This window comes from Ruditapes philippinarum, unplaced genomic scaffold, assembly GCF_026571515.1.
Source record: "Ruditapes philippinarum isolate M1 unplaced genomic scaffold, ASM2657151v2 ctg943_1_1_1_1, whole genome shotgun sequence".
Lineage (NCBI taxonomy): Eukaryota > Metazoa > Mollusca > Bivalvia > Venerida > Veneridae > Ruditapes > Ruditapes philippinarum.
In genome coordinates, this window is record NW_026857683.1 from 3,847 (window position 1) to 75,935 (window position 72,089).

General features: G+C 31.7%; 1 protein-coding gene across 2 annotated transcripts; it reads right to left on the reverse strand.

Annotated features, from left to right (window-relative positions):
* Window positions 1-6,090: 6,090 nt before the first annotated feature.
* LOC132750575 (histone-lysine N-methyltransferase PRDM16-like) lies at window positions 6,091-51,808 on the reverse strand. 2 transcript variants are annotated; one of them, XM_060740579.1, is made up of 8 exons: window positions 51,564-51,808; window positions 36,645-36,968; window positions 36,156-36,391; window positions 21,604-21,693; window positions 17,371-17,485; window positions 13,358-13,502; window positions 11,415-11,751; window positions 6,091-11,055 (listed from the first exon to the last, which is right to left on the reverse strand). In XM_060740579.1, exons 1-8 carry the CDS (start codon window positions 51,598-51,600, stop codon window positions 9,127-9,129), a joined length of 3,213 nt encoding a protein of 1,070 aa, XP_060596562.1. In that variant the 5' UTR covers window positions 51,601-51,808; the 3' UTR covers window positions 6,091-9,126. The 2 variants fall into 2 exon arrangements, with proteins under 2 accessions (XP_060596562.1, XP_060596563.1); XM_060740580.1 differs by lacking the exons at window positions 36,156-36,391; window positions 36,645-36,968; window positions 51,564-51,808 and adding an exon at window positions 22,821-22,972.
* Between the last annotated feature and the right edge of the window lie 20,281 nt (window positions 51,809-72,089).

Consider the following 72,089-nt stretch of genomic DNA (forward strand, 5'->3'; position numbering starts at 1 on the left):
AACGGTACGTACTATGCAGACGAAATGAGACGTCTGCGTCAAGAAATCGCGCGTAAAAGGAGGAGCAAACTGACTCGAGGCTTTCTGCTTCTGCACGACGATGCGCCAGCTCACACATCCCAAGTTGCGATGGCTGCTGCAACTGACTGTGGTTTTAAAAGTCTGCCCCATCCCCCATATTCTCCGGACTTGGACCCCTCTGACTTCTACCTGTTTCCGAAACTGAAAACCAAGCTTCGTGGTAGACGTTTTGGAAGCAATGACGGTGTCATGGAGGCGGTCAATGAGTTCTTTCAGGACCAAAATAGAGAGTTCTATTTTGAAGGGTTAAACAAGTTGGAGCAAGGTGGGCAAAGTGCATTGATGTAGAGGGCGATTATATTGGAAAGTAAGACCATTAGTTGGGTTCTCTGACCCCCGGAAGTGCATCGGGCCAATAACTTTTTTGTCAATCCTCGTAAATTACGTCAAAATCTAGGACAGAGTTATACACTGTTGCGACAAGTGGGAAGATTGCGTTCAGTAATTGCGTTCAGTAACGAAGTAAGTGGGATGGTACTAATAGTAACCAAGTTATGAGGTTGACGTTGACGTCCGAATGAATGAATGATAAATTAATTAATTAATGCGCATGCCTGCATACATGTATGTATGCATGCATGCATGAATGAATGAATGAATGAATGAACGAACGAATAAATGAATCTGAAAATGTGATACTGTTGTATGAATGGTTTATAGGATACATGGTTAGCCTAACACAATTAAATGCACAAATTGAGAAAAGCCCCAACGAATCTAAGTTTGTGTTCACCGGTTGTTTTATAATCTTTAATAGCAAAACTACAAAAAAAGTGAGACACCCGTGCAAAATATTGGTTAAGTCTTTAAAACATGCTGACAAGATAAATTGTTATGGGTATAGAATTATGACTTGTTTTTATATTTTGAATTACGTGCAAAATGTGCATGGTCATTATTATTGTTATCAATTCCAAATGTCGTTAAGTTCAGATCAGTTAATTATGAAATATTGGGATAGTGCGGTATCTACCGGAAACGTTTTGATACAATCTTTTCAGTTCTTGTTTAATTCGAACTTTATTTCTTTTCAAGTGTCAAAACAGTGTCTCCCCTCATATCTTCTTTTTAACAAGGATGAGTTATAGATTTATAGGATTTCAACAAAATTATTATACCATTCGTGTCACTACATTGTGATATACCGTTGGTCATTATTCCGCTGTTATGAGCAAAATGAATCGCGAGCTATTGGACCACCCTGTTTAACTCCGCTATCTTTTAATAATCTGTGTATTCGTGACACCGACTCGCATGTCATTTTAACTGATAATATAAGACCGACGGCATGGGTTAAATCTTCTTTACAAAAGAATAAGACACTTAAGGTCAGAAAGACAATTGTTAATAGGTTTAAAACAGGGTTATAAATCATTTTAAAACATAGATCAAGTTAAATATTGTGTGTGTTCACAACAAGTAACAATACGGTGATACAACGGGAATGAGTTTGAATTAATAGAGCTTTATTTGTTCAGATATTAATCACATTCATTCAATGATTTAACTCGTACATCTATATATCTTATACTAGTATTCAATAATTACTGTCCCAGTCAGTTTGCCACAGTAACCGTGTGTAATTTAAAAAAATATATAGAGAAAAACCAAGACGTTTTAAAAATGCATTTTAATATGAACATAGCAGCTTATATATTTTCTTAACCCTCGCAAAACATTATGCACTGTATTCAAAGTAGTATGGTACTGTATTCGGACACTTGGATATATTGATATATTTCCCTGATTGGCCTTGTGGCTGACAGCATGGTCTTTAGTATTATGTTTAAAAGACACTGCTGTCGGTCAAATTAACATTCTAAACTATTTTCTTTAGATAAAGGATCCAATATGTCGCGCTCTATTAAACATTATGTGTACCTTTTACAATATCATCTTAGTTCTTTTAAAATATACGCAGGAAGTGCGGATCTTTGCCTGGCGGCCGTAAACATTTCATTATAGTGATGTTGTTATTTCAAGACAGGACATCTAGTTGCTGCCGCTGCTGCTGTTGTTGTTGTTGCTGTTGTTTTTATTGTTGTTTGAAAATTCCATTCTAATTCAGTTTTTTCTTCTAACAGTCGTGAGTTATCTTGCATTTTCCTTGATTTCTAACAGGAGGCTAAGATAGTATATACTCGTATAAATATGCGTATATATAAAGCACGTCTTCTATACGAATGTTTCAGTTTTGTTTATCTCATCAGATCCATCTGTCATGTTTGCTATAGGAAGAGTCGTTGTATTGTTTACATGAATTGTTCGTTTGCGTGATGAACTTGGATAACATCAGCCCGCCCATATCCGTCACCATACCGTAAAAAAATAAACCAATATTTGAGTGCATAGTCCGAGCTCAATACCATGTCAAAGTTATAGCTTAAATTGCGGTACTGAATAATTGTTTCAACAATAGACAATTTGTGAAGGGATGACACTGAAAATGATATGACGTGCATAGAGGTGTCATACTGATTAACAGATACTGTCATCTTAAAGTGGATTGGTCTACAATGGGCACATTTCACATTTCAAATATTTATAATAAAAAAAAACGATAGAAATATATCATTTGGATTAAAATGCTGCTTGAAAAATAAAAATATTGATAAAGTTCTATGTGATTTTAAAATGAGCATATAATATTTTGTTCCAGAACACTTTATTATCTGCCATATAAATATATTAATATCGGATCATGTATCTTACACTTGCCAAGAACTTTCATGTATAATGATGTTTTGTCTAATACTAAATACATATACTATCAATGTAATTATCCATTGAATTGTATACCTTCCATTTTAGATCAATTCACTTTAGCGACAGGTTCGTAAAATTCCTAGACAAAACTAAGTCCTAAATTTTACCGCCGCTATGTACACAGATTCAAACCATTATGACTTTATTCTGGGGGAAAAGGCATTTACTTGAGTTTGATTTTACACCATCATTACTAAGATATTGTATAAATCATAATATTTATTATATGTGCAATGTTATTCGCATACTAATTTGGTTATTGTGAGGTTAAAATTTAATGTCAATATCGACAATTCAAAATACAAAACATCATAAAAAGTATTATTTAAATAGTAGGAATAAACACATAAGAGAAGGGTTGCCAGAAGTTTTTTTTCCTTTTTGTTTGTTTGTCTGTTGTTTGTTTGTGTTTGTTGTTGTTGCTGTTGTGGTTTGCGGAGAGGGGGAGATAGGGGGTGGATGACGTTTAGTGAGGATTGCGACGAGAATATTTTCATGAAATGAAGACTACATTTCCTTTTCCCAATATAAAAACTTCTACATTATGTTTAAATTCCTCACAACTGATACATAATTATGTACTTCATAGATTATGTAAGTGAAAGTAAAAAAAAAATGTCAATGTATATAGGACATTCACATACAACATTTGTCGAGAATATAATGGAATTGTGACAATAACGTACACAGATTATGTCACGACAATGTCACAGCCATACAGTTGTAATTAAGTTACGTCTGCAGCTGATAGCTGGCGGTATGATGACGTCACTTTCCACCGAGTTAATAACTAGGGTACTAATCATCAACCTAAATCAAAGTCGGAACGTCTCGGCTATTATTCATAATTGACGGATGCGATTGACCAAACAAAATAACTGAATTGTATATTAGAAAATGTTATTGTAACATAGCCCTTGGGTTGCAATTGCGCTATACTTTACACTTTATTTATACTCACCACCGGTTGCCTATATGGGAGAGTACTCCAGAATATTTGAGCAGCGTTACGACAAAACCAACATAATGGGTTTGCGACCACCATGGATCCAGACCAGCCTGCGCATCCGCGCAGTCTGATCAGGATCCATGCTGTTCGCTTACCAACCCTATTACAAGTACAGAAACTGATAGCCAACAGCATGGATCCTGATCAGACTGCTGGTCGCAGACGCACTATGTTGGTTTTGTCATGACGCGGCTCATTTGTCATTTGGATTTTAGAGGATAGTGCAAGATACGGATACAGAAAGATGCCCCCATATCAGAAGCTTATAACTAATATTATATAAAATGACAGGTTATATGGTTGTTAGTATACATGACCCGAGCCACAAGGCGAAAATTAATATTGCACATAGGCCAAACTGTTTATTTATGGCCATATAACATGTCAAGAATCTTTAATACTGCAAACTTCAGTTACTGGAGAAAAAAAATTATTAATCGACTGAAGCCGTGTATATAGATTATTTATTTCATGCTTTTCGGTGGTTTATAGAAATATATCAGTGATATAAAACTGGTAATTTCACTGTTTGAAACAGTGAAATTACCACTTTGATAATTTCACTGTTTTGAATTTAAGCCCCTTACGTTGTTTCAGTGAAATACCAGCGTGCACAGTACTGGGTACCAACTTAAGGACGTGACGTCGTAAATGACGTCAAGTTGTATTATTATTTGGCGCGCTTTTCATTCATTATTAGCTTAAAATGTCTTTTTAAAACGTCTTTTTGCATGAAATAAAAAGAAAATTTGTTTAGTTTAGTGTAAGATCGAAATATATTTCACCTTGTGAACATCAAAAGTTCATATTTCACTCGTGGCTGCGCCACTCGTGAAATATACCTTTTGGTGCTCACTCGATGAAATATATTCCGATCTTACACTGAACTAAACAAATATCCTCTATATAAACGTCACGATTATCCACTGAAAAGCGACGTAACGAACGTGCAATATTATGAATAGCGTTATAGTGACTTGACCCGGTTTGCAAAAAAAAAACGATGATCCCAGTGTGTCACGAGGATTATCGCTCGGATAAGACTTTAAAACGTCAACTTATGGTGTCAAAGTTAATGCTGAATTTAATTAAAACAACTAAATATGATATAGTTTAAGATTACCCGGGGTAATTTGCCTAATTGATCGAGAGTTATGGGGTCTTAGTTTAACGTTCAATAAAATACACACGTTTAGGTTCTGAAATAAGAGAAACCCGTCAATGAGATATTGTCAGCCAATTTGTAAAGCAAATCTGCCAAAATTAGCCGGTAGACACCGAAGAGATAGACTAAATGTCAAATGGCTGTGATTTAATGCTATCTTGGTTTTCGCTCAATCTGTTTAGTATAATTGATTTCACAAAAAACTACACTACTTGATTGACAGCTATAGCGTTACGTGGTGCTCTTCAGTAAAACTTTCTGCTATCATATAAAGAAATAGATTACTTGTCTATTTTCACATTTATGTCAAATATATATTATCTATTCTGATTAGAAAAGGATTTTTTGTTCTCCTTATTCTTCCCTATTTGAAGTTTCCCTTGAAGAAACTTGTGCTAGATTACTTACAGACAATTTCCGTCCGTCTTCCAAAATTCCCTTAAGTTATTCAGAAATAAATCTTACTGGACTGTCTAGTTTTTTTTTTATTTTTACAAAATATCATATTTTAATGCAGACGGCATGTTTGGTATACTGCATATTTAACATACATTTAAATCAGGGCATTTATGTACATTTATTTTCAGAATTTAGGTGGTCACATTATATAGGCAACTACATGTGCCATGTTTATTCTTCAGTGTAAAAGAAAAGGCATGTCAAAATTAAAGGAATATGTTTCTGGGTAATCAGTGCGTATGGCGTCATATTAATGTTGTTTGTACTGTGTAATCCGTTAACTCGTGATTTGTTGTTTCCCAGACCAAAAATATATTACTTCTGGGCCAGATTATTTAGAATTTGTAATTTACATTACTTTGTTATTTTGGTTATGGCCAGTCAATAACAATGTGGTAAATTAATTTATCAATATGTACATATTGTCACACATCAGGGCAGACCTATGTAACTGCAGTTAGCAATGAGTTCAAATACTTTATATTTTAGATGTTGATAAACATTCATGTATACAGCTGTACATGGCAGTTCAGACCAAAGCTAGGAGAAACTAAAATTCATTGACTATGGACATTAAACAGTGAAGGAAGAATTGAAAACGAGCACAAAGTTCTGTTTTTATCAAGAAAGCACATTTTATTTTCATCACACGGAGACAGTAAACCTCAAAAACAACATAAACAGTTTGAAAAACAAGGAAAAATCACACTTTTTAGTAGCTTGACAAAACTTTTTTTTTTCAACACTTTTATTTAAGTGTCTAGTTCACACTAGTGATTCAAAATTTATCAAATTTCATTACAAAAATTCAGAAACTCATCATGTTTTCAAGGAATGTGATCATTGTTGGTCCTCAGTCAAAAAGGGGAAGCAACTGGTAAGAAACTAGAAATTCTATCCAAAATAAAATCATCACAGTTACTTCCCTTTAATTAGGAAAAAAACTAAATTGGGTAAAAAAAAATAAGCTATAATGGCAAGAAAATGAAAGTTTTAAATGCATAAGTAGATCTATCTATTGTTTATAAAAATAAAAGAAAAATATTACTGAAGCACCAAACAACTAACGAGTTACATAAATCAAAGTGTTTAATAGTTTTGTATGTAATGTAAAGCTGGGATTCATAATATAAATTGCAAAGAGGGCGGGGTTGGGGGGGGGGGAATTTTATAAAATATTATTTAAATCAATAAATCAAATTTATGATGAAAATACGTCACTCTACATTGATTTATAATTAATCAATCAAAGTCAAAATAAGCAATATTCACACTAAAGTATACAATGTATATATATATTTACATATTTAAATACATGTGTACATAGATACAGAATAACTACCATTATATACATATAAATAACTTTGGTCTATATACTTTGGTCAGAATTTTCACTATTTACATGGAATATATACTATGTATAAACAAAAAAAGTTTTCCCTTTGAAAAAAAGGTGGTCCCATACAAAACCTTACACTTAAACATATCCATAATATTTTAAGTACTTAAATGCATAAGGAAAGTAACAGACTTGATTGAATTTACAAAAAAAAAATATATGAAAAATAACATTTAAGTTACTCTGTAGATATAATTATATAATTATCAACATTTTCATTGAACTTTCCATTCTGTTTATTAAGTATCAAAATTATGACAATTTTTGGGCTTTTTAAATACTGATAATGCTTTGATAAATTATCTTATCATGGTGATAATTACAGATAACAGTAATTTCACTGTAAATGACAAAAAATGAAACCATTTCATCCAACGATTGTCAGAAGCAAAAAAAAAAGAACTTTATAATTTACATATAATTATCATACAATCATGGCCTAATTGTTTAATTAGAACTCCTAACTACTAATATATTCATAAAGTAACCTTTATATATATCAGGAAGTTCCTTTAATGTGAGAAAAAAAAAGAAAGAAATTTTTTTTCGAAAACACTTTTTTTTTTCTATATTGAATATGATATGAACATAGTTTTATCCTAAAGCCTTACCCTAAATTTGCATAATAGACTTGTCCTGGTTTGAAATTGAAGCAGTCCATGGTTAAAAAAAGAGGGTTTTTTGGTTATCAATTTTTTTTACAATTATGCAGTTAATGGTAAAGAGCATGGATGTCCTGCCTGACCTTGCTCTCTACTGATGACCATTGCCATGTGATACCTCAGTATTGCAAATGGTATACTAAGAATTAACATTTTTTTTATTTTCTCATAAATCTATAAATATATATGCATTTAATACTTAATAGATTGCTTTCTAAAATAGTCAGATTATTTACAGTGTACAAAAGATTACAAAAAATAAATATATGTATATATTTTAAAAATGCCTATATTTTTTCTTTGAGATTCTGACCAACTGAAAGAACTTGATACATTGTTCTGGTGTAATTCTTTTCTTTATTTCTGAGATTCTTTCCAACTGCTGTGGCAAGAAATTTTGAATAAGTTCAACATTATACATGAGATTCAAGAAATACAATTTTAGATAAGACAATGTTTAAAGTTTATTATTCAAACATCATTCCTATATAAAAATACGTGGAATGCTAGAATTTTTTTAATTGGTTTGAAATTATAGCTTTCATTGTAATAAACAAATTAAAAAAAAAAAATGTTTTGGTGAATATTTCACAGTAACTTTTTTTGTCTTCAAATTAGGGTATATAAAATGCTATATAAGGGATAAGCAATTTTGTATGTTCAAAATCATGAAAACCCATATGCCTAATCTGGATTCACACAAAGGACCTCAAAGCACTTGCGAGCCATTTTACCAATTGAGACAGAGTCAGCCACATATATATTCTGTAGTTACAAGTTCTAAAAGCGTGTCACGTGCAATCTTCAATATCAAAATTAGTGGCAAATATTATCTAAAACATGTGACATTTTCCACGACTGTTGCAATTATCATGCAATTAACACAATATGAATGAATATCATTTTTAAAAATGAGCGCGCCACCGTGTCGGTTCTAAAATGTCACATGGTTACCGGAAATCATTTTGCATAATGAATACTAAGAACGAGTTTCCTGTTCAAACTATTACGCCTAAATTTCCAATATAAGACTCTACCCATAATAACGTTGATAAAAAAAAGAAAACATGATATTGCTTGACTCTACAAAATTCTTTAACAACTTTGAAAGTGATTAATGAAATAAACATTGTTTTGTTGTTTTCTCAACAGCATCGAGGTAATTCATTAACAAAACATCATGTACAATGTAAAAGCCATAAGAAGTTAAATTTGTAAAAGTTTGGTCCCATTTAACCAGCCTTAATGACATTACAAAATTACAGAGAAAAAAAAAAGTAAGACAAAATTTGTACAAATTTGCAGCGCTTAAAAAAGGTTACCCTTAGGTAACACCAAACTGACTTATTATGATTATATTTGATATAGTCAATAAATAAAATCTCTAAACATATGATTTAAATAAGAATATTGTTTGCAAAAACAAACACTATAATAGTTAATAACAATTCTGCCATACCTCAAAAGTATCAACTCATAGGGAGGTTAAGTATACATACTTTAAATTCAATTAAATTCAGAAAAAAACTCATCTGTCAAATTTACATTACTTAATAATACAACTGCAAATCACAAGCTAACCGTTCTATGAACACATCACGGGACTAAAGTCTCTTTTCAGTTCAAAACCTGGTTTTTTACACAGGGGCAAAGGCTCTTGTTCATTTGTATAAGTAGAAATCTTCAGCTGCTCTGACATACGAGCCTTCTTTACACTTGGTTCACTAGAATCATTGTCCATTACAGTTTCACCTCTTTCATCAGACTTGGCCGACTTGGCATCATGGTCATCAGAAACGGGGTCAATCTCTTCATCACTGTCTTCAGCCATTTTTTCCTGCTGCAGCAATTCCATTCGGTGTTTGAGTTCAACTACAGACAGAGAGTTTTGGTTTATATCAGGATTTCCACCCAGAGTGGTCGCCTTTCCGATGAAGTTTCTTATTTCGGAAAAATAAGACTCGTCTTTATCATCAAGTTCAGTCTCCCTTTCTTCCATTCGCTCAGGTGAATCAACAATATTTGGTCCCTCGGTCTCGTGCTTCTTCAAATGACGATCAAGATTGGTCTGTTGACCGAAGCATCTATCGCACAATGGACATCTAAATGGTTTTTCTTTGTTGTGAATATTTCGAACATGTCGCTGAAGATTTGACGAGATGGAGAATGACCGCTCACAGTATTTACATTTATAAGGTTGTTCACCAGTATGTGTTCTCAAATGGCGAGTTAAGTTTGCACTCCTGGGAAAGACCTTGCCACAGAATTTGCAACTGTAACGATCTTTCAGTTTATTAGGTGTTGAAAATTGTCCAATCTGGGATGGTGAGCCACCAAACTCGGGGAATGCTTTTCCTTGAGGAGACATCGAAGAAATAGATGAAGCTGATGTAACAGACTTTGGGGAAGCCTGACTGATGAAACTGAAGGGGTTAATTCCAACGGGATACTGTGGTGGGCTAGCAAAAGGAAAACGCTGGTATCTCAGAAAATTGCTGGACTCAACTGGAGACTTTTCTTTCTGTTCAGCCATACGAAGAGCCTGTTCCATCATAAGCTGTTTTGGAAACTGTGGGTAGGCATAATGAAGACGTGGTTCGGGTGTAACAGGGGTTTTAACTTCACCAAAAACATGGGTTTTTCTTGGAGCTTCAGGGGGAGTTATTTCTTTTGTTTGACTGAGATCAAGGGGAAGTTCTCCCTCCTGCTTGCCAACCTGATTAGCTGCAGAGTTGTTCTTTGGAGGAGTCACATAGTCGTCTTCAGCAGGTTTAGAGAAATCAAAAGGTTGTTCTGACGAATCAGGTTTCATATCTTGCGAAGGTGAAGGACTTTTCTTTGGAGGAAGAAAAGCATGCGATGAAAAGTCGCTAGTTTGTGATGTCAAAGACTGAGGAATAAACGCAACAGGCTTAGGAACAGTTACTGACACAGTGTGTGTTTTTGTATCCAATGAATGTAGCGATGCACCAACACTCTTTTCACTCTCAGAATCAGAAGGAATATTGTCCAAATCACTACCGGAGTTGAGCTCCGATCCACCATCGCTACCCTCTGGGGCCCGTTTTTCATATTTTTCAGCCGGGCTCAAATCTGGTTTCTCCGGTGTCAAGGATGGCAATCCAGGTGACCTCAAACTGCTCGGAGAAAGAGCTGTTAATGCAGACAATGGATGGCCAGCTGGAAACATCTGTAGATTACCAAGAGCAGGTGGATAGAATGGAAATGCTGGGCGGCTACCGTATAAGCCCATCATCATAGCTGGCGAGAAGGGTGTTGATTGACTAGCGCCCAAGAGCCCAGTTGATGGCGGAATCTTTGTTTCTCCTCCAAAACCACCTAATCTCATGCCGTTTCTCAATGCACCTTCACAGAATCTCTTATGTTTACTGAGAGATGTTATTGTGGAGAAGGCTTGGCCACAATCATTACATTTAATCTGTTGACGACAGTCAGCATGCATTCTCTTGTGTCGGCAAAGATTGGAAAACTGTGTGTAAGCCTTTAGACAGACCTGAAAGTAGGAAATTCCATTTGTAAAAGAACATTTAAACCAAACACATGTACTTGCAAAACACTGAATTTTATAAATTGGAAATATTATGCTGGCGTCCATTGGCAGACTTTTTAATTCTTTAAGATTATCTTTATTTTTCTGAAATTCTTCCCCAAAAGCATAACAGTAAAAGTATAAAATATAAAGCAATAGCATATAATTTGAAACAATTTATAGCCAATCTGAATGAAAGTTTAATTTTAATCATGATATCACCAAATTTTGATAAAATGGATACTTTTACAAAAAATGATAGCTCGACAAGTTCATTTAAGACAATTAGCAGATTATGGGTTAAATTTATAGATATAACTTACCTCACATTGGAACGGTTTCACACTTGAGTGAATATGCTGATGTTGCTTTAGACCAGATGACGTCGCAAATGTTTTGCCACATTCGGTACAAGCATGACACCTGGCACCATGATGCTGGGATCGGATATGACGCTGCAAGTTTGACGGATCGGTAAAGTGACGGTCGCAATGTTCGCAGGCAAACCTTCTCCCGGACTCATGAACTATCTGATGACGTGCTAGGTTTGACTTTAAAGAGAAACTCCTGGGGCATTCCTCACATTTAAATTCTCCGCCCTCAGTGTTTTCTGGCGAGTCTCTTTCATTCGGTGCCATTGGTGAATATCTACCATCCACACTGTCAATAAAATTATAAAATTTAAATTCTGTTATCCCTGTCTCATAGTTTTTTTTTCTAGATAATTAGTAAAAAGAATTAATTACACATCCCAAGAAAGAAAAATTATTTTAAGAGTTTTAGGAATATGCAACATCCTTAATAATTATATGCTTTCAGACATTCTGTTTTAAATTTATTTACAATAAAAGTTCCAATTTACTATATATCATACAAAAGAGAAAAATGTGCTTTAGTTCCAATTCCCTTTTATTTAATGAGAAGAAAAATATAAAATATCTCGCAATAAGTATGTTGCAATTCCAAACCACCTGTTACTATTTATTAATGCTTAATTTGTCATTCCCCAATTCATCAGTACACTTTTTCTGATGTAAATTAAAGAGCAAACAGAAATACCGTTATAATTTTGTCACAATAAAAAATCAAAGTTTATAATTTAATGACAGAAATCATCAAGGAAAAAATGGTCACTGTTTCATTTAAGGTATCATTTTTACCCGGTTTATCTATAATCAGTTACGGTAAATAGCAAACATAGCTAAATCTATTGTTCTCCAGAGCACAATGTAATGCTCAGGTGCAAAAAAAATAGTTTTCGTTTTCTACGCCACTTGACAAAAATGACAATATTTTGCTAATGTACGAGGATCGTAAAATTCATGAAAATGCCTCACTCTAAGGATTCCTTTGTTGACCAGGGTATCTTAAAACTCTAATATTTCGGAAAAACGTGTCAAAATTAGTAACTCAATCCATTTTATTGTCTTGAAAACATCGAATTTTTTATCACTGCCCGCTACATTTCACCCCAGATGCGATCTTTTATTACAATTGTTCTTTTTTTTTCTTTCAAGATTGAATTATTCACTTAACTCCTTGAGTCATATGTCTAAATATGATACACACGTTTATTTTGACAGAGTGCAAGAATTTTAATTATAAATGCTAACTTCTTAATCTATATAATCATGCAAAATGAAATCACATTAAAATTAATTTCTGGTTAAAATCATCAAGTGAAATGCGACAACAAACATTATGATTTTCACCTTGATCAAATGTAAACACTGTCGGAAATCTGATATCGTAATTTTTTTACATTTTTAACAATAAAAAGAACAACATAAGGGTCAGTAAAGTTCATTATAGATTTTAAAAAGCCATGCTCCCGTTATTTGATCAGTGTCTTACAGGTGCTTTCTTTTTGTCATGCATTAAGATTACATGGATCAATAACATTTAAAAATGTGAAACTGATTCATACGTCTCTATCATTTCAAGTATGTGACAAACAGTTATCATTATGTTCGAGGGGTGTTACTTTTTCTTTAAATTCATTAATTTTGTTTTTGTTTTTCTAGCAACTATAATGGTTTTAAATGGCAATTTTTCCAGGAATACCGGCACAGTTATGACATTTGGTTCTAGTATTAATTACAGGCATAATTAACAGTGTCCCTGAGGAGAACCATCTACCCTAAGCTAGTTTGATGAACCCTTATAAGGATTCTACGTTATTCTATTATCATCACAGTTCAAATTCTAAAAAATTTCAATTTATGGATTGCAATGTTGAGTATATGACAAGTAGATTAGACATTACCTTTTAGCATCGTCTCCGGACAGATCCTGGCCGTGCCCATAGTCTGATCGGGAGTTGTTACATGAGAAAAGCTGATGTTTGTGAAGCGACATTGGATCCTTGAAAATTTCCCCGCACTCCCCACATGGAATTGTCGTCTCCCCTTCTGAAAAAGATGATGTCAATATTTATATGGTGTTCAAAAAACAAAATGTATTAACTTTTATTAAAAACATTTAGAATTTGCAAATATAGAATTTGATTTTTTTTTAAAATTACGATTTTTTTTATTTTATCCTTGTTTTTTGGTGTGTTTTTTAATTTTTAATCTTAGTCTTTCATTTCTGATTTTTTTTTTTTTATCAATAAAAATATAATAACTATATTAATTTAAATATTGACAAACCATTTGTAAAATATCCTTTTTCTTTCAAAATTTTCCTAAGATACACATAAAACTCAGACTTCGACTGGCAACTTATATAATTACGTGATTTAATCATGATAATCGACAATTATTCAAAATGAGACTTTATTTCTGCTAATCCGTATTATTATATGGAATCGTTCCTAAATAAATGACCAATAATTCTTTGTACGAATACCTTTTATACAAGACATGTATGTATAGGTTGTCAGATGCAGGAAGAGAATTTACGTAGAATTTTTTTTACGTCAAACAGTGTTAAATAATTGTCAAAAAAAGAGAGCAATTCCTGACAATCGTTTAACTTGCTTATTTAATAGCTTGTATAAAAGTGTATGTCAAAAACATGCCAGAAACAGCAAACCTTAATAGCGGACAAAACAACATTTTCTTGCACCTTTGAAAGCTGGCTCGTGTATCATTTACACATTTAATGGCCGCTGTATCAACATGTCCTTTCCTTAATAATAATTCATGTCATATACATATACCTTAGTATTTCAGTTACTTTTTTGCTCTTAAATTCTCACAGAAAGTTACAATGGATTATATTAAGCTATATCTATAAGAAGGGGAGGAGTGTGGTGGGAATAAAAAATGAAAGGAAAATCTTTTAATAAGCCAGATCTGTTAAAAAATCAAAGATTTCTGTGTGAAAAATCAAAGATTTCTGTGAATATTAAATGTCCTCATTTAAAATGTCCTTTCGACTAGCTATTTATTTTCTACCTTATCTTTATGATTGGATAAAAACGTGGGGTAAACAATATGTGAAGATGTCGTACACTTGAATATCATCATAAATAACGTCTCATTGTCTTTTGTCAAGAGCTCGGAAAATTATCACCCATCTGTTCAATTACTCTCAATTCTTCCATCCCAATGGTCTGCCATAAAACACTATATTATCCCATACAAAGTGTTCTCAAAAACGAATTAAGATAACCAAAGTATGTATATCCTTTTTCAGATATTTGTAATATCCGATTTAGAATACATTGTGCCCTATATCGAAGACTATGAAATTTCCAAGCCTCTATATTGCATTGTGTGTTATATAACAACAAAAATTCATAACCAAAATAACAAAATATATGTTTAATGATTATTATTTTACCAAAATAAAGCCATTTTCCTTATGTGTGTATTAATAGCGACTTAAATTTTAAAAAGTCTAATTTTTAATACTTTCTCATTTAAAACAATAATTATTACTGTACCATTTTTCATTCATTTTATATACTGTATATAAGATTCGATCAAACAACAGGTACAAGGATATATTAAAAATGATAATTTACAAGTACGTCTATATACTAATGTACTAATACAACAAGCTATATATTCTCCGTTGATAGTCCTGAAGAACTCTTCGCACTTGAAAAGGACGTAAATGAAAGTGTAATAGAATTCCGATTAGAAATCAATGATTTATTTGCCCCACTCGAAAGAGATAATAAAGATTCAATGGGTGTAGCGCATCCTGTAGAAATACCATTTTAAATACCGCAATAAAAATATAAAATTTCCCTTTTGCATATCTTTTTATATTGGCACATTAAACTGGGATGACCTGCTTTGTTTCCTTGTTCAGAGATAAAGAAAGGGAATAAGGATGCTTATTGCTGTATGATTTATGATATTTGACAGAAATTCCCCCTATACTCCCAAAAAAATTCCCATATAAAAAATAAGAAAAAGAAATAAAGAGATTTCTTACAAGGAAAAATTGACTTCTACTAATATTTATAACTAAAATGCACAAAAGATAAATCAAGCACAGCTTTATAAGGTTTAATTTTGGAAGAAAAAAACAATTTAATCAAGTATGCTCATTATAGTCTGATGCACCAAATGATCAAAATGAAGACATTATGATGGGGTTTTGTAATCTTTTTTTATACATATATTGTGACTTATTAAATGTATCTGACACTTCAAGACTGTATAATTGTCAAAAAATGCATTATTATCTAAAAAAGAAAGATATTTTCAAATTGTGCATCTATATCTAGTATTCATAAAAATATGTCTATTTTAGTTCTAATTGATTATTTGTAGAGTATTAAATGTACTCAGTGACCACATATTTAACAATTGATTTTTTCCCCCAAATTACAATGATAGTAAAATTTCAAACTTGACGTCCTATGCGGACAAGTTTATTAAAGAACGATTCACTATTTTATTAAAATGTTTAAATCATTACGAATAAACTGAAACACTATCGACAATCAGTCAGTTTTTTCTTTACTGAATAGGATATACCCTTTCTCAAATATTAATATTTAATGGGACTAAGCGATCTTTCTCGAATGAAAGCCCTATGACACCTTTTAATTCACTAATCCTTTGTTAATCTATTTATCCGCTAATGTCTTTCGTACAATGTTGAAAATAATAAAGTACAGTTGAATCTTCAGACTTAAGTACAGAATATGTATTTGTTACAAGGTGACACTTTCAGTTGCGTTCCCGCCTTTTCAATTCAACGAATCTTCACACAAAAGGTAAAATCAGCATGAGCACCAACTTAAAATTGAAATCATTTAAAAGGAGATAATGAAAAATATATGAGTTGTTTACACGAAAAATTTCAGAATATCAAAATAAAGTAAACAATTAATAATATTTTTTTTTTTTCAACAAAAATAACACCTTTTTAAAATCAAAAACAAAATCATCTGATAACAAACAAATTCACAGTGCTTTTTCTTCATTTTTTCATCCTTTTTTTAAATTTTGTTTTCATTTTTGTCTTTCCCATGATTTCATGAAATTGCATCTGACAGATTGCATTATCCTTATATCAAACAAGCGTTTATCTCATCCTGATGTCTCCAAACTTGTTAAGCATTTCATCACATGGGGAGAACTATTTAAAACAAACCTATTAAAAGTTTTATCTGGTATGACACCACAGACTCTAAACTCTCTTACCAACACCCTCATGCCAGTATACATCCCAGTTTCATCCCCTCGGAACAGTTTTATGTTCATGCACTTAGGCACACCCCATGAATTTTGCATTTAAAATAATGAAACGCTTATTGTTGTGTAATTTCTATTTAACCCTTTATAATTTGACATTTTTTAATGACATTCAATGTCCATAAAGAAAAAAATGAGAAATGTCTGTTCTATCATGAATATGTGATAAATCATTCGATTAAAATCTTATCAGAATATAAATTCATTTTTTATTTCGTTGTTTAAAGCAGATGAGTACGGCACTTTATTTTTGAAGAGAATTGTGTTACAGGCATGCACTCAACATGTTAAAAATATCTCTCATGTAAATTGATACCCCCTACATTTAATATTGAAAAAATTTATTTCCCTAATGTGAAAAACGTCTGCACTGAAAATGTCTAAACATGGTGAAATCCGTGCAGATAGAACTTGCATAAAAATTGAATGTTTTTTTTTTTCAATATGAACAGCTTTTGCAAGGAACACCCAGTTTTCCTAAAGAAGAATTCAGAAAATTATGCGACAAAATTTCAAAATAAGGAACACTGATCTTCATCCCTGCTGAACGCCATAGAAGACATCGTGCATTGACCAAAAGCAATACTTCATAAACAGTATATAAACAAATAATTACCTGAAATCTTTTTCTGGAAAAGTCCGGTAAAATCCGGTTCCTGGTAAAGTCGGTCCTTGGCGTACAACAACATTTCTTCGCCCGCCTGAATCTCCCGTATGGCCCGATAGTACAACTGAAAATATAGATATAAACGTTCATTACTATTTTCCTCCATTATTGAAGAGTATTTGATTTTCAAACATAACATTTATTTAATATCGTTATAAATTTATAGCATTTATCAACATTATGAACAACATAATAAAAAAATGAATTATTGCTAAAGCAAGTCTGATAAGCAAGTCAGATAGTCTAATGGTAAAATATTCATGACTGTGCTAATAGTTGCTTAGACACCTTGTCATATTCCATCTAAAATTTGTAATAAAAATGCTACATTTTTACATGAAATTTTTTTATCAAGGTCCCCAATCAGAATTTCTTATTCACACCCTCGTATCATTCATCAACAGTAAAAATTTCAAAAATCAAACAAATCACTTTTTTTTTCTAAATAGTACACTTTATACTGTATTCTTATATATATTTATCTACACTTCAAAAACACGCCTTCGCTTCCCAATAGCAATTTATCTGCCTAAAAAAAATGGCAATATCTGTAACAGTCTGCTGACTGCTGATTGCCATTTCTCTACGACTTTAGATTCGCCTTTAAATTTCAAGCTTCCACTGAAGTTATCAGTCACCCCTGCTGGTATTCCAAAATCTTTACACTTCTAAATGACAACTGCATGTATGGACTGAAAGAATTATCTCAAACTACCGTAACGTTTTCAATTGGCAAGTTCTAAAAATAACTTTAATGAGAGATGGCGGAGCATGAATGTTTTTTTATTTTCACTAGGTAGACACTTATTCCGATTAATCTTTGAAAACCATCAATAATACTCTGCTGGGAAAAAAATATTTCTAAAACTGTCACGTTGGTACTTAAAACTATAAAGTAAACACCTGTTAAAAAAAAAAAATTCACAGGTTGTTTTAACGCCTTTCTTAAAAAAAGCTCCCCATGCTTTTACCTGTCCTCACCAGCCCTTACATAAAATCTCTATTATTAACAATCATCAGTGAATTCTGACAAATTTTGTGTCCATAAAAAAACAGCATGTCTTAAAAAGCCGTACCATTTTTTCTGTTGTGAACTTTTTCTTTCAAACTTTTTTCTCTCGCAATGCAAAAATCAGCAAAATTACTTATTAATTACATGAAAAACATTACTGCAAAAATCTTCTCACCGTTTTATGAATAATAAGTTTGTTCAGATTCACTCGGACAGCGAAACAGACAGTGTGTGAAATTCTTTGATGCAATACATCAAAATCTGGAAGTCGTTTATATTTATGTCATCCCATAAATTTTAAGCCTTTCTATGTAACAAGTAACGCAGCGGGTTTGCGGTTTGGAACGTCGCAGATTTCAGAAATAATTGTGGGAAAACGTCTTTTCGTTATCATTCATAAGCTGTTTTTGTCTCTCACTCGTTTGAGAGCAAGTCATGATGCCGATTCACTCAAGTGGTTGCATAATTTTTATCAAGCTTCCAGATGATATCACGGTACCATTGCAAAACTTATCAACACCATCTATTAAGAATTATTCTAAATTGGTAGATGGCATTTCCTTCAAAAATAGTTTTTTCACATAAGAAAATATACCGTTTCATCGAAAAACCTTGTACATTCTTGGGCAAGTGATTAAAAAGTAATTTAAAATCAAGCCGCGTTGTGACACAGTAAAACGTTGAGCGATGAGAAAATTCCAAAATCTTTAACAAAAATAAAAGCCAGGTGTTGAATAAATTGGTTTGTTTGAGTGACTTTTGTTTTTTGCTTAATGAGAAATTCAAAGGCATACCTTTTTTTTAATACAAAAACAGGCTTTTGATAATTCAAGAATAATTTGTCTCAAAAAGTTTACAGAATTATGACAGTTTTGCATAGACCCTTAGACTTGGAGACTTTTTGGAAGTGATATACTTAAAATTCAGTCTCTTTTATGTTATAAACAAACGTACATTCTCTAAAAATTCTAACATGACATCAAAGTACATGGAGTTCAAAACTTTTCTTTCACAGTTTTCTTTTTTTCCTGAAGATATATGCTGAGACCTTGTGCTAAGAAATTGAACAAATACTATAAAACTCTTCAATTACTGAAATCAATAAAAGTCCTGCATTCATCAACAACAAAACAAACCTCCCTGACAGAAGATTCACAAAATCAGAAATGCTCTGTGATAGGACAGTCCATCTCTATCACAAACATCTGTTAAGCACTTGACATTTTCCCTGTGTAACTCTTTAAAACTTCATCATTAACTTGATTTATTTTACTTAACTCCTCAGTATTTCTATGTTGAACTTATTTGGAATTGTCATCTGATACTTCAATGAATTTCAATATCAAATTGCTATAATTTGACAGCCAAAGGTATAGACAAACTGTGGTCAGACTGCTTCATTGACCATGGTCAGACTATCACGTCAGAATTTATACTGTATGCCATAATTAACCCATCATTTTGCCGGCTTATAAAATATCCCAAAAATTACAGTATCTTATCAAATGCGGATAAAATGACCAATCAGATTTTTTTACTCCATGCGATGTATTGCCTACAGAAAAATTTTATGCTGATCACTAAATGCTTGCTGCCATCAGGCATGTCCATGCAAACTGACAAGAGTCTGTTCTATTGGCTAGCTGAATCATTCAAGCTATGTTAAATGTAGCCACTGGAACTTTTTGTTTCACAACAATTTAAGTTAAATAAATATAACTTAGGAAGGCTAATCAATTGGATATTTAATTGTAACATGGGAGCTAAATTTGTTTGCTCCATAAAGATGACAATGTTTACATTGGTTAAACCACTACTGATAACCTGATAACCATCTGTGGGCGTAATTTTTAAACTGAAAGTGATGCTTTGACCACAATGTTTGCTCATATCCTGTCGCCACTAGATTATGTAGTGGACTTATGCCCTGCTTTGAAATTGGAACCCCTCATTGTCATTGTTATTTTAATGGGTTTTGATACCCAAAAAGCTACAGTAGTGAGTTAGCCATCAAATAATGATTGGCCACTATTTGGATGCTCACTATTAGTGTTGTTGGCTAAGTCCATACCCCTACTTACATTTTCAAAGCAATATCCTTATGTTAAAATTTAAAAAAAAAAACATTTCTTAACAGAAAAAATGTTTTGTTCTTGAAGAAGCTAAACATAATAAATTAGAAACAGTTTTTTGACAACCTGAAACATTGCATTACATTGATTCCTGACCAGTATAGAATTTGTATCTGTCTACAGTCTCATTTAAAACTCTAAAAAAATAGGACCCCTATAAGTTTGGAACTTTCAATTTAGTTATATCTATATACTTGAGCAAAGAAAGTATAAACCATTTAATACTGTGATTTATTATACCATTCCCACTGATAATGATGCTAAATCCATGATTGGATCCATTAAGACAATGAATGACCAATCAATCTTCTGTATATCTAGTTGGTCCATGGTTAGCCATGGTCACAGTCTATGGTATTAAAGCATGGTCAAGTGCAAAATGCATGCAGAAACATATTGTAATTTGTAAAATATGATATGTTTTGTACATATAGTGCTTTCTTTGCCACTGTTCTGAAGCTTGTACTGCCCTCCACCCCTTAAGTTGGTCACTGTCAACCACCCTACACCTTGATGGCCTCTAATTTTCTAATCTAATTTTCTAATCTGGGGGAAATTCTCAATCAGGTTTCCATACTATAAATATTAATTCTTCAATTTGAGAAAAAAACATTAGTCTACAGTGTCATTTTTCACAGTCTCTTTCTACATTTAACAAGAAATGACCTTGTGAGTTATGGAATCAATGCCTGGCAGACTCTTACTTCTGTCAACGCTAATGAACTGTGCACAACTTTCTGGCAAACAATATGCAAATTTTACTCAATGTGCAGATCATAAAAACTATTGAATAAAACACCATTATAAACTGACATTAAAAAATAAAACATTTACCCCACTGAATTTAAATTTCTACTTTCAATTTTGATTTGTTCAAAATTCTTGATATATAAGGATTTCAAATACTAAGCTCTACACAAATGCACAACGTTGCAGATTCAGAGGACTTGTGGCCTGGGAAAAATTTAGTCATCTGCATTTGCTATTAGTGCTTGAAGTGATTATCATGACAGATAAAAATTATGCAAAGACAATTACCTGATTCTGAAGATGTACTGCCATCAAGTTACTGGTTTCCGTGTTGTTAGATTTCTGTATATACTTCATCAACTGGCTCTCCTTCACACTCTGTGAATTAGACAAGTTAAACACTTATAATGTGAGGTTTGCATAAATTCAAGTCATAATTAAATTCAACAGTCATATTTGTTTATTATAGGAATTTGAAATATTTGTTAATAATTACTTCATCTCCTTAGTAAATTTCACAAACATTGAAGTGAGTTGTTAAGGTCTGATACTGTGAGTAACAATATGCTTTTCAGAGCATATTATGATGTTAACATACAAACTTCAAATTACATATTGATATCTATAAAACTTCATAAAATTCCCCCCAAGATTTTCCCTCATCAGTAAAAATGGAAACAAGCTAAAATTTGAAAACAAGCTTAAATTTTTAACAGAAGAAAAATCATTTGACAATGCTTGAATGTATGTCCAAAGCAGAACAATCATTGGCAGTAATTTTTTGCCTGTTGTTCCATCCTTAAAGTTTCCATCCTTAATGCATGTGAATAAAGCTTGAAATTATTAAAATAAAAATATATGTCACATTATAAGATTATAATATTTTAAGCGCCACTGTTATATAACAGACACTACAACTATCAGCTTCGAAATAATAATAAAAAATGCATTTTTACTTATTTGTCAACACTGAAATGTTACGTATGACTCAACTTAAAATGAAAATTAGTAAGCCTTTACTGAAAATGTCATATTACCTACTGGTACTTTTGATTTTTTGTTTATGGGAGTTTCAGATTCATGTTTAAACCTTGGAAATGAATGTTAAATGTATCATATATTTTTCTTTTTTAAATAGAATTTACCTTACTTCAAAATTGAGTTTGCACTTAAATTACCATCTATTCAACAAAAATTTGAAGCTTTTTGTTGTTGTAGAACTTTTTCTTTCTTTCTTTAACTGAATGCAAGAATATTCAGAAAAACTGCTTTAAAACCTATGACAGTAATAAGAAAGGGTGGTTATCTTTTTCTTTTTATCACTTATTATATTTCCTACATTAATTCTGCCTTGAAATATAATGTACAATTTTTCAGCTGTGCATTTTCTTTCCCCAAACAAGTTTTTCATTTTCTTCAATTTAACAAACTCTATCATTTTTACTTATTCAAAAAATATAACAAAACTTTCATTTTCTTTAAAGTAATTTTAAACATAAACTTACAATACTGAAACTTTATCCTACAGAAATGCGCTACACACATGAATAACTTTCAAAAAAAAATCTTGATACACTCAATTTTTACTCCATAATAAAAGTTTAACAAAAGCGGCCACTTGTTAAGTTCATTCAATGAAGCTCCAGTAGCGACACCCACTTTTATCTATAGCTCCGCCTCTTTTATCTGTCTGAGGACAATATAGAGTAACTGACAGGTCATAGATAACATATTATCCAATCAGCCTGTTTGTTACACTGTAAATCGTTTTGTGATTGGCTTAGAGTGTTCTCTAGTATAGAATGGATGGCACTTGAGCAAAATTGAGAGAAAATGAAGTACAAGTGAAACCATTTGTTTGTTATCAATAAAAATGAGTAACAGAACTCAACAAGGCCTGGGAGCTTAGATCAGTAAATCACACTTCACCATTCTTATTGACTTTGTAAAATAATCCTGTTGAGGATTTGACTCAGATATTTAACCTATTATGAATTGTTGAAAAAAAAGATCCCCTACATATCTTGCAAGCTGGGATGCACAAAAAAAATGAAACAAAGTGATACTTATATATTTTCATTATTTTGCAGTCAGTTTTAACTTAATTTATTAATTTAGATTTTACTGTTCATTATAATTAATATAGAACTAATGTAATGCATAGGATAAGTTAAGTAATATATACCATGTCCTTCTATATTAACTTCATTTAACTTCATTTTGATATTATATAATGATATGTAATCAATAAATATAAGAATTTAAAATATAATGATGTATTAAAAATATTAATCTTTTTTCTATTAAAAGATGGAGAAGAGTATGATATGACTCACTCAAACTTGTTACCATATATCTGCTGCAGTTTAGTCAATATTTTAATATCATGATTTTCAAAGTAAAATATGTTAATTTATAGTTGTTATAAAATAATATATATTACGTCAGACTCCAAAAAAAAATTACCTTAACTTGGACATATAAATGTTAATTAAGCATAAAAAAATTGCCATCATATAAGCATCTTAATTAATTTTGATGAAAAAATCATGTATACTTTTAGATTATAATATTTATATAAGATTTTTTTTTTAAATAATGATCTTGAAACTTTATGCTAAATAGCCTTTTAATTGTTAGAAATGGCCATTTTTAAAATATTAAAAGAGTTTCGTAATATCACGTTCCGAGATACATTAATCATAAACAATAATCATGTATTTGATATGGTTTGGACACATTCCTTATTTTATGATATATTTTTGTTACTAATCCCTTTTTTTTCATCTTTTACACACCTTGTTAGCGTGGGGATATTTTCGAAATTTACAGAATTCTGTCCGGTTAATTAATCGCAATTTATGAGTATGTACGTAGTTTCCAGGACATTTCGTTCTCAAGGCATCAAAGAACCTCCCCTTAACAAGTATCAGAAGCATGCGTCTAAATGACACAGACTAAAATGCCAAAGCTTCCATTGGCACTGATTAGATGGATGGCATTTTGGGATAGATTAATCCTATCATGGTAGCCCTGTAATTAGCATATACAAAATAGATATTAATGTGAAAATTATAGGCATTTAGTGCCTAGAAGTTTTGTTAATCACCCAGCTGCTCAAAAAAATTATATCATTTAAATAACTGTGATATTACACTGAAAAAAGTTAGTCACAAAGTTAATTTGTGGTCATATTCTGATGAATATCTACATAATATAGAAATTAGAGAACGACAAAAAATAATAATAAGCACCAAAAATAACTAAATATATCTTTACTGTATCTTTTACGTTGCTGTTGGTATTTTGACTAAAATGTTAAATAATTATTCCAAACGTTTGCTGTATCTTTTCTATATTGAAATATTATTTAATACAAGATTGTTCGTGGATGATAAAATCAAATTAAAAAGCCATTAAAAATCTGCTTTGGAAAATAGTAAATATAATATATAAAACATTTATTATAAGATGACACCTAGAAAGGCAAAAATTGTTCAAATGTTTGATTTTTTAAACGTATCATGCATATCAACTGTTCAATGTAAGAATCATAAATACCTTCTATTATCACTTTGCTTTAAACAATTTCCAAGTCTTCTTTTTCTTTGAAGAATTTAATTACAGTTTACTGTCTCTAAAACTTATAATGTCCAAGAAAGCACTTTTGATGAAAAAGTTAGCACATATAAATTGTATACATAAATATTTTTCAATTCAAATAAATTGATATCATTCCACAAAGATGTATTGAAGTAATAATGAAATCTTTTCAAAATATTCCAAGATATATATTTCAAAGTTCCACATGAGTAAATTCAGTCAAACAACACAAAATAATTGAGTTAAATAGATAAATCTGTCATAAAATTAGAGCCCTTGATTGGATTATAGTGTTAAAATCTGTTTTTTGTCAACTGTGCACTGTCAATACAATAGAAGATGATTATCACCTTTTTTGTTGGTACAATATGGGGGATTTGTTTGGTGTTACAAGTCCTTTGGGGTAATTAAATATCTTTGACAGATAATTTACTCAATAATTGCAGTTTGTTGATGATTTAATGGGATTTCAATCACCTGAGCAAAATGGCTTGAGACACACTGACAGATTTTGTCATTTCTAGAGCTTTGGGTTCTTTTGTAATCCTTTTGACACATATGATAGTTTGACAAAAGACTTATTTTCAATTTTATCACTGTGAAGGGTTGTTTAAAAAAATCTTCCAGATGTTTTTATAGTATGTCTACCAAATTCACAATATGCTATTATTGTATGCATTTTCAATTAGTTTTACTTCTTGTAAGAAGATCATCTGATTGCTGTCATTTTTTTTCATCTGCAAGATAATGTTATACATACAAATGCATTTTTATTTTGTAATTGTTAAAATTTAAAACGTAATTCTTGATGTCAAATCAAATGAAATGAAAGAATAAAAAAATCACTTTTATAAATAAATTTTTAACTGTTAATTTAAAAGATATTAATCAGAATTCTCTGAAGTAAAAAAAAAAAAATTTCTTCTTCTTTTCCAGAAAAAACCCCCAACAAACACATTTCATATGACAAAAAAGTTGTTTGTTTTCTTACTGCTACATTGTGTAAAAGGATGAAAATGTGTATGGATTAAAAGTTTATATTTTGGAATTATAATCAGCAAAAAGGTTTTAGCCCTACATATACAATGGTCACATGAAGAACTAATGTCTGTTTTAGCTCATTTATGACACTCATATCATAAAATAAACTGAAAAACATTCATAAAGTGAACACTTTTATTACAAGAATTTAGATGAAAGCCTAAATCACCCCTCATGATCACAGCTTTAATACCCTGCTATGAAAATATCTTTTAAATGCTATTTTCATGAGAAGTAAATTTCATGATGTACACCTGTTAAGAAGATTAGCACCGAATCACGCAAGTTGTCATTCACATCCTAGGAATGCTATTACACTAAAGGCAGTGCAAACTCCAAGTAGCAGCACTGTACAAATGTACGAAAACAATGTTTACTTCATTACGGCACTTCCCTTAAAAACCTTAATTCGTCAGAATGATGTAGCGGTAATTTGGGAGCAAAGTTTATTAATAAAAAATATCTTAATATAACTACATTATAAATGTAAGTTTTGCAATATTCCAAAAGATCTTTGCTCCATCAGCACTTTTAAGTATATTCGAACCAGACTGAAGTCTTTTGCAACTTCCATTTTTTTGTTAAGATTATAAATAAAAGTATCTTGGACCATACTATTAGTTTACTTGTCAAAAATGGGTGCAACTTTCAGAAAGCGGGTCAAATCTGGAAATAGACGCACTAATTAGGTCATATAACCCAAAATAGACAAGTGAAGTGCATTTTGGAACCACAAATAAATTATGGAAAATTAACATATATCCGAGTGTGAAAACTTGACATGATCATTATCACTGCGAGGTTAATGAACGCAAAACGCTTGAGACATAAGTTCTAATGTCTAACTGAATGTTTAAACGTCACTGTAGTCAGTTAGTAACAGTATCCTTGAAAAAAAGACTACCCCATAATGACGGAATTGTCACGATTATTATATTGTTGAGCAAAATGTTCATGAACAGTTCTTCATGAACATGCCTTTAACTATTCATTAAACAGTTTGACTTGAGTCAGTTCATTAGTTAATCATGAGCTGTTCAAGACTATTTGGCAATGAAAAGTATTTGAAAAGTTCATAATGTTTTTTGAAGAACTGTTCATGAACTTTTTATTTTCATGAACATTTAAAGAAATTGTCTCATTTTACTTTCATGGTTTTTCTACTTCATTTGCCAGATGCCTTTAATTTGGTCTTGTTTGGCTTGACATTATTAGGGATCATGTTCTCCCCTTTTGATCTTTATATTCATATTTTATATCCACTAAATTGATTATTAAATCATCAGCTGGATAAGTCCATTTTTAGAAATTCAGCAGTTTTAATGGTTAAATTTAAACAAACCAAGAGGACCAATTGATGAGCCTGTAGGTATTCACTGCAGAACTTAGCTAATTTGCATATTGTTATGTGGTTCAGCAGAAATAAATTGGCAAATAAAGCTATCGTTAAATTAATGCAAATTGAGCTTGAAATTTCATCTTGTCTTGATAATTGATCAAAATTTGTTTTAAATTGAATTTAAAAGGCAATTTACCTACACGTTCTTTACAACGGGAGATTCAGTGAGCAAGTCAGCTATCATAATCAAAGTGCAAATTTCTAGAAAATGAGAGATTACAGTTAAAAAGTTTTTGTTTTACTACTTAGATGTCACACCAATGGAAACAGTTCCTATTTTTTGTTTGTTTTACTACTCAGATGTCACCAATGGAAACAGGTCTATTTTTTGTTTTACTACTTATTGTCACCAATGGAAACTAAGTCCAGTTTAGTCCTGCTATGTATATAAACGTATATATATCTGACAAATGAAGGGGGGTAGGAAATTTTTCACTAAAAAACTGTACATAATTAAATTGACACAGTCCAGTAAGTCCTCATACACCTTTTGGAACATGTACATTTACTACTGTGAGGAATGGAGATGCGTTTCTTGGAACATCCATGCACCCCGTTTAATTCTGTATCGGCAGAGGCATTAAAATGAGCGTTCACATTTCATGATGATTTTTAAACATTCAATAGCTGCCAGAGTTACTATCAATTTAAATTTGGAAAAAAAAAAAAATCAAAAAATATAATTATGATTGATGGTCTATTTACAATTATGTAAAATAATGTGAGGAAAATCCCTAAAAAGGGGACTTAAAATCAACTCTTAAATTAATTTCACAAATATTCATGCCATCTTATCAAGATTTGCATTGTTTGCTATATCAAGAAACATTAATTGACAGTAACATTAATTGTCTGAGTATTTAATTATTTATTTTGGAATTTCCCCTAAAAATGATAAATGGTTTTGTCCAGACTGAAAGATGGACAAGTCCATTTTGGATATTTAGCATGGTATGATTGAAGAGTAGAAAAATTACTAGCAAAAGTTTATTTTAATTTAATTTAACCATTTTCTAATGTTTGAGGTATTAATTCCCATCCTTCTGTAATATTAAATGTATAAATCTCTGCTACAGGGTTCTGTTTTCAGACATTAATTATTTATTGATTTTGTAAAATCAACATAATTATGCTCATCCCTAATTAATAAGCCAAATTGGGAATTACAAACAAATCTTATCTTTTTTTCCCAATTAAGCAAATTAAGACAATCAAAAAATCATTGGACTCATTAAAATATTGTTAAAGACTTTAAATACAAAAGACAGAGAAACCACCAACAAGGGAAAAGGGGCAAAAAAACATGTCTTGGGAAATTATTTCATCTTCAGACAATCCCCTCAAATATCCTTGGAAGAATAAAGACCCTAAAAAATCATTATCTGCAATGTTTACATATTATCAATACATGACAAGCCAGCATTATGTTATAATAAACCATGTGTCTAGGAAGAATCGCATTTTCCCAGGCTTCCTTAACATGTCTTCCTTGTGTTTTTCTCAAACACTGTGAGAGAATATATTCTTCTCTCACTCGGCAGTGATATAAGTAAAAACAGATGTCTTTTTGTGATACGAAAATCATCTTCAGTAATAATCTCACCCACTGGGGTTTTCAAAATCAGGCCACAGGAATATTTCTTAGAAAATGTTTCAAGTGTGTGTGAATATTCTCGTGTTTTTATTATCATTTTCATAGCTATGATAAATGCTAATTTATTCTTATATCCAAATTTTAATCTCGGTTACCATCCGATATTACATTTAACTAAGCTGGCTTGGTTATCTCACAGGAACTAGGGATTAGGTTAATCACCAGACTGCAAAGCAGATTTCCCAATATTGCATTGTCTTTGTCATTGCATTGTTTGTCTGCATAGTTGTTGCTTTTTTTTGAAATTTTGTCCAAATCTATGGCATCTAAGAATATACAATCTTCCATGTGTTTGATATGAATTGGTCTTAATGTTATTATAAAGACTATGCCAGTGCACATTATCCAAGCATTGATTCTGAGTAAGGAAATTTATAAATAAAACTATGGACTTTAAGGGATATTCAAGTTGGAAACCTTGATAAAGGTGTGCATATTAAGTGCACTCATTCTGTAAAAATTTTTTTGGTCTTAAAGCCATTTGTACTCCCTAAAAAAATTGCCAATGGTAGTCCTTCCATACTGTAATGTAAATCTGTATATTTGTTTATACTAAAGATATTTTGCAGGAAACAGTGTCTATGGGTGTGTTTTCTTTGGGGTGGGAAGAAAAGCTCTGATTCTTGTTCTGATGCGTAACAACTTTCTAGGAAAATTAAAATATTTTTAGTATCACAATTTGATAATAATTATGGCACTGCCTTAAAATGATGCTCCATTGTATAAACATTTTAACTGATACATCTCAAGGTTGACAGATCATCCTTTTTACTCTCCCGCCAATTTTCTTATCAGAGAAAAAAATCTGTAAGCACCATGTCTAATATATACAAGTAAATTCTGCACACTGTTTCTACATCCAAATTTCTAGAATTCAATGGAAGTATCGGTGAAAGGAAAAGCTCACTAGTACACATAGTTATTTTCTGTAAAAAGTTGTTTATGTCAGCACTATAAAAAGTTGTTTATGTCATAACTGAGAACTATGAACAGTTGTTTTATGGATCAGCACTATAAAAAGTTGTTTTTATGTCAGCACTATAAAAAATGGTTTTATGGATCAGCACTATAAAAAGTCCTTTATGTCAGAACTATAAAAAGTTGTTTTAAAGTCAGCACTATAAAAAGTTGTTTTAATGTCAGCACTATAAAAGGTTGTTTATGTCAGAACTATAAAAAAATGTTTTATGTCAGCGCTATAAAAAGTTGTTTTAATGTCAGCACTATAAAAAAATGTTTTATGTCAGCACTATAAAAAGTTGTTTCATGGATCAGCAATATAAAAAGTTGTTTATGTCAGCACTATAAAAAGTTATTTTAAGTCAGCAATATAAAAAGTTGTTTTATTGATCAGCACTATAAAAAGTTGTTTATGTCAGCACTATAAAAAGTTGTTTTATGTCAGCACTATAAAAGGTTGTTTATGTCAGAACTATAAAAGTTGTTTTTATGTCAGCACTATAAAAAGTTGTTTTAATGTCATCACTATAAAAAGTTGTTTTATGTCAGCACTATAAAAAGTTGTTTTAATGTCATCACTATAAAAAGTTTTTTTATGTCAGCATTATAAAAAGTTGTTTTAATGTCAGCACTATAAAATGTTGTTTATGTCAGCACTATAAAAAGTTGTTTATGTCAGCACTATAAAAAGTTGTTTTTATGTCAGCACTATGTAATGCTAATCTTATCTTGAGCCTGCCAGGGGGGACTGGGGGGGGGGGGCATCAGAATCTAGTGATGACACTAGATGCAGACGAAGATCAGCCTGAGATCATGGTCTGCACTGGCCACTTTTCCATTAAAACTAATTTTCTGAAATTTGAACGTTCCAGTCCAGACTGAAAGATGGACAAGTTGATTTAAGATATTTATTGGAGTGAGCATTATATTTATCTAAATCCATATATTAATATACAAGTACAATCCTACTATAATATGCAATTCATCTTTCTACAATGCATTTTTTCTGCATATCATTTTTATGCCCTAAAAATATATACTAATAGAGGGTGGGGGTGCATATAAAATTTGCTTGTCCATCAGCCCTGCTATCCTGCAATCCCTCTCACCATCTGTAGACCAACAGAACAGTGTAATATGTCCTATGTTATAAATGCTATAATTATATTCTGTCACACTCCATACACATTTACATTAATGCCTATATCTAAATGCCTTTTATTCTTTTATCAATATTATTTATGTCTCTTTGTTCATATACTTGTATAATACAATATTCTTTTACTGGCATTGGAACTTTTTCCTTAGCAAAAAAAATCCTATTCTTAACAAATATTACAAATTAAAATTAGCATTATTGCAATAAAATTATTGATAATGCATTGGAATAGCATCTGAGCATTTTTTTATTGATGCAATATAAAGTAATATTATAACTAACTATGTGTATATTCTTATAACAATCTAAATTCAGAAAGACTCTAATAAAACATAAAACTGAAATTGTATTAAATTTTTTCTGGGAAGGGAGATAATTCATTCAAGGACAATCAGATTATAGATAATCTGATGAATAATACTTGTTATAAAATAAATTGAAAAAAAATAATTCATTTAAATCGTTATAACATTAATTATACTTTATACTCCATAACTCACTTTTGATGAAAATGGAATTATACTGAATCGAATCAAATACAAATATTAACTGAGATTTCAAGAGGAGGAACAGCTATTTTCACTGCACTGTAGCGTATGACATTTTGGAGGGAAAAAAAATAATCTCGAAGCAAAGCAAAAATAACCTCTAACCACTGATGCAGCATGTGGCTGATACAGTCACAGAGAAACAAACAGAAAGAGAATAGACTATAGAGATTTTCCCATGATTCAGTGTTTCTCTGCGTGGTGTCATCAACACTTCTCTTGTGTCATACACGTTGATTGATACAATTCATGACTGGCTCGTCACAGTGTTACTGTAAATTCGTCTGCGTTCTCAAACATATCTGTTCAACGCCTAATTTTAAAATGACCTTTTTGTTAAATTTCATAGATTTATAAGCTTGATTCAGAAGGAAGTGGGTTGCTTTATATTTGAACTGAACTACTTTCTAGCCTCAGTTTTTCCTGGGAGTAACCTGTAATGGTCATCATTTTTTTTTAATGAGGAAATATGGTCATGGCCAAAGTAGGGTTCAAACCCATGGTCCCTCAAATTAAAGAGCCCTACACCAACGCCACTAGGCAAAGGATCAATCCATAATTCTGTCCATTTTTTACTTCTTAAGATATAAGACTTTTAACAATTCTACTAAATTTATAGTAAGTTAGCTGTTACTGATTAGGTCTTTTGATACCAACATAGACTAGGCAAAATGTAATTCCTAGTCTAATTAACTGTATATTGAGAGTCAAGATGTTGTGTTTCAAATGTCATGGTTCTGAACTATTCACTTATAATTCAGTGGAGGAAATTTGAAAGCACCTGGATAGCTCAGTCTGTAGATCCTCGGAAACCCTTGGTGTTCAAAACATTATAAGTTCAAACCCCTGAATGCCTCTGAGAAACCAGTTAGCAACTAAAAACCTTGTAAAAACACAAATGCACAGACAGACAGACATACAGTAAATAAACTGTTATAACTATAATTATAATTCTGTGAATTTAATATTAAGATATTTACCTCCAGGTTTTACCTACTTTACATTACTGCCCATGGCGAACTTCACAAAAAACATAATAAATAGATATATCTAAGAACAAAAAAGAAGCATTTTTTACCAAGTTTGTTTATCTAATTAAAAGAGCAGAACTCACAGAATTTATAAAGACTTGTCATTTGAACAAATGTGATGTATCCGAGACTTAAGAGATACTATCGGGTCCGCTTTATAAATTCAATTAAGCCCTCCCAAATAAATGACTTTCAGTTGTTTTTTTACCCCCCTCTCTTAAACAGTAACAACTTGTTCCGTGAGATAAATATTTACATCTCAAGATTTATTGCTCTTTTCTCCAGAAATTACCAGATACAGTTTCATCACGCGGAGATAATCTTAGATATAACTGTTCTGTATGGAAGATAAAAGCTAAATTTAGTAACAGCCGCATGTTCACTCCATTTGGCATGACAAAATATACTTAATAGTCTATGTAAATATAACACACTTAAATCGTATTCATAAAATGCCTGAAGATCACCATTTAGATCTACATATAACAAATTATCAATTGTACCCATCTTGAAGACTTTTTTAAAATTTTTGTCAATGTTGAATTCAGCAGCGATATTCAATAATAAAATTTCTTATCACATTACCCACAATGCAAGAGTGTAATAAAGCCATTTAATAAAAATAATAACTTTTTGAAGTGACGTCAATTGCTGTATATACAAACATAGCGTTAAAGCGCCCTTGGATGTTAGCCACAAGCTATTTTTTTCCAACAATCAGTAAATTTCCAGATTTTTCAATCTTCAAAAAAGTCATTCATAGTTCTCAGGGAAAATTTCAAAATTCATTGATCTTAATATATAAGAAAATAAATTTTAAGTCTTTTGGACCTCAATGGTGTTCCTTTAACATCAACATATCAAAATTAAACATCCGACAGTTTCTTGTATGCTAATAGTAACACTGTGCAAATCTAAAAGACTTGCCCGGCTCTAGGACTATAGTGATGCTGCTGTTATCAAGTAAATGGATAATTATAAATTTCTTACATATTAACACATAACATATACTTATCATTTTCTTGCATATTATTTTCAACTTAACTTAAATACTTTAAAAGAAGATTCATGTTTATGTATGCTACATAATGTAAGTGCCGAACTAATTCTGACAACCACCTAATTACAGCTTGTACAAAAAAGCCTTGGTAAAAGAGCTTCAATAAAAAGGCTTCCTGGGAAATCATCTGGTAATAATTACATAACGTTACGACTTCAGAAGCTTGTATATGATTACATTTTTATTCTCTCTCTCTCCCATATTTTTTTTTTCTGTTATGTATTTTTCTTCTTTTTGTTGTCAATTTTTTTTTTTTTGCCGTACTTTTAACCATCGTGAATAAAACAGGTGGTAGACACGCCGAGTGTCAATATGACATGATAGTGACAGGACGCTCTTTTACGTGTCTTTTTAGAAAATCTACGGAATATCACTCAGCGGGTTCCTGCGGGCTTGTTACAACTGAGCTCTAAGATGGCACCAAAGAAACAATTAAACATTAATCAGCATTGCTGACATGCAGAAAAACAAATAAATTAATTTGGCTTCAGTAAGTGTCATTCATTAAAATCTGTTCTTCAGTTAAAATATACTTTACAATTTTGACAACAAAGGAAGGAAGGAAGGAAGGCAGGAAGGAAGGAAGGAAGGAAGGAAGGAAGGAAGGAAGGAAGGAAGGAAGGAAGGAAGGAAGGAAGGAAGGAAGGAAGGAAGGAAGGAAGGAAGGAAGGAAGGAAGGAAGGAAGGAAGGAAAAAAGAAAGAAAGGAAAGTTATTGCTTTTTTATACATTGTTTCTTTGGCTTATATTATGTAAAAAATTAGATACACATGTATATAATATAAAAACATAAAGAAAAGTACAGAAAAAATGTTTTTACAAATATTATTCAGTTCTTTAGGTTAATTAATATGCATTATACTGTATATATAATGTTTTTTGGGCTTGATATAAAGATAAACATATCACACATCAGCATTTAACATGGTAATACATGATAACGTCTGAAATATTGATTTCATATTAACAGATTAATGTCTTCTACATCACCATCTTTATGATGATAATATTGTGACGATCTGTCGCATCGTCGTATGCTACAACGGCACATTACAATCTATTGCCAACGTGTTACAACCATCTTGTCACATATGGACAGGCTTTTAAAGAATATATTGGACAGATGAAAATCGCATTGACAATGTTTATGTCTTTTGCTGAATGTTTCTTTCATGGCTATTTGCAACCTTTAATGAGTGTCTATTCAAGTAATGAAACATGTGACAGTTTTCATGTCAATACAAATTCCCTTCCCTGGAGTAACTTGAAAAGAGATCTTAATAAAGTAAAAGTAATACAATAACTTACAAATCCTAGGAAAACAATAATGAAAACAATTTTTTAATTAGAAAAAATATGTGAAAAAATGACATGTTTTGAAGAATGTGGGTCTATGAAAATAAAAAGAACTGAAAATGCCAGTCTATAAATTGGATTGTTAAAATTGTCAAATCAGATAAAAGAATTTTAGTTTATGCTACATTTTATGCGGGCCCTTGTTAAACATAGATACCATTCACACAGATTGAGCACTGATATGTTTAAAACTCATATACACAAAGTCATATTCGAAAAAAAGATAAATAAAGAATTCTGAGACCAGTCTAGCATTTGAAAAAAAAATTTTGCAGAAGTAAAGTAAAAGTTTAGTGTACATGTATAATATTGATCAATATAGGGACTGCAAGATTAATAAAAGATTGGCCTCTGGCTTTAACCCATGACTTATATAGACGTCTTTTCACGCCTTTACCCTTTTTGAGGCCTCAAATGGTGAAAAAATGCCTTTTTTAGACCTCAGATGCTTGTTTTTGTTTGAGAAATGTTGTTTAAAATAGAGATAATTTTTTCCGCGCTGACCCCTATCAAACGATACATCAAATGTGCCACCCTCTGCTTAGGGGTTTGAAGGGGGCAGCAGCCCCCCATACCGCTGAGAAAATTTTGGACTTGCGGGAAGCTAACATTGGCCTCAGGTCGATCAGAAGCTAACTAATGCCGAAAAGCCTTTGACTCTATCTCAATCCATTGAGAAGATGCAGCACTTTGAAATCAGTTTTGATGGAAAAAATCAACTCAAAATAGTGATTTTTGGCAATTTTGAGATGTCCCCTCATAGCAATGGTAACAGGAAATTTAAGACTGAGCATGCCGTTTCAAAGACTATGGTCAAGTCAACATTTGTGCCAATTAATAAGTTTGATTAATATTGAAGCATCTTTTATAGTTCATAGCAATTTGAACTTTTAACTTGGATTTTCAATGAAAACAGCCATTTTTCACAAAATGCTTATGCAGTAACGGGTTAATAGCAATTTTTATTCATTCCTGAAAAAATATTCCAGAATCTATATTGTACATATAAATCGAAACAAGCAAAATTTACCTCTTTATTCTGGCTCTTATCTGTCATTGGACCGATTAATTTTCCTGCTTCAAGTCGGACTCTTGTCCAAACTCCAGGATGACTGTCATCCAAGCTCTTCAACATAAAGTCCTCAAAGGCACACTCTTCTTTTGTAGCTGTGCTTGATTCATTTTTACAGAGAAAAGAAGTACTTGCAGCAGACACAACATGGTCTACTTGATTGTCATCTGTGTTTTTTGACATGTAATCAGGATCTAAAGTATAAATGTTTTAAAAAATCAATAAATTTGAGAAATCAATTAAAATCAGATTGCATTATGAAGAGAAATATTTTATGTAGTAGGTATTATACACCATAGATAGTATGTGTCTTCTAATAAAATATTTTGTCACTTTCTTTCTAAAAGTGCAGTGCTTTTATTGAAGAGAGATTTTTATCTTATTGTCCCATATCCTACTGCATCTGCAATTAAATTAAATATCATTTGGAAAGAAAAGTTTTTTTACCATTCTTATTGCAATCTGAACCTGGTGGTGCCATCATATTTGCAGCAATGCCTGATTCTGAAGATTTCTCTTTTTTTCCTCCTGATTTTTCCGGTGTTTGAAAGCCAGCTGCGTGTGCTTGAAGCTTTAATGAGGGTGTCTGAAACCCGGCTGCAGGTGTTAGAAACCCAGATGTGCATGTTTGGAACCCAGCGGAGGATTCCTGATGCGGCACAAACAATGGCACCTCATCACTGCTGCTAGTTTGTTGTTCAACACTGAAGCTTGAAAGTTGCTCGCTGTCTGATTTAGTATAATCATATGCTCCGCCATCGTTTTCAGTTTCTGAAAACATAAAGGGCCAATTCTTAGTAAATCAATTAATTAAACCTTCTTCCTTTTCAAATGGAATGCCTCAAACTATCAAATGTGAAACTATCTGAGCATCTGGACTTAGAATATGTGTTCAATAATGATAACCATATGCAGACTTATATTTTAAGCTATTTGTTAAAACTTAGCTCTTTTCCATTGCACACTATACTTGGATATTAGATTTTCACAGAAATAACTTGTAAAGGCCCGGTCACATGGCCTGAATTTCGTTGGAGTATTCCTTGAACGGTAGGGAGAGGAGATCGAATTTTCACAACGCTCGTTACCGTACACAAAATGGGAAAAAAAACAAAAACACGGGCGTTGCCTTAGCTGTGCATCGCCGAAGTCGGCCTTACTTTAGCATTGGCTTAACATTAGTGAGTGTTGATTTAGCGTAGACGCAAGCATTGATAGAGCCGCATTCTGCGCATGCAGGCCTTTGCTCAATGGGGGTTTAAAGTTGGTTTAGCGGCATACCGCCCTTTAAACTACAGAGCTTAACGGATCAATTTGATAGAAGTTCTAAATTGGCTCCTGGTCCATTTCATCCCATATTTAAAGGCAAATCATGGTTCCTCTCCAACACCTCCATACTAACACCAAACCAAAGTTCATCACCACAATGGATCGCTGCTTCAACGCCCGACACAGTTCCAGTAATCCCATGTCTGCTTGTAAAATGTTTACAACCGCCCCAGAAATTTGTGCAATGTTTAAGCACGGGCAAAGCTGGCGAAGCAGTGGTGGTCCAGTGTTCAAGATTTCTGCATTGGCCTAGCGGACCCAAGCGTCCACGAACTTGCCTCTCACGGTGCCAAACTTTGAGTGGGCATTGTTAGAGCCATGGTTAACTTTGCTACCTTCCAGTGTTTTGCATTTAATAGTCTACTGAAAGACATTGTAGTGACAGCAGAATGGCGAGATGTTGTAGGACAGTGAGATGTTGCAAACAGCATAACAGCAGAATAGGGTAACTTTATCTCCCCCCACACCCCCTCCCCTCCCCCTCCATAAGTGGGGCATAAAAGCAAGCATAATAAGCACAACAGATGCATTACCATTCCTCAGGCCCAATATTAAGATTACATTCCTGACATAATGTCTTCACTTAAATCTTTTATTTTATAAGGGATGAGTCTGGAAATTCCAAAGGGCATGTCCATTTTACATAGCCATGTTCAAAGACTTTTAATTTCTAAAAGATAATTTGATGATTCAACAATATTACATTTTATGTAATTTGAGTTTTGCGACAATGCCTCATATCGCACTTCACCCCCTACCCCCACACTTACCCCATGAGAAAAAGATAAATTCAAGCGATCAAATTTCTTAGGACTTCTTCATAATGTAGCGGTCTGCATGTACATGTATAAACATAGAGTGACACATATTTTACATATATTTTACCTTTTTAAAGTACATAACTGTTACACACATGTTACAATTTAAATCTACATACAAGATGCTTCTCAATATCTTGCCTTTCAAATATTTTATGCAAATACTAAAATCTAGAATATCTGTGTCTCATCTGTTAACCAGATGTCATAAAATCTATATTTTTATAAAGTCTTAATACGGACAATTCAGTCGTTACATTTTCGTGTTCTTCTTGAACTTCTACGACAAATAACGAAAAAGCCTCAACAATGCATTAGTAATCCCTGGTCTAGATTTTCTACCTTTGATTAGTAAAAACAACCCATTTCATCCCATTCAAAGTGATATATTTGATGACCTTATAAAAACTAAGTGAAACCATTTCTTTGTTTAATATCTTATACCAGATAAGATTTTTAGCAAATTCAGACATAAATTCATAAAGGGCATGTGAAAAAGGTCGTATTTCTGTATTGAAGTATACATTAGCTACGTCAATCTGTCCCTTAACTCAAATAATGACAATAGTAAGTAATAAAATAGAAAATAATAAAATGCTTTAATGGACAACATTATTATTAACAAATACTTAAGATGTACAAAGGATTATCTTTGCACAATACATGTCTATTTTATGCTTTTGACACATTCGTATTAAAAATATCGGCTATAGATTGATCAGTTTGGTTATGTATCTATTTCTAAAGCCATTAGTAATACGTAGAAATTAATCCGACATTGAAAAGATGAATCTTTTGTGTTGTCTTTGATTATCGAATGATCTGTTTAAACATAATGCGATGACTTTTAGCTGTTAAACACAATACAATTTTAAACCCTTTTATATCATTGAATGCGTCATAAGGCTTGAACGTCTATATAGTCAAATAATAAGTATTAATATATTTAGAAATCTGTTAGCTACATAGACTGTTTGTTCATCAAGTGAAGGCCCTTCATCATCATTATTATCATCATTATCATCATCATCATCATCATCATCATCATCATCATCATCATCATCAACATTATCATCATCATCATCTTCATCATCATTATCATCATCATCATCATCATCATCTTCATCAACATTATCATCTTCATCATCATTATCATCATCATCATTATCATCATCAACATTTTCAATATCATCAACATTATCATCATCACCTTCATCATCATCATCATTTTGACTATGCAAATGATGAAACAAAAGTAGATGCTGGTATTATAATCATCATCATCGGATACCTGCAGCCGAACCATCAACATTTATCAGAAACATTAAGAATTGATATGATAGTAAGTAATGTTTCAAAGCAAAAGTATTAAAAGAAATCTTTAACTGAAGAACTCAAATGAAAGTAAAGATGGACAATTAGTATAACTTCTTTTAAGTCTTTTATAAGGTTGATGCTTATTATGATGTAAAAGTAAATGAATGCCAGTATGATATTGAATTTTTTTAATTGTCAATTTATGAAATAAATTAAGATACAGATTGTCACGGAGTTTTGCTTATTTCTTATATGGTATGAGCATACAGAAGTCCATGATGTAACATACAAACTTCTCCTATATATAATCCACAGAGTCAACGTCTTAATAAAAACACCAGCTATGTGAAGAAGCTTTGATTGAACTGTCAGAGGGATAAATGCAATACAGCTTTATCTGAAGATGAACAATATGGTTGCGCTACGTTGTTTTTGCTCTGCATATGACTAAGGTTAAGGTATGTGAAGAGGATCTAACCAGATGGTATCATATAGCACAAAACAGGGATTAAGGACTATTGCTAACCTTTCAAGTCAAACAAAATGGACACAACCTGGTCAAATTAAGCCAAAGATTGTTTAACAAGAGTAACAATGTACATAACAAAAGCTACCTTAAGTGATGCTCGACAGTTTTTCTTTTTCCAAAACAGATAAAGATTTGCTCGCCCATTAAAAGATACACGGTGATCTATTAAAATAACTTGTCAGATTGTCCCATCTTATGTAAATATTACTGAATGGTCAAAATAAACTTGCTTATGATGGGTCTTCTATTCAATGTATTGTCCGAGCTTGAGTAAATATCGTAAGAACACAAAACAGCGGCTTCCGTCGTGTTGGAATGACTTAACTTGGTAACGTTAGCTCAGGTGCGAACGTCAAACACTAGCTTTTTAAAAAAAAATAGGATGACTCAGGTCAGGTCAAGAGGCCAAATTCAAAACTGACCATCTGGACATGTTAAGTTCTTCTTTTGTAATTTTGTATTTATCTTTCTAACCGCAGTTGAATAATTATATGCGTCTCAAATGGAAAGATAATATCAAAATCAAATAATATTTTAGAACTATTTTGAAAACATTTAGATGAAAGCAATGAGATTTATTAGAGTTATCTTTAAAAATAGGTGTAGTGTAATTGTTTCTGCATAAAAATTCCTTATAAACCTAATATAATTCATAATGAACCTAAAGAAAGAAAATGAAATTTAATTAAATGACCTGAGTATCCAACTGATTCCTTAATCAGTGCCTGTACCCAAATACCAGCCGAAAGAAATCATATGAATATTTAGAGATAAAATTGTACAGGTTTTTTTTATTTTGATGCATATAGTTCAAAATCAACTAATGATTAGAGTAGATAATAAGCCTTTTTTTTCTTTGCTTTTTTTCTTTTTGCACAAGTTTTTAAGCTTTCACAGAGATTAAATTCATAAACTGTACTTGAAGAAAACTGATTGGCTCGGAGAAAAAAACAAAACAGCAGCAGACGACAGTTTAGTTTCATTTTCTTCTACATTTATCTATAATCCTCTAATCCCATATTAGATAATCAGCATTAAATTCGACACCGATTTGATCCCTGCTTGCCGATAATCATGCAAAATAAACATACAGTAGCTTTTCTTCTGTCACTCCATCATTCCCACCAAATATCTCACAATAGATAAATAAAAAGTGAAATGTCTAAGTAAATAGAAGTGGTCTGCTAAGAGATGACTTTTATCAATGATTTAAGCATCGTATCTCGTACTTAAATAAACGAAAGATACAAAATAAACAGATTTTAAGAAAACTTTAACACTTAACAATACCTTTAGTGATTGCTAAGCAATGCTTAACTAAGCAGGGAGTCTACCAATGGTCTACAACAAGTATGGACCTATTTTGCTGAATGTAAATTAATTATTTAATGTCTTGAAATGGGGGTGCCAGACTTATGTTGTGAAATTTTGAGAAAGCTTCTGCGACCACTGTCAAAGAAAGTGACAAATATACATGTTTCAAACCTCTGTCCTGTTCAGCATTTAGTAAGTGTTTTTTTTCAGGAACTCGAGCTGTTTTTAGTCTTAAAACGGTCCGCTAAAAAAAATCAAATAATAATCAGGGGCCATAACTCAGCAAAGATAAGTTGACAAAAGTGCATTTGCCTGATTACAGTGGCAATTAAATTATACCAATTGACATTTAATGAGCATATAATAGCAAAATCATTGTTTGATGGTTAACTGTTTATATGTCATATATTTAGCACAATGACTTGACTAGGATTAAAAATGTCATGATTTTTTATATAAAATCGAAGTCAGGCCGGCTCCCTAGACCCAAAAGTGATAATCCTATGCAACCAGTTAAGATCTTGAGAGAGGCCAAACTACACATTTCTGAAAATTTTACATTAAAAAACAAGCCTTATCACAACCTTCTAAATTTTACAATAGCCCGAACTATTTCAATTAACTCCAGAATTTTTAATTCAACAAATGGTGGGTACAAGGTAAAAAAGAAAAACCACATGTCTCAATATTGTAACATTACATTTTGGTATCTGTAACTTCCTAGGGGTATTTCACTGTGATACACGGGACAAATTTCACGAGATAACTCTTTAGAAATTATTCTAATAGGATGATAACCCGAAAACCCTCAGTATTTATGTTGCTTAGATTGAAATTAGAATTTATCTTTCTCTTTTCTAACCCACTGTCATTCACGAATACGCTTCTGTACGAAACATTCTATAAGTCTGATAATGCATTTATATTCGTTGTTTGCCAAAGACATACGCGTGTAGGTCTTCAAGATAGACGTCCAAGTTTTCGATAATACAAGTTGAAAGGATAGGAGATAGGAGAATATTTATGATGAAAGGTGCACTGTCAATTTTGAATAATCGCTAATAAATATAAACGTTAAAAATATAAATCACCAAGACGTGACAGACAGACGCTATTTTCAGAACTGCTGACCTAATGGCTTTTTTTTTTTCGTCGGTTGCAATTGTGGTCCTACACATCTAGTCAGTGTCTTTGAAGCTATAAAATGTATATAATGTAAGCAATACTTAAAGGAATATAGTGCGAAAAGCATTTGTTTATTTGAGTTTTATTTACACTCGCCAACGTTTAAGTCCTCCAGAAGAACATTAGTCATTTTAGATTTTGGAGGATAGTGCAAGATACAGATACAGAAAGATGCCTCAATTCCAGAATATTCTTCTGGTTCTTTAGCGTGCAATTAGTTTTAAAGCACTCATATAAGGGTTCTCGATTTAAAGTCTCATCCGAAAGACTACTTAGTAATTTTAGTCGGCCAGTCCGGGAATCAAACCCACAATGTCGAGATTACAAGTCTCGTGCTCTAACAGATTAAGCTATGCGAGCTGGTCAACAAGTAAAATAATTAAAAGAAAAAACTTTCACATATACAAAATTAACAAGCAATTATCATAGTATTGCAAGCAATCCATAAGTCCCCTACCGGTAAGAGCCCAAGCAACATTCTGAAGGGCCATTGGCCATTCACTTAGGTTCCTATTTTAAGTAAATTTGTTGAAAAAGTTCTTTAAAAGTGATCACAGGAAACAGTTTTTATGTACAGACAGACGGACTGAAGGACACTCTAAAGTTATTTTTTAAACATCCCTGTTATCAAAATATAACATTTTTAAAATCCTATCATGATTGAAGAAGTTGGAGTAAAAATTACCAATTTCTCAAAAAAAAGTCTAAGTTCAAAAGGGGCATAATTCTCCCTAATAGTCTTGCTAGAGTATTGAACACTCACAAATGTTGAGTGACAATAAGAAACATTTATATGAAGTTTGAAGTAGATACATTCAGAAAAAGAAGTTATTAAAAAAAAATTTTAATGAAAATTTTAAGTTCAAGGGAGGTAATTCTGATAATTTTTGTGCTAGAGTTGTAAACCTTGTCACATATGATGTGGTTGATGACAAGCAACTTATATTTAAAGTTTGAAGAAAATACCTTAAGAAATAAAGAACTTATAGTGAAAAAACTTAAAAACTAGAATCAGAAATCTTGAAATTCAGTCTATTTGTTGCCATAGCAACCAGAATTTTCAACATAGGATGTAAAAAAAGGATGTGCATAATTTCCATACTGCCATCTACCAGTATGTCAAGTTTCATAAACATATTTTCAGTACTTTTTGTGTTATCACTGGATCCAGGTTATGTGTAAAATTTGCCATATTTTCAGTCTATTTGTTGCCATAGCAACCAGAATTTTCAACATAGGAAGAAAAGAAAAAGACGTGCATAATCTCCATACTGTCATCTATCCATATATCAAGTTTCATAAAAATATTTTCAGTACTTTTTGCGTTATCGCGGGATCCAGATTATGTGTAAAATTTGCCATATTTTCAGTCTATTTGTTGCCATAGCAACCAGAATTTTCAACATAGGAAGAAAAGAAAAAGACGTGCATAATCTCCATACTGCCATCTATCCATATATCAAGTTTCATTAAAATATTTTCAGTACTTTTTGCATTATCGCGGGATCCAGTTTTGTGGACGGACGGACTGACGGACGGACAGACGGACGGACTGACGGACGGACGGACAGACGGACGGAGGGTAAACCTAAAGTCCCCTCCGGTAAACCGGTAGGGGACTAAAAAGTGTTAAATATTTCTGACTTGATGTAATATTTCCTTTAAACTTATAATGCCGAGGGTGTTGTCATTGGTTAACATTATTTTTTCAACTGGCGTTTAAGTTCATATTAGTCGCTATAGATTATTGCCCAAATGCATGATTATAATAAAATTCAATGTATGTAAATAATTACTGCCCAAATCACATTTCCAATATGACTTAACCAAATGACAGACAACAAACAATTTTTAAGACAATAGAATCAGACAAAATTATCTTTCACAAAACAACTTTAGCTACTTCAATGTACTCTTGAACCACCGAACAAAAGCAATTGAAAAAATCTCATTCATTTCTAGACAAATGTAAAAAGCAACACAAATCTGTCTGAAGAAAATCATCTATCAAACTGTTATATTAAATATTTACACTGATTATAAATTTAAGTAAAAAGGAAAAGATTTTCTAAGATAACTAAATTCCTATCTATTACCACCTCAAGTAGCACCACACTTGAAATGCAATTAATAAGCCACTTTGCAAGAAGAGCTCCATACATTAATTAATAGAAAAGATTATAGTGGGACTCAATTGTCTTTCTAAATTTGTCACTTTCACACACGATTTCTACACTTGACTCAGTTTTTTGTAACTAACTGCTTTTTTGACAAATGCATTTTCTGTTATGTGGTAGCCTAAGCTTATAACAGATTTTGAATTTAATTTTTAAAAACATATTGTATTATTTAAAGGGACTCCACTGCTCAAGGTTTTTTGATCCTACAGGACTCCAGGAAATGATTTTTTCAAGTTAAATGTTCCATTTGATGTAGGCATTAGACCAATAACTTGTGTGCAAACTTTTACATCATTTGATACTACTACATTTCAAGAAATTCAAATTTTATGTGTTTTGGCCTTTGGACCTGAATGGAACCAGAGGTATTCCTGAGGCAAAGCTTTTGATTTCGTAAGGCAAAGCTTCTGATATTTCAGAACATTTTTAACACACAGTTATAAGTATATACTTACTTCAGAGTATTCATCATTTACCTAAGTTGAAGTGTTGCATGTCCAAGAATTACTCTGGTTGCAAATCTAGAATGCTCAGGTTGCTAAAGCCAATTGCCTGATATTAAGAACCAACAAAGTCCAATTCATTCTTACTGTTGAGACCGCCATGGTTTATGATTTGAATCTTCAATGATATTTAGTACTCTACAACAGCTAGTTTTTACATACATCTCATGATCTAAATTGCTGTCAAGTCATTCTCAAACATTTTCTTTTGCATGTCATGTTCTTGGCCATAATAATTTACTCTCATCTGTAAATTTACCTCCTACATAATGATATAAATCTACCAGTAATCTAATTAAATTAACACTTTGTTGTGCCCTTTCACAGCTTAATTGAAAGAAAGAGAAAATCATAATTTAAAAGATGAATCTAATCCAGAAACAAAACAAATTGACCAATAAACAACACAATAAGAAAATTCTGACCATGTTATGTTTATTCTTACATGTCTATTTTTGTAAGCTATTATTAAGTGAAGATACCACTTAAAAGACAATGAAAACCCCTTCATTTACGCACTCATAATTGGCAAATTGTCTCCTAATTGAACTAAATTGGCCTATCCTTGGTGAGATGACACTAAAATTAAAACTCTCTCACTGACAAAGACAGTGAAGTTATTGGTGTATCTAAACCAATTAACAGCAATTTGCATGATCATTAAAACTTGAAAATGCTACAATTACATCCTCGCAAAGTGGCTGTATCAGCAAATTGTCAGGTTTCAACAAATACCTGTTAACTCCTGGAAAATTGCTTCTCTCCGTGTTTTGAGTTTCATATAAATTTTGGTAGTTTTTAATGACTTTTTGGTCATGTGGTATATTGCGACCTCCACAAACACACTGCACAGACACCAAACCCTGAAACATCCTTTGAATTAGGGATATTAACAAAAACTCCCGTCAAAGTTATACCCCAGAATGTTCTTTTGTGTTAATGACTTAAATATGCCACCATGCAGACTATATAGCCCGAGGCCAAACTGTGCATCCATTTAATACAACCAGTCCCTATATTACTATTTAAAGTATTAATTTTTAGTCTTACTTTCATCAGGTAACATAAGTAGCGAACATTCACTAATTATTATTTAATCATTTGCCTTTCTGGGGAAGTAAAATTTATTTGTTTCTAGTGCATCATAATGTGCCTTTTATAAAGCAACCAGAATGTGACAGCAAATAAACCAAAAGGAGTAGAAGTTTTTGTATTCTATATATCTTTATAATAATTGAAAAAAGTGCAATAAACAATAATAGACAGGACAGTTAAATATATTGGATGTCTACAAATTGACAAGATTAATTATGTACACTCTGTGATCATACAAAAGGACAAACTTGTGTAAAGAAATGAATATATAACACACTATAAGCATATGTGTTACAAATAGAACTTTATTGAAAAATATGATTTGATGAAACTTTGGAAATTCTTTATCAATATAATCTTTAATTTCTTTATCTATAAACTGAAGTTTCATTACAATCATTGATTTCTTTGTATTATTTATTTTATTGATTTCTTTATATTACTTGATTGCATGGAAATATACATGTTACATGAATATTATTTTGTATTATGATGATGTACTATGTACAAATCAAAAATAAAAGTTCTGTTCTGCACATTGTTCTACAGAAACAGTTTCTTCATAACTTTGTATTTTGACAATTCTAAGTTTAATATATCCTAAATTAAGTTTTAATATCACTTTGTATAGTAATTAAGTTTATATTCAATTTTTTTTTGTCACAATGCATAAACGGAAAGATTATTAAGTCTATATCATAATGGTCAAAGACAAATGAACCCAACTAATCATGGTTTAATGAAAATCTTGACTTATAATGAAACAACAAATTTTAATTCATCTGAAGGGTCCTAAATATATGATGATTATCTAAATTATTCCTATAACAAAAATCTAAAATAAATTTAAGTAATTATAAATATCTTATTATTAAGCTCAAGAGAAAATATATCCATATAATTTTCTTTTCCTTTTGTCAAAATCTCAGCCATTAGTTTACTTATGATGAAGAAGACAAATTTCATCAGATTCACGGTAAACAGGAAAGTATGACATTATCAAAGGTCTTAAGGAAAACGAGAACTGTGTCCAAAGGACACGGATGCCCCCACTGACAACATATATATGGTATATAGTGAAAACATCAACAAAGGGCCATAATTCTGTTAAATTTGGTTGCAGCAAAAATTCCTTCATTTACTTCCATCTACACATTAAGGATGTTCATCCCTGGAAGTTTAAGAAAATCTGCCATCCGGTTTAAGAGGAGTTGCGTTCACAAAATTTCTATAATTATGGTACATAGTAAAAAATCGACAAAGGGCCATAATTCTGTTAAATTTGGTTGCAGCAAAAATTCCTTCCTTAACTGCCATCTACACATTAAGGTTGTTCATCCCTGGAAATTTAAGCAAAATCTGCCCTCCGGTTTAAGAGAAGTTGCGTTCACAAAATTTCTACATAGTATATAGTGAAAAAATCAACAAAGGGCCATAATTCTGTTAAATTTGGTCGCAGCAAAAATTCCTTCCTTTACTGCCATCTACACATTAAGGTTGTTCATCCCTGGAAGTTTAAGCAAAATCTGCCATCCGGTTTAAGAGGAGTTGCGTTCACAAGATTTCGGGACGTACGGACAGACATACGGACAGGCGTTAGGACAGACGGACAGACAAGTGCAATGCTATATGCTCCCCACTTTGTTGGGGCATAAAAACTTATTTAATCAGATATAAAATTTTCTTGATTCCTGATAAATTATTCAACAGTCTCACAGTGTACTTGAGAGTATATAATACAATGTTTTACACTTATTTCTTGACTTTATTTATTGATGGTCACCATTACAATATACCATATTTTTGTGACGTGATGACATTTTAAAATTTGCATAGAGATATATAGTTTAGTACTTATAGGCATGAATATGTCAGAAGCAGACGTTATAATCTGGCATTTGCATGACTCTGGAATCACACCAGTTCTGCTAAGTCATGACTTTTTGATCACACGTACGAAAGTTATATATTGTGCAATTATATAATGACCTATTATTTATCCAGAAAACTGCAAATATTGAGAAAATAATTTGCTGTCAATTTATATATATAAATCAACTTTCATCTATTTCTTTACAACCTTATAGGTCTTCTTATTTTCAATGAAATTCTTTGCAAAATTATATTTAAGTATATATACCAGTTTGAATTGTAAACTCCGGTACCCACTACCATCCCTGGGCAAAAAAAAAGCAGTACATAACTGATCTGGGAAATTCTGGCACCAAAATGACAGGGGGAAGATTGTCAAACTTGTGTGGGGACATTAATCAGGATTATTCAATCATTTTAATTGGTTTAAAATGATAGTAATCAAAAAGCCAAAGTCCCTCCTGACTATGGACGGGGACTCAACAGTTGTGAAAAGAATCACTCGTACATTGCAGTTATTATTAATAAAACAAATATCTCCACTCGGCACTATTTTCGTACAATGAAATTCAAATATTATTAATAAATAGCCTTAGATTAACTGTATAATATCTTTTCATAAAAAAAGTTTTTAACTACAGTATGTGTCTCTGTCAGAAGATTTAAATATGCATAAAGGCTTAATAACAATTAGCTTCACAGATTAAGTTCAAACTTTTACTGTCTTACCAGCGTTTTATCGAGACCGCGTTACAATAGAAAATGACAAAGAAGTATGTACTTTTAATCCACCAGATATCACTCAATAGATAATCTTCCTCTAATCCCCTTTTTTACCTTTTTCGAAATCGGATATCATATCTAAAAAGGAAGAACTGGACGGATTAAAGGATAATAGGTCTTTAATCCATATCATTAGATTTGTATCTGATTTTTTTGGTATGTATTCTTCAACAGAGGCGAGATCTCCATTGTAAATAGTTGTATTTACATGTATATATGAAATCTTCATGTAGAATTTGAAGTCGATCGATTTAGGTTTTTTGAGGTTTTTCTTAATTTAACCATATGGTAGAATGTAATTTAATTTTTTTTTAATGCAAATGAAACATATGATTGACTTGATATATTAAAAATATTGACCTAGCTGATGTGTTTTCACTATCATGTGAAATTAAGTAAAGCTGTACCTTTGCAAAAATTTCATCTTAAATCTATATATATCTTTAGTAGTTGATATATTTAAAGAAATTGACTTATAATCCAGAAAATTATTTAAATTTTCATTACCATCAATAAAAATACATGTATCTATAATTGGTACACCAATTACATTATGTACATGTATCTTCATAAATCATTTGAATCTTAATTTTGAAATATTTTCATAAAAAACATACAATTTTATTTGAAATTATAAACATGTATTTTAAGATTGTATGAAGCATCAAATTTTTTGCAAAGAAGATTTCATAACTGACAGCCTTATTTAAAATAAGTTACATGTAATGTAGCATCATCATACAGTACTGAGAAGTATCTAGATAAAATTAAATCTATCAATATTATAATTATTAACTAAATCAAATTATTCTATCATTTTTTTGTTAAATTAAATAGAATAATTGTTAAAGGATTTCAATTAGCAAAATTGTAATCCATTTCCACAGTATAATTATATCTGAATCTGTATAATATTATCTTTTATTGTGTATTTTCCTGAATGAAAATTATGTTTAAACTTAAATTAGCAAAATTACTGTTTTCATTTCAAAACTGACAGTCTCTAAGGTTAATAATATGTGTTAAATTAAACATAATCTTGCATACAGAATTTTTATACAGAAATATATTCATCCTTACTTAATAAAACTTGTATGCTACTTTAATTAATTGCAACTTGAATCATCCAGTTCAAAAAGCTAGCTTTATTCCACTTATACTGCTTAATTTCAAAATCTAGAACCAGCTGTATTATAATTATGTAACTAAAGTTTATGCAGCTTTTAAAATTGCATGTAAGAAAATTAATGATCTGTTACTTTTTCATGTAAGAAAATGATATGTTACTGTTTCATGTACGAAATGGCCTGCTACTTAAATTTAATGTAAGAAATGGCCTGCTACTTAAATTTAATGTAAGAAATGGCCTGTTACTTAAACTGCATGTATTAAGACATAAAAATGTAAGAAATATGCTTGCTGCTTAAATTGCATGTAAGACATAGCATTGTAAGAAAGGACCTACTACTTAAGTTGTATTTTGCAACTTAAAGCTGGCTGACATAAAACTATTTAACTTTCTTTATATTATTATGCCACCTGACTTTGTCAGATTTAAAAAAAATATAGACGGTATAATAAACTTAAATGTTACAATAAAACAAGAAAACAAATATCTTTTTTTGTAAATCAAATTATTTTTTTACACATGTATATAGCATGTATATAGCATAAGAGAAATCTCTCTGTTAACAAAAACTATTTTATATACATTTATATTTTGCCTATATACATTTACTGCAATATTTGTTGATGGTAAGTAAATAAAATTATGCTTCAACTAACAAATGCTGTCTTTATTATGTTTGCACCAAAATTATTTTAAAAACATATATGGGCAAAAAATTTGGTCATACCCTTTATGTTTAACTCAATAATTTGAATACAAGTTGTGTTGGGGGGTCAGGGGGGGGGGGGGTAATTTTGTTGGTTTTTTTCCTCACATAAATTTTGTAACACTAAATAAATCAAGTATTTTTTTTATTTAAATTGTATCTTTTAAGCAGGACTTTTAACCTATCTCGGTATACTAAATTATACATATCCAACATTGCCAATGATCATGAAAAATAAAATAAAATAAAATGAAATTAAAAAATATTACTAATATCTAAAAAGATTGAATTTGTATTTAGTATTCAATTCTAGCTGATGATTACAATTTCACCTTCACCAAAAGAAAGTTGTGACTTGAAACTCAAGTTTAAATCCTGGTAGGCATATAATCATCTATGACTACCTGTTTTACATAAAACATATCTTTTTATAACCAGGTGCTGTAAATCTGAAAAATTGTGATGAATGTAACAAATCAATTATACATAAAATAAATATGTAAAGAAACAAAACGAAAATGAGCACAGTACAACTAATGTAAGTTCTTTGAGAACTACGAAAACTTTAGCAAATACCCTATACATATGTGTGTAAGAAAAACTTACCTTTGGCAACTCGTCTGGCTTGGCACTTCGATCTCATCTTGCGGAATGAAGATTTTCTTGCAACAAATGTGATTGATATGCAATGTGTCACAAAAAGAATATTGAAAATTAATTCATCAGTTCATCCATTCGTAAGCCTTTGCAACAGCTTGGAAGATGTTATGTCTTTAGCGCATGCGCCAAGCTTCCCGCTTCTGCAACTTATATCCGGTGCTTACCCTTTTAGCTCGTGCAAAAAAATTACGTGACGATTTTTTAAAAATAAATTATTATTTTACTATCTAAATTTATTTAATTTAACAATTTCACGAAGTTCAGTTGTTTTTCTTATAAGAATGATCAACTCCCCTCTTTTTAAAAAATTAAAGGTTTTATCTTTGTCGTCAACGAAAAGAGAAAAAACATGAAATTAAATAAGTCCAGACTTCTAAATGGATAATGGCCGGATAAATTCACAAATGACTTCGGTTTAATCTGATAGTCAATTGATTTTGGCGATCCGAGCTATTGGTTTCTCTATTCAAGTGTATTAATCTATAATAGATTCTTTATTTCCAAAATGAAGATCGTTTTATTTTTACGACTTGAATTGTTAACGGAGGAACCAGGCATGAAAGTGATGCTGAATGTCACAGGGGTTACTGTAATTAAAAAAAAAAATGAATAAATAAATAAACAGAATAAAATAAAGTTTAGTTAATATTCATTGGTGATCGTTAAATAATCAACTTGACAATAATTTACTTTTGTTAAATCTAAATCATCGCATATTGACCGAATTAGCATAATTATTTTGATTTTTTTTTTAAATTGTATTTGGAAAGGCACTAAAATATTTTTGTCTGTACTATAAACCATAGAGTTCTTTCTTGACTGTTTAATTCAGGGGTTAAACAGTTTTAAAAAATCAACTTTGGTTTATTCAAATACGACTGATAATGTGGACATAATGCAATAGCGGCTATAAGAGGACTGAAACATATCTACTGATGTTTCTAAACTTAAAATTTCACAAATTTATGTCTTAATCTTGAATTTTGCTTAAGCCGGTGCTAGGGGTGTAGATGGTAAGCTTGCATTTACGACTTCCTTGCATCAAACTGGGCCTGCAACTTTTTCAATTATGCCATTCCGGGCGTTCTTTAGGGATTCATGATGATATATCTATTAAGTAAAATAAAATATATAAGATAATTATTATTTACTGTATGCCAATTAGAAAGCTGTCGAAAACGAAAGTAAAGTTATGAAACTTTAATCTGCCGAATGTATACTCTTACTGTATCTATTTGGAACCCCATATCTTAGATAAACATTTAAAGCTTTGAATGTTGATTATACACAAAACTGAAAGAAACAACGCATTAAGTACTGATACTACCCTACCGTTCACATGACCTATGTAAGCAAGTGGTAAAGTGCCCTGGCGTTGAATCACTGTTTTGGGTTCGAGTTTTACCAGTGCCATTTGGGAAGGTCATGGATTTAATTCAAGTGCTCGCAAGAGCCACAAATAATGCACAACTTAGCACATGAGGTCTTCTTTCACCAGTTAAGCTAAAATGGCACCACACGACAGCGTTGGTGTATCTGAAATCCGACGTGATTTGACTTCATTTGATACGTAGACCAATAAAAGGACATTTTTACAACATACTAAAAACGAACGCGTTAATTTGAAATAACTATTTTTGTTTATCTTTTAATTGAGAAAAAAACGTAAATGCTTACAAAGATAGTTTTGCAAATTTGTGCATTAAGTTAACATTTTAAGGTATGCACAAGTTGCGATAAGTTGTGTTTAAACATTAATTTTATGTAATCTAACGAAATTTTACTGAAGCCCCATTCCATTAACAACAACGTTTGTTGCTTCAGTCATTCTTCGTAGTGCTTTACACGATGTGCACAGGAAAGTGTTTTCTTTCTTTCTTTTATTTTCTTTTATTTTATTTTCTTTTCTATTATTTTCAATTATTTTCTGTTACTTTTTATTATTTTCATTTTTTTCTATTCTTTTCAATTCTTTTTTTTTTCTTTTCAATTCTTTCTTTCTTTCTTTCTTTCTTTTCTTTCTTTCTTTCTTTCTTTCTTTCTTTCTTTCTTTCTTTCTTTCTTTTCTTTCTTTCTTTCTTTGTATTTCTATGAAAAATTACAAGCTGGTGTATCCGTTGATCTCTTCTTAAACCCGCCATTTATTGTACTCAAAAACATATTCAAAGACCATTTGCGGAACTTGAGGACGATGCTTTTTTTGTTCATTAAAGTTACACCCCTGTGCCAACAGCATTACGATGAACATACAATGGATACTTTCATTCATTGCGTATAATCTAGGTGTAACTTAAACAACTTATATATTTTTCATATATCACATCTTCATAACAAAGGGCTATTTGATTCAGTTCAATTTTAATGGCGATAAAATCGAGATGTTGATCCGCGGATTAATACATTATCAAAGTTGACACATACAGGTGATACTTATGAGGTATTTGGATCCCTCTGAGCACGCTCCAACTTGTTGCACATTCGCAGTGTCGTCTTTCATTCTTCATTTGTCTTAAGTTTCTATTTTTTTTTTCAAGTTAAAAAGTTAGTCCGGTCCATACTTACATTTGTTACATTTATAATTGTTGATTTAACGACACTGTCTTTTGTTAGCGTGGTTGTGAAAAAATGCATTATCTTGTAGCAGATGCATTTTTAAAGACGGGCTTGTGTGTTCAATTAAGTGGAACTACTTTCAACATCTGGATCGCTATCGATTCAAAATTAGTATTTTGTCTTAAGCCTAGTCACACGTTACTGTATCTTTTTTTCTACTTTGATCTGTTTTCATTAGATCATTTTTTCTTTAAAATTGTTTCATTTTCATAATGTCTTTATATAATGTCTTTTTATAATGTCTTTTTTACTGATTATTTGCAGAAGAACGCTTATATAGTAACGGTTGGCATAAATGCATGTACACAAATGATATCTTTGTAGAAAAAAAGAAATATTAAGAACAAATGCTTTATCATGAAATAATATTATTCAATTTAAGATATAAAGAAATATTTTGCGCCAGTCACAGCACGGTGTGCGCAAGTCCCAACCTGCTTGTTAACAAAACCTAAAACTGGACAACGTGGTGCTTCGTCCATTAACAATACAACATTATCTTCTTATAGATATACGTTAACTGGACTCTTTAAACAGGATATCAATGTTTTCAATGGCTGATTCAAACAACAGATACACATATCAATATCATAGTTTACTTACAGTGTTCAAATGTCAACACGCAGACTATAGCCTCAATTATTGCAAGGAGCTGTCCCTAATTAACGGTAGCGGCCTGTATTTGTCAAATTTAGAAATTAAATTAACACCCATCCAAACTATCTAAAAATCGAAAGGTTACGCGATCTACGAATTCTGGAGCAGCCTTTAACTACAATAAAAGAGACTAATTGAATTCATTTTATATTCATTTTCGATGTCCATGTTATACATAACGATCCTAAGTTAATATTTGGTATGTCAATACGCTGTTGGGATATATAAACACAAATTGTCAGTTTTGTTAGTAGTAAAGAGTGCAAAAGTAGCGAAAATGTTTCGCCAGTGTCTTTTGATGTTTTCAAATGAACAATATGGTTAAACTCTCTTAATCAGATGTCAGCATTTTAAATTTCCGCCTTAAAAAAAAGTCCTAGACATCATTTCCGGTTTTACCTTTTTAAACTGCCTTTCTTTTCAGTTTCATCAAAGATATTGCCATGGATGGTATTGAATGGGTAGCAAAAATTAAGTTCCTTTGAAATCCATCGCTTTTTATATAAACTTTGTCCGAAAAAAGAGCGTTTAGATAAAGAAAAAAATAGTCATATCCTAATAATTTTTCATAAAATTTTGATTTTATGTTATCACTACTTCAGAAAAATTGCTGAGATTGCAATTTACTGACAGTGACTTTATTGATTTACTTTATGTTCTTTGAGCATGTTTTTTCTGATTAGTATTAAGATTTCAGTTTATTATTGTGGGTACATTATATTATATCACTTGATTTTCATTATCATTGTTTCAAAATGAACAAGAAGCGAACGAATCTCAAAACTTCGAAATTCGACACCTCGCTGTGCCTCAGAAAGAGGCCATTTTATAATTCCATTGACCTGCACTACTTTTTTGTTTACGGTTAATTTTTAGAGTCTCCAGTCTGATAAACAAGTATACATTGCTCATTAGACACGAAAGTAGCATAACTAACCTAACGTTAGTTTATGACAGTTCTATACAACCTATTCTTCTTGCATGTGGTCCCATCCGGCTAGGGGACCGTCCGGACACCCATCCAGTCGCCGGATTAGAGTCAAAATAACTGTCCCTTTAACAGCGTGTAGCCGCTATCATCATCAGATCTGTTTATTTAATTTGAAGCATCAAAAGCCTGATTAAGCAGCCGGAAAATTGAATGAATGAAGAGAGAGATAAGATGTTTAAGTTGAAGATCCGTTGTATTCGCCCACATTATCTCTATTGTACAAAACGTCATTCATAAAAACGACCGAACGTGCCTCAGAAAAAAAGTGATTTAAGGGCCGCCAGCTGAGACAGGGATCTTATCTAGTGTCCCCTTAAATAGTCCGTTGATGTCAGTTTAATCCCTTGATGTTATATGCTTACATTACCCTTTTTTCATAGACCTTATTTTTATGGAAAAAAAGAGAAAAAAAAGGCATCAACACTTTTTTTATTTTGAATTTTTTTTAACATAGCCATACACTGACCAGATTTCAAAGTGTATGTAACAGTATTCAAATAATTTTCAGTACATTGAATGATTCGGGGATTCATGTGGCGGTCCATGATCTGTATTTAATACAAGACAAACGTATATCGAGAAAATGGGCAAGTGCGCTCTCATTGCGTTGACTATTTCACATTAGTTTAATGTCGATTTCACCTAACTCTAGTCGATTCTTTCGTAGAATAATGTCGTTACATTCTTAAATATATTTTCTGATGCCATCTGTTGTTAATGGGAAGACAATATGCTATTATAACGGTTATGTTGCACCGTTGTACTGACGGGCTTTTACAACTCAAAGTGATGTTACACGTGAAACACATGTACGAGGAGTTCTTAGTAGTTGATGTGCGTATGCTATAAGATATAGCAATGCATTGTATCGCATCCAATAAGAATTTGTAAGCATTTAGAAATATCAATAATTCAATAAGATATGTTAATAGAAGTACGCAAATATTGAAATTCAATTTTATTAGGTCCTTGGCTTGCAGACGATAGCTATGAAGAGCAATGTTTGCCATATCCTGACGAAGGTAGTATGCGGAACATATTACACTATGTGTTGTCACATAGCGCATATCATGCGGTAACTTGTGGTCATTTAGATGATACAGGACATTTTACGTTGACCACATTAGAGGATGCACGCGACCACATTGACCACACCGTTTTCTTATTGACCTTTTGGGGTTAACGATTAGGTCCATATCTAATGTGACGCCTGTGATTAACATTTTTTTCCTTGCTTCCGATTGTTTGTAATTATTGAATTGTTGCTCACTAGCATCTATATTGAGCATTGTTGTTGTTTTTCTTAAAACAAAGAAAAGAGGACTAAACTAATACTCACCAATTTATAAGTTGACATGCTTTGATCATTATTTTGAAATTGTGTAGTTTTATTTTTTTACCATTACCAGTCGCACATGTTACTTAAAATTATGATAAAATAAAATAAAAATATACTTCCTTTTTCTTTAAAAAAAGATCTTGCAGCGACGTTTCGTGATGCGAAGTATTTCATGTTACGAATTTCAAATATTTTAAAATTATGTAAACCTTCGTTTAGATGCGAATTTGCCGAAAGAATATAACAATTTTAGTGATGCGAATTACACTTATTAACAAGTAATCATTTTAATCCTCAATTGTTAAAAAGGCGATCTATGAAGTTTTAAATCTTAATGGTTTAAAATGCACAACGGGATGGTGGCAGGTTTGATTGGTTCGAAGAACGAACACTTATATTTTTTAACCATATTTTATAGGTCTGCAGATGGTACAGTTTATATGTGATATTCATATTACATTAGAAAATTTTTCATAATCATACTAATAATATAAAAAGAAGTAAATTCCTGGCGAATTAATTTTCAAAATAAATAAATAAATGAATGAATAAAATGAATGAATGAATGAATGAATGAATAAATTGCAGAAATATACTTCAATTCAAGACATAACAATATGGATATTATCTGGTATCAATACGTCACAGATAAGTATTTCTTACGGTTTCGGTAAACCGGAAGCATTGATAGCCAAATATTGCATAACCTTAAAATACCCGTTTGAAATGAAGTCAAGATTTTATCTGTTTTATAATCTTATCTCGCTCGTTTGCAAATATATCTGCTTCCATTTATGGTTTTAAGCCGCAAACAAAGTTTTTAAACTATATAATATTCATCAATAATTGAATATTTTATGATACATTTGTATCTCGTGTTTATTTTACCCTCCCGAAGACGCGACGCTTCCTTTAACACTTTGAGGCCCGTACTACGCATTCGTAATACATTGAAATGAGGTCCAAAAACACAAAAATAAATTAGTATACATTAATGTATTTGAAAAAGGAATGAATTAACAAATATGTGGAAAAGAAACTAAAAAGAATTTGAACGAACGAATGAACGATCATTAGATGAATGAATGAATGAATGAATGAATGGATGAATGAATGAATGAATGAATAAATGAATGAATGAATGAAGGAAGGAAGGAAGGAAGGAAGGAAGGAAGGAAGGAAGGAAGGAAGGAAGGAAGGAAGGAAGGAAGGAAGGAAGGAAGGAAGGAAGGAAGGAAGGAAGGAAGGAAGGAAGGAAGGAAGGAAGGAAGGAAGGGGATGGATGGATGGATGGATGAATGAATGGATGAACGAATGAATGAATAATGAATGAATGAATGAATGAATGAATGAATGATGAATAAATGAATAAATAAATGAATGAATAAATGAACGGATGGATGGATGGATGAATGAATGAATGAATGAATGAATGAATGAATGAATGAATGAATGAATGAATGAAAAGAAATGATGAAATGAAATCAACAAACGAACGAAACGAAACGAAAAGAACAAACATTTTAGAATATTCATTCATTCAGTCAGTCAGTTAGTTAGTTAGATAGTTAGACCCCCTGTATGTTGTAATGTAGGATATAAGAACACTTAAGTGGAATTTTATTAATTATTCTTCTAACACAGTATCAAAAACAAATTTCTAATTACTTCCCTTTATTTACATGAAATGTAAATTCGGTAATATCTTTACAAATAATGTTTTTTGGAACTTACAATATTGAAAAATCTTCATTCGAGCATCATAATTATGATATAAAACCATAAAAAAATTGAGTTACATGATCTTTAATTGTCAGTTTACATCTACAATCAGCCCATAAACTTTGATGGGTTGTGTTTTGGGTATTTACTATTGTTAATACAGAATGATAAAAAATTAAATGAAATTGCTCTTCACGAATAATGTATCATTTTTCATGAAGTTCATGTGGTTAGTATATATAATGATATCAAATGACGTTAAAGTAATAAAGCCGTCAAGGAGAACTACATGTATTCTTTACCAAACCTCACGCCTGTAAGTACGACAGGTTGAGTGGTTGTGGTGTTGGTAGTTAAACCCCCCAGATCACGGCAGTAAGCCACTTTAAACTTGATCATTTTTTTTCTACTTTTACTATGAATTTTACCTCTTTCTTCCATGAATACAGCACATTAACATTTTAACAGATTTCATGTAATCGAATTGGGAGCAGTCCCAAGCGAAATAAAGAAAACCAAGCAAGCAAGATAAAAGGGCCAAAGGCTAAATAAACTTTGTAAGCCCTGCTCCATGAATGTCTGCTAAAATGACTTTGGCCTTTTGGACTTGGATGACGGTGGTATCGACGTATATAAAACATTCAAATAAAACATTCAAGTCATAAAAGTCAGTCTAGAAAGCATCTTGATTATAATAATTGAACTAAAACCCATTCTTTATTCCGTTAATTCCAACTGCAGCATGTCTCTAAATCCTTGGCACGATACTTTCAACGATACGTTGCAATGAAATTTCTCTTAAAGGGAGATAATACCGTATAAATTAACAACAAAAAACAATGTAATAAAAATACTCATAAAATAACAATTTTTTAACAGTGTCTCAATAATTTCAAACAGTTATTGACAGACGAATAAGCATGCTTAACTATCACTGTAATCCCGTACATCTTCTATCAGGGCCTCATTATAATAACAAAAAATGCTACCGTAATTGATAATCTGGCGTGTTAAACCCGAAAAAAAAGGATAAGTGACAAAAGTCGACGAATATAACATTAGTCAAATAGATAAATTCAAGTCTATTTAACCGTACTATCAACTTTGTAAAGCCGGGGACACATTTGTTTGGAGAGGATTGTATAGGCCGTACGGCGATAAGTAAAATGTATTGAAGAGCCGTGTTTACGTATTAAGAGTGTACTGCTTGTGTCAATATACCTGATAATGTATAGATAATTGTATCATTTTGAACAAACGATGAACAAACGATTCAATAAACATCGTGGTATATTGCTTGAAATCTCTTAAACCAACAATGACATCGTCTTGGGATAGTTAAATGATCCGTTAGCTGTCCGTAGATACGACCACTTTCAAATCATAGCTAGAGAATAGGAAAAAGAGATATGAAAAAAAAGACTGATTTGTAACAGGAAGGTTAAGGGCTCGAATCTTCTTACAAAGATCGCGGACGTAAATGGTAATTAAGGTCCGTGCAAAGATGCAATTTTCGGACTTGCCATCTTTACAAATGCGTCTGTGTTATTGATTTACCAGTTTCAACTTCGACTGTTACCTTACATTATTTAAATTCGTATTTTTTACCCTCCTTTTATTTCTAGAATTCTCTTCATATACACACCTGCAGAAATGAAAAAGTCAGCTGCATGCGTGCGTTTTCCACTGCAAAGTTTTACGCTAGAAAGTGTCTCTTGCGTATGATTTCAGGTGCGATTATTTTTATTCTGGGCGCTATTTTCAGAGGGTTATTTCCTAGCATATTTATGATGTCGAACAAGAAATAAGACTTATAAAGACATGAAATTAATAAAAATGTATTACAAGTGTGTTAAACTAAAAAAAATGACATTATAATTAAATACGGTCCATTGGTTTACGCACGTATTTCACAACCAGTGTTATTTTTTATAACTATACACTGAAATAACGTTGCCATTGTTTCTGAAATATTTGTATGAACTTGTAATGAAATAATTCATCGAGAATGGTTCATTAAAATGAATCAAATGAATCGTGAACAGCTCGTATCCTATATGATTATGGAGGAACGTGATTTCACATGTTAAATGTAAAGGTATCATTTATCTAGTTAAAGATTTATCTAAGTAGAGCCCCCAGTTTCTTTACGCTCATTTTCATTTGATAATTTTGTGAAAGCCCTTCCTCTTAAACGCCTTGGAGAATTGATACCTTTCTAACACGGGGTATTAAGAATATTCGGTGTAGATTACGCCGCACCGTTAAAACGATTAGAAAGTGATTTAAATTTATTGATTTCAAAACGTCTGTCATAGGGATTGGAGAGTATAAACAGAATGTCTTTGTCTATATCCGAAATATATCGCATTTCCGAAAATATATACAGTGATAATAATTACTATCAGAGGGAAATCGATATTCAATCATGAAATCTACACGTCTGTGCGAACCACTTGCGGTGTTACCGTAAAATTAGATACGTAATATAAAATAGATTGTAATGATTTAGTCAAGTACATTTAATTGATTTTCTTGTAAACAATGGCGCCTCTTTATTGTAACAATAAACCAATAAAAGTTTTATTCTGAGCACCTCTTAAAATGATGAAATTGATTCAGATACTGTTTTGGTCAGCAATACATTCTATTTATAAAATAAACTGTATCACGGAAAAGTATAATCTATAACAATAAAAACACTATTAATTGCACAAATGTGATTCGAGGTCGAAATATAGTCATGCACAACACTGATAAAGTTGGAAATTAGAAAAATAAATGAATGAATGAATGAATAAATGAATAAATAAATAAATAAATAAATAAATAAATAGAATGAACGAATGAACGCACGAACGAACGAACGAATAAATAAATAAAATAAATAAATAGATAAATAAATAAATAAATAAATAAATAAATAAATAAATAAATAAATAACAAACAAACAAACAAACAAACAAACGAACAAACAAATAAAAAAGAATAAATAGATAAATCAATTAATTAAATAAAAAATCAATCAATCAATTAATCAATCAATCAATCAAATAAAAATGAACTTGAAAATACAAACGAGCAACTGCACAGAGAATCTTTGAACTAGTTCATAAAATACTCTTTTATCTAATTTTGCACATTTTACTGAATGGAATTCGTAATAAGAGCTTACAAGTGAGGTTACAGTACAAATCATTTCACGTCATTAAAAAGAAAAAAGATACAGTCTCATCAGGTATTCCATACACGTTCTCAAATACTTATCAATATAATATTACTATAATTGAAGAATAAACCGAAACATTTTCTGATAAATATACATACAAATTAGAGAAACTATTTATGCAGAAGCTCTAATTTAAGACCATTCGCTCCCTCCGTTTTTCCAGAATCATTATCCTAATTGTCTAAATTGACCCAAAATTGAAAAGCGTTGCAACGCTTTTCACTCAAATTAGACTAAAACAGCATAAAGATAAGATTTTTTTTTGTTTATTCTGTGTATATTTATTAGATATCTTTTGCATCATCATTCTATTTTTAGTGTCCCAGTTTATCTTTTTAAGAAATTCAAATTTAATGTTTTAAAGCTTTTGGAGTTCCCTAATTTCTTAAATGGACTTATTCAGCTGCCTTTTTTGGAACTGCCAATTGTCTATTTTGGACTTACTAAGAATAATTATGTATATGTGTGTGTACATGTACTTTATTTAAAGAACAATGAAAAGAAATCAGATATTAAAAAGATATCCGACTTTCAAGAAATTAAATTGCAATTACTTATATAACCTGGGATCCTGTGGTAATTCATGTAGGCATTTATATACGGTGAAACGTGTACCAAGATCATTTTCAAAGATCTGCCATATGATCTTTTTTTTCAAAATAGTTCATTAAAGGGAGACACAGGCAAAAATTTCATTTCTTCGTTTTGAATTTTTCATTCATTAATCTGTTCATGTCTTCAAAATGAATACACTAGGCAGTTACAGGAAGAAAACTTTTCTCCTTAAAAAGAATAAAATGGTGGTTTCCTAACTTGACCCACGTGGGTCAGGCTAGAGTGTTAAGATTTCACAATAGTTGTCACAGTGAACGCTGAAAACGTAAAAGAACATGTCAAATGAATTATTTAGATTTGTTTCAATCATACAATATCCAAAATATCTGTTATTGTAACTTCCAGGGTTTGTTCAAATCACATGACTAGTTTTAAAACTACTCGGTGATTTTGTCGGCGTCTAAATTTCGTTCAACATAAATGGATATACATGTATTTACGCTTCAAATCTAAAATATATAGAATTGATACAGCAATTCATGCCGGGACTTTTACAAATGTCATTTTAGTGTGATTTGAGTACATAAGATAATTTTGTCATTTTTTTGGCTGAGTATCCCTTTAAAGCTTTCGGAAAATGCTTCATGAACAAACACACGAACAAAAAACACAACCGAAAAAAATGAAAAAAAAGAAGAAAAAAATAGAAAAACGAGAAATCTTTAAATACACCTCTAAGCAACTTCCATAAATAATGCACGGGCTATATAACGTTATATTGTGACAGTATACCGAAAGATACTAATGTGCCATACAAGTCTTCCCTTATTTAGGTAGCAACATTTTGGCTACAATGAATTTCAAGCAAGTTGTCGTTATGTGAAATTGCGCCTGACTTAAGAGACACTGAATATATATTGTTCATACAAACTTTGGTTTACTTCCCATTTTCATTTTTGATTTTCGATTGCTTATTTTTGAATGACGGCCATTCTCTCTTATGACACTTTCGATAGATAACTTTGTCAAAAGATTGCGTGCGGCACACGACTTGCGACAGGCGCTCTTCTCTTCGTTTTACTTACTAAGCCATAAATTTTGCGTGCCAATTTCTGAAAAAGACCAATTACGATCTTACATTAAGTGACAGTTACATACAAAACATGTCAGAAAGAGACATTTTCAATCTTTAATTTGAATTCATTTCGCTGATCATTGCTGTCAGTTCATAATAACCGATGTATTCCGAATATTAAGATATCTTCGGAACACCCTAGCGCTGATCGTATCAAGAGTTATCGCGGTTAAAATCAAAATGGTGGAAAGCTGTGAAATCGCACGTAAAGAGTTGTTAAACCCGACATTTATAATAAGTTCATAGAAATCTTCCGTGACCCAAAACCTCAAAATATCTCTTTATTATGTTGTTTTTCTTATTTTTGTTGACAAATTCATTGTGACATAAATCAAGTACCCATTTACCCCTGTCATTATCGGCAGTTAGTGGTCGACCCGAATTGCGCCCGAATGAATAGGAAAGAGAAGAGGAACTAATGTTGAAGACAAAACAATGTGCTCTGTTTCTGAACGTCGTAATCTAAATGTCCTTTAATTCGAGAACATGATGGGTAGTGATGAAGCACAAAGATAAAACGAACGCGGAGACAAACACTTCATTGTTTAATAATCTTCAAATGTTGAGAGCATGCACTGATCCACTCGTCTCCCCGTGATTCCAGATCTTCCCGCGGGTTTTAAACACAAGTCATGTTATTATTTCTCTAATGATATATAAGATATCATTTTCTAAAATAAACACACTAATTTCTTGCTCACTATATCAGCATACAATAAAAAATGATGAGAAAACATTTTCAAAAAACGACAGAAATAATTAGATGTAGACCATATTCCTGTACTTTTAAACAATTACGCTGCACGTAGTATTTTACTATAAAAAAATCGAAAAAAATCTAGTAAATATTTTAAACAATAAAAATATCAGCTCTTTCTTCCGAAAAAAAAACCCAAACAAACTAAGGATGAGCATTACGTACATTGTATCTTAAGGGAACTTTTTATCGTGCATGGCTCTTTTGAATGATTTTTATCCTTTTGTTTCTTATTCAACTTTAAACTTAATGTACTTTTGAATATCATTTGAATATCTTCCACGAAAAATACAACGAAAGTTTTGGTTTAACCCGGAAGAAAATAGTAGATCATAAGACCAACTAGATTTTAAAGGAACTTTATTATTTTATTCCATGGCGCTAAAATGTCATGATGATGTGCTACTAGTATAAGTTCAAACAGTTACGAAAAAACATAAAATAATAGGTTCTAAAATATGTATAAGTCAGTTTACAGCGAGCTGTATTCCTAAGTTGACAAAGTATATAGCTTATGTAAGATGTTCACGTTGGATATGTATATCCAAAAAGGGTTTATGTCTTAACGTTAATACCTTACATCTATTGACAAAATTAAATTCATTTTTATCTTACAGTTCATGCTAGTGACGATCAGATATTAACCAGTAAACTGTATTCGACGTTAGCTGTATATAGTGTTAATTCTAATGTATACAGCTGTATACTGTGTTGTACAGCCAATGTATACAGCTCACGTATAAGCTATAGACGACGTAAGCTGTATATACGGCGTAAACGGTGTTAAAGTCAATATATACGTATACAGCTCACGTGTAAGCTATATAAGTCGTAAGCTGTATACGGTATATACGGTGTAACTGTCAACGTATACAGTTCACGTGTAAGCTATATAAGTCGTAAGCTGTATACGGTATATACGGTGTTACAGTCAACGTATACTGTTCACGTGTAAGCTATATAAGTCGTAAGCTGTATACGGTATATACGGTGTTACTGTCAACGTATACATCTCATGTGTAAGTATATATGTCGTAAGCTGTATACGGTATATACGGTGTTACTGTCAACGTATACAGCTCGCGTGTAAGTTATATACGTCGTTTCCTTTATACGGTGCAACACTGCTGGCAAATCTACAGATCAATTATTGGCTGGACTGCCGTTTCAAATGATGTACGTGAAGAAGTATTTGTTGAAACAACACGCTATTTTTTTAATTGTCTTCTATTTTTCAGACACGCACTTGAATTAACTATATGTTAATGCCGGTATATGCTCGAAATACCGGCAAACTAGAATTATTTTGGAAAAAAAACAACAACACAACAATAAATAAATAAATAACAATCGTAAGTGTTTCAAAAGCTACTTTATAGGTTAAGACCGACTCTAAAGACACTGTTGCAGAAATTAAACTTTTGATAAAATAATTAATATAACTTAAGTGTGCAAGCTAGGCTTTTGTTCACAATGGCATTAAAATCGGAAAGCGCCTGTCTGGTTTCTAAATATTAAGGAAATGACCTTGGTGGATAATGATTACATGCGTGGATCACGTGATTTTAGTCATCTTTTTTACAGTCGATCTTCCTTAGTGTGTAATGCTATTAAATCAACTGACAAAACAACTTATAAGTCAGTGACTTTTTTTTCAGAGAACTTCCTCCTCGTACCAGTGTTTATAAGATACTACCGAAAGTACACAAATATGTAGGATGTCAATAAAAAGGAATATAAAAAGGACAAGTGGCTTCACCCAACGGCACTTATCTTATACAGAATCTCGTCAGGGCAAAACAGTATTAAGTGTTTTCATATCTTTTCATTAGTTTTATCACTATGACACAGACTTATGCAATTTCAAAAAGCAAAATTCTTTCCCAGGACACTTAGGCTGAAAGTTTGATCTATATAGTTATCCTGCCACGTCCGAAAACTATTCAAGTACTTGTATTTTAAGCCCCTCTTCCTTTAATTACGTTAATTACACAGTAGCGACAACATTAAATCAGAGATCAGATAAATTTGTGTCAATAGCATCCAGTCTCACGAGAAGGTCATGCCATAAAAAGTGCTTATGCTTTAGAGACGTTTATGTCAAAACAAGACGCCACCGCAACATGTGTTTTAGAGTTAAAGGCAGCGAACGACCTATGTTTTTTTGTATAGTCACAATAACTTTCAAAGATTTACGTCAACACATTAGTTACGTTTGACTTTTTGTATACGTACGTATTAAATATATGAACAAACAACAATTACCTTCGTGCAAAACAAGTATTTTCAAGAATCTGAACTGTGAGTAAACATTTTCCTAGTCGTCAAAGTAAAACACTTTCCCTTAACTGTTTGTTTGTTGTTGTTGTTTTGTTGTTGTTGTTTTGTTGTTGTTTTCTTTTAGGGTACAGTTTACATTTTTACTTATTGATAATTAATTGACTTTGTAAGATTTATTGGTAAGAGGTAACCGAAAGATACAAGAGTTGTTTAACGCAAGCCACATGTGGTAAAGAAAGTCAGCAAAAAAGAAGACATAAACAACAACAAAAACAAAAATAACTGAATGTTTCATTAAAACGAAGAAATGCTTTTTTGTTTTTTGTTTTTATAATAATCACTTATTATTCTTTATGTTTTCAATTATTTTATCCCCTTTACATTTGGTACTTTGATTCAAACTAAGATAAGCGCTAGAAAGTGAGCATCGAGTTGTATACCTTTAAACATATTTTACATGGAAAATTCAACATCAACGCGTCATTGTGATGAATTCTTAAATAAAGAAAAATGGTCGTTACGGGTCTTTCAATGTCAAGGGTCATTACATTGCTTCGATCTCCTTTATACCGAAAAGAGCGTGTGATTCTCTTACAAGCATATAATCAAAGTCTTATTTTTTTGTTATCAGATTGGCGAATATTAAAGGAACTCAACTGAGGTCCAAACGCCTAAAACATAGGAATTGAATTTTTACCACACATCAGCTTGGGCTGCTGAAGTAGAAAGATAAACAAATTTAAATAAGAATTATGTTCAGGAATGAATTGAAAATTGCGTGCTATTCTTAGCCCGTTTTGAAGGATAAGCGATCGAACTCTTTTCAATTTTTGGTCATTTTTTTCACAAATAGAATAATCATTCTGGATAAAAGGAGTGAGCAAATGATCTGAAATTTGCACGCAAAGCTACTGGTATAGACATACATTAAATGGAACAATAATCTCGAAAAAATATTTCAAGTCCCGTCATGTCAAAAAAATCCTCAGTGGAGTCACTTTAAACAATAGGGTATAGGGGACTTATATTTTAACAGTGGTCTAAGATCTGAAGATGTGGTTCGACCAGTTCTCAATTATTTTAGATCAGATCTTCATATGTTTCTATGACTAATCTATACAAATTATGTTATTTTAACTATTTCGTAACAAAATTTCCAAATTAAATAAATTCAGGCTTTGTCACAGGAATTTTCATATTAAGAATTTTATTTAGAAAGTATATTCAACTCAAATGGAAAGATCGATCTATGTGACACAATTTTGAACTTATGCCATGAATCAATAGAAAATTGATTTTTAATTATTATACTGAATATTTGAAATATAATAATAACAATGCGTAATTAGCAAGATATTCCTGTTTCAAGATAAGCTCAAGACTTACGCATGGATTTTTTTTTGTTGTTTGAGAAAAATTGGCACCAAATCAGTAAAAAGGAGATTCGAACTTTGCATAATCACTGATCCTTTCCTTTATATGTTTGACGTTGGGTTGAAAGAAAAATATCAATCGTTTTATCATCAAGATTAAAAATCAATACGGTACGTGAGCTTGCATTATGTTTATTATTCTTATTATATATACAAGTACATGTATTCATTCATCTAAATATTCTTAAGCAATTAAACGTTCACTTTCAACATAATAAGTCTCTAATTGGCGGATGAACTGACTTGACCTTGTCTAAGGTCAAGTGAGGTCACGTGATATCAGGGAATGATGGGTATTAACAATGGTGTCATACAAGTGTTGAGTCATTTAGCGGAGTTGCAAAGGGCACTTCATTTTTCATAACAATTTCTCTACTTTCAATAACACTGTGGTTTACATGACTGCAAACCGAAGCCTAAGTCACGTGCTTTTCTTATTAGTCTTAAGTACTAATGTTCTGATGAGAGCCAAATGTGCCGCTGTACTCTTGTGCGAGTCTTTAAAAAGTAATTAGTCCTAAACTTGTGATTAACGACACCACAATGCTATTTCAGCAAGTTCAGACTTTGTAGATTCGTCAAAATCTCTTGGAAATCATTCTGCAAATTCATGCCATACAATGCAAGGACCAGAGATCCAAATACAATAATATACAATATATGGTATGATATACAAGGATTTAATGATTATATAAAGGTTGTTTCAAAGTTGAAGATATATCAGACTTTATATTGCTAAAAACTGAAAATGTTGGTGTTCTACAAATACATGTTAAACTTACACTTAAAGGCACACCAAGGCTCAGAAATAAATATTTTCCACTCTTTAGAAATTGCAAACATTAGTTCAGGTTCAGGTTATTGACTAAAGAGTTACTTTTTGGAAACTATAACAGATCACAAAATAAGAAAGATATTGAAACATTTCTGAGTCATTATATGCTTAAAATTGTAAAAGCCATAATAATATTTGCAGTCCCAAACTGCACTTTGTAAATATTGTTCACTTGATAACTGTTTTGTTGAAACCAATTTTTGCAGTAGTTGTTTATATTTATTACAGCATCATTCTTTTACTATCTATTTATTTACATGCGTTTGAAAATAAATGAATATACATGCATACATACATAATTATTCTTAATCTATGTCAATTCAAATGCCTCAGAATTTACTTACATCAATAGCATGACTTTGTTTGTTAATCTGAATGAATGTTTGAGCAAGAAAGACATAGCAGAACTAATATAATGTAAGAGAAAACAATGGATCGAATGAACCTATATTATCCGAGGCATCAACAGAACATTAACTCCACTGTAGACCGTAGAATCGCATTAGCGCGATATCAGAGAATTTGAAATTCTTCCACGTTTTCCAAATGATTTGACAAAACCAATAAAATGTAATCTAGCGGGATTTACAAACAATTTTCGTTGACAACTGACGGGATAAAAAGGCTAAAGAACCAATAAAAACTTGACAAGATAAGACAATGCCGAAGACAGGCGTATTAATATCAGCCTAAGCGGACTATTTACTAAGAAACCGGAAGTTCATAGTTCTCGCGCGCATATATTGATGACATTTTATTTGTTACGGCTATAGTCGTGATTTTTTTTCAGAAGTTGTTCTATTTTTGCCCCTGATTTGTTAATTTAATCATGTACAGTACTATTTTGTAAGGTGGTAGGGGATTTTAAGGAAATTGTATGATATAACGTGATGGAAGAGGCAGCTTGTGACAACAACAACAACAACAACAACAACAACAACAACATTCAATTTGAAGTTGCGAGAAGTCGAATCTTTTTAAATTTTACAGAAATGTTTGTGTCGTCATGAATTAAACAAAAAGTTTCGTTTCTTATCAAACACATTTTGTATTTTTGTTTCTTTCAGCGGATAATAAAGCCCAAAGGACTTTTGAACAAAAAAAATCTTAACTAATCTTAAAACAAGTTAATGGGGAAACAAAAAAATTCTGAAATCATGTTTTGTCTTTTATCATTTCATCATAGTTATCAGAACATTTTCATTTCTATTTTTCATAAATATGAATCATTTTAAGTGGAGTGCGTGGGAACATTCTCGTTAACTGCTCTGTTGGAACTATTTACCGGAGGCGTAACACCACTAATAATTCTTATTTGTCACGAAAGGCCAAAATACCGATCGCCCGTTCTGGAACAATAACCATTTTACACTAAAAGAAATTCGTTGTTAATTTCATGACTTTTCTAATTACAAATTTTGTCAACTTTGTTGAATTTTTTTGTTACAAAAAAGCGAGTTTAAATCATAAACAAATTGAATGTAATACTATACATGTAGTTATCCAACTCATTTGTGCCACGGTCACAAAACTACAGCCGTACATGGGTTCAGCATGTCTTTTTTTCCTTATATGCCAACTTCGCTTGGGTGTATAAAAAATTCTTTTTAATTTCGCTCTTTTTTTCCTTTTTCAAATTTTGTACACGCCATTTGTAAAAAACAACATTATCGCGTTTGACATAGAAAAAAAGAAAACAGAGCATCGCCAAATGAAGCACCTGACATCTCATCAGTTTTATTCTAATAACATACGAATGTGCAAGTATTTCCAAATTTGTCTCATTTTTTCAGGGAATTGTTATTTAAAAAATATTCGGACCTATTTCTAACTTCATTTTCAAAACAGATTTTTTCAGCTGCTGCGGGCAATTTAAATGTGGCAATGAAGTCATGTTATACAGAATACAGACATTATCTGGCAACTTTATGTTTATCCATTTAAGCATTTTAGATGTCTCCTAATCTTGTCGCAACTTTTATTCGCCGTCTCTTCTCTTTCTCTGTGTCTGGACTCTTTATGAACAGAAATTTGTCTCGAATAAAGATTTTGAATTGAATTTTAACACTGGCATACGTTTTTCACTCACAGAACTAACGCCTTTTTGTACAAATTCAAGCTATTTATATGGCGATTTCAATGCTCCGCATCCGAAGACATGTTTTAATTCTTCAGATGGTTATTCAAGCGGACATAGTGAAGTATTTCTGCATGATCTTTAGAACTTGGTCACGTGATTGTGCTTTCATCAAAGATGGCGTCACCGTCTTGCATTCATTTATGCCAGTACAACAGACAGAATGCGTTTAACTGAATGAATGAAACATGTGACCAAACAGGAAAATTGAAATGAATAAATTATGTCCGATTACAAACAAGATGATCTTATATTCAAAGGGGGGGGGGGGGGGGTTGAGGTGGAGAAATAGTTAAAACAGGACGCACATAGTATTTGTTGGTCATTTTCGCTCTTGAAACAAAAGTGATAAATATAATTTCGGTTTAAAGTTTTTCAAAATTAAGTCGTCAGAAGATAAGACCAACAAATATTTCCTATTTACGGTACCCACGTGATTATGTTCAATTCCTTATTAGTGTTGACTAATCGTGAACAAAGTCTTCTGTTCATTAATTATCAACAAAGTTCACTGATTGCGGAAAACCTCTTATTTACGTTAATCTTGTACAAATTCAATTTTTAGCTGTAAAAACTCTAAATGTACAAACTCAATTTTTAGCCTAAATAACCGTCAACAAACTTTTATGTTTATTAATCGTGAACAATCTCGTGAGCGAAAAAACACTGTACACTCCTTACTCAGCTTGGTTGGTTCCTGGATTAGAGCTTAATACATACTCAAACTAAAATAGATATTGTTCACTGATAGTGAACAGTGATTGTGAACAAACTAACGTACACTGATCG

What these genes read in the sequence shown, in the direction of transcription:
- LOC132750575 (XM_060740579.1), bottom strand. Translation starts at nt 51,600, where the DNA reads ATGAGATCGAAGTGCCAAGCCAGACGAGTTGCCAAAG. An exon ending in CAGTACATCTTCAGAATCAG is followed by an intron (nt 17,486 to 21,603) that starts GTAATTGTCTTT and finishes CTATATTTTCAG; the next exon opens with TTGTACTATCGGGCCATACG. An exon ending in TCCGGAGACGATGCTAAAAG is followed by an intron (nt 11,752 to 13,357) that starts GTAATGTCTAAT and finishes TTTTATTGACAG; the next exon opens with TGTGGATGGTAGATATTCAC.